Source organism: Protopterus annectens, chromosome 15.part0 (assembly GCF_019279795.1).
Source record: "Protopterus annectens isolate FY-2018-M chromosome 15.part0, PAN1.0, whole genome shotgun sequence".
Classification (NCBI taxonomy): domain Eukaryota; kingdom Metazoa; phylum Chordata; order Ceratodontiformes; family Protopteridae; genus Protopterus; species Protopterus annectens.
The window spans coordinates 579,597,544-579,669,632 of NC_056749.1; positions in this window are offsets into that span (position 1 = coordinate 579,597,544).

A 72,089-nucleotide genomic window follows, 5' to 3' on the forward strand; every position below is an offset into this window, starting at 1 on the left:
TCAACCTGGTCTGTGGCATCAACAAGACTTGTTGGTGGGGCAGATTTATGTTCCAGAGACTCCTCCATATATGGAATAGACTTCCTCTCCACATCAAGCAGAGTACCTCTTTACTCGTTTTTAAGCACAACCTGGATAACTGGATGGGGAAAAAGAAAATATACCCCTGGGATTCCAACCGTGTCCTTGCTGGACAGGGGTATTGGGTGCTGATTTGTCTAAACATGGCTAAACTCTTAACTAGGCTTATAAGGGCCTCAGGGCCAATAGCTTAGTAATCTGCTATGATTGTATGATCCTATGTGAACTATGCACTAAGTGTGTTCCATCATGCAAGGCTATCACAGAAGCCATGCTAGCTACAGTACACAAGTGCAAAGTTATTATAAGTAGCACACTGAGTACACCACATGGGTACAAGTGCTGGCACGGTAGATGTGCTGGTTATTGTGCAGCTATAAAGTTCTCACAAACCAAACAATCAATAACAGTACATAGATAAAGAGTTGCCACACTGAATATGTTGGCTATAGTACACAGGGAGAGCTCTCCATGAACTACATGCTAGGTACAGTGCCAGTTAAAGAATCATCATGAGACCTATATGTGCAATTAACAGATATGTTGCAAACAACGTGTGGGACAATGTACACTGGTGCAGAGCTGTTGCAGACCTTCTACTGGGAAAAGTGGACAGCTACAAATCTGCCATGAATATTGTGTTACTGATTTATCAGAAAAGTTATGGAGTTACTATCCTTTGTATTTTCTGTGATTTTAAACAATTAGAGATTTCTATGGCATGTTCTGTCTTTGGAATCATTCTTCCTTCAAGGATATTGAGTTCTTGCTTCACATCAGACACAGCCAGTCTAAGTTTGGCTTTGATCACCAACCTCCGACAAGCGATTATAGTATTCTGAAATTGTACTTTTTTCATTCACTAGCTCTCTTCCAGAACTCCAGTCCATGAACTCTGCCAATTTTGAACTGAGTTTAAATAATTCAGCCATGACTGTCCTCAGGGTAGAAAACCTTTCAGCCCCGGACTTTTTAGTGAGCAAAGGCATTTCCAGTGGTGTGTTGGCTCCATGTGGCAGACTGGCCAATTTCATTTTTCCTTCTTCACCTCTCTACACATATCCATCAAAATCAAAGTCTAACCAGTCAGTGGTATCCATCTTCTAGTAAATATTTCAAGAAACTGTCTTATATGAAGTGTTTTTATTGTGGATTATGTATTCAGTTATACCAAGGAGTAAAGGTTAATGAGAGAAACTACTGTCGGTCTTCTGCCTTTTCCAAAAGCCTTTATATTGTACCATTTTCCTTGTTATCATTAGTCACTGTGATGTAAGCACTTTATGAACATTAGGTAAGCTCAGCAGCATTAACTCTTGCATGTCTATGTCTCAGATTTGTAATGTAACACAACTGTAACTGGAAATCCAGACTTAAAGTGCACCTTAGGAATACTAAAAGAGACCTTACTCCCAAATAATCAATTCATCTAGGGAGTCTGAAGCTATGGATTAATTAGGAAGGTGATATTTACCCTTTTAGTGTTGTCTATGAGGGTACTTAAAGATCACATATAGCATTTTTCCCTATTTCCAAAAAAAACCCCTTACCTCAAAGCACAACACATCATCATGCGTGTAATCCATCCATCCACAACCCCTTTTCCCATTTTTTGTGTATGGGGTCAGAGTGCCACTCTAACAGCAACAATCATCTGGAGCCAAGGTTCACACAGCCAGGCAGCTAGCTATGCTGCGCATATTTTTCATAACACTCAATCACATGTGCACTCACACCTGTGGCCAGTTTAGTGTCCAATCCACCTACTGCATGTCTTTAGAATGTGGGAGGTAACCAGAGCACCCAGAGATAACCCACACAAACACAGTGGGGCCAATGCAGACTCTATACAGAATGCAGCCCAGCCAAGAAATGAATCAGAGATACTCTTGCTGTGAGGTGAACGTGCTATCCACTGTGTCACTATCTTACGCATGATCACCTATTTGTAATAAATTAATTATTCCAAGAAGAACAAAAATATTCAGTTTTAAAATTCATGCAGTATGCAGAAGTGTCACTAAAGCAGCTGTCAATGTCTTGCCTCGATCAGTATGCCCTGCTTGGATGTGCTGACATCATTTGGGGAGAGCACAACTGATTAGTTACTGTGTTAATTGATAAGCATTTGTAAGTAATTCGTTTTACAAAAAATGCTTTAGAATTGTTTACTAACTAATACTTCCCCCACACACATGCATATATCCTATTTCAAAATAAAAAGAAAGCATGGAGAATAAAAGAAAAACAAATTAATAATGTTGGGGCTTATATTCACAGAAATGATTGCTAGTTTCTGTGATCCCCCAAAACAATATTAATACTATTAATATGCAGTGAATGTCCTTGCAAAAGAATGAATATTAGGATATTCACTAAGGACTTTCTGGATACCACTGGCTTTTTCATCTGAATATTTTCCCTCTGCTTGAATTAAAAACGTTCTCTTTATTATAAATTATACTGAAGAAACATGAAAGCATGATCTTTAACTTTCAAGTATGTTTGCTGAACTTTCAACATGACCTGTTTGAAGCCTTGGAGGATACAGAGACCCTGTCTGATGAACAGGACAAGTTCTTCAAAGCTCTGGTAGCAACAGTGTCCTTCAACGCTCTGGTAGCAATGGTGTTCACCATGACTCCATCTCAATGCAAATCACTCACAACACTGCAGAGGGAAGAGGCAGAGCAACTTGGTCTCTCACTGCTCTGCATTAGAAATCCTGGCTGTAGCTCATTCTTTTTCCATGTATGTAAGAAAATCTTTCAGTAAATATCCTCTACAGGGCCTTTGTTCCTTAGCTAAACAATTTGATAATTATCTAGCCTGCACAAATAAGAATTAATTTGTAAAGCAATTTTCCATCTTCCCCAAAGAACCTATTCCAGATATCTGTAGATCAAGCCGAGATCACACTCTCATAAGATCCCCTGTAGATACTGAAGTAAAGCCCTAGGAAGTGGCAAGCAACTGCTATGCCCAGCTCACATAAAATAGTTATGAGAACTTTGGTAGTAATACATTGGCCAGACTATGGACCAGTTTTGAAGGGAATACATAGAGGACCTGATTCCCATCCTGTCTGGCCCTTCAGATGAGTTGTAAGGAGTATAATGCAATGAAGTCATGCATTTCCTTTCATTACTCTCTTTCTTGTAAACCTCTATTCCTTTGTGATAATTTGTCATGATTGAAGGTGTTTACTGACCGGCATGTCTATGATATCATAAAAAGTTATCCATCTAGCATATACCTGACTAGAAGGCAGGCCACTAGTTACCATTCCAGGTTCTTTTTGATTCCAAAGAAAACCAGAGGCAGTGGTCCCTTTCTGGGTCTCAGGAGCCTGAATCTCTACACAGAGTGCTTGACCCATGTTGTAGTTTATCATTCTTCTCCTATCACCAGCAGAAAGAATGTTATTCCGTGTACCTTCAGGAAACCTTTTTGCATATCAAGGTCTGGAGGAGTCCTTAGAGGGCTCTTCGCTTACAGATAAGAATCAATCATTTCCAGTTCTGGGTCCTCCAATATGGTCACTCCTTTGATACTTACAAAATACATGGTGGCAATGGCTGCATACTTATCTTCCATTACTATGCCATTATGATATATTCCTAAATGAGCAGCCACTAACTGTCACTAACACATGCCATCTGGTCCATGCTGGGAATTCTGCATTGGGTCTGTCTCAGCATCTGAACGTCATGGGAAACAGGACCAAATCACAGACAAAACACATTCAAACTATACTCTTCATAGATATTCAAATAATAAAAACATTTCTCCCATTACCAAGGTTTATGGACATCTTGCAACAGCTCTTTCATTTCTAAAAACACACTTTCTTTATCCAGTGAGGCTCTCCATGCATTGTGTTCTATAGCCTCAACCATTTTTATGCATGTTCACATAAAGGTCTTATATTGTCAAAATGCAAAGCAGGAGGCGTTTATGACCCAACAGGCATCGGGTTGTTCAAAGACTATTACAGCTGGCAAGTCATTCATAGCACAGATGTCAGTGTCTCAGATCAAAACAGAATCATCTTCAATGAGATGGAAACACATAACCACTCCCATACAACACACAACACTTGGTTCATACAGGAGTCTCTACTACATGTTAATATCCTAGAGGTGGTAGCAGTTTCTTACCTAAATTATAAATCTCACCTCAGAAAGACAGTGTAGCAGTACTATAATAAATCAATATGTAAATATGGACCAAATCCTATTTGCTCTATGGGGAAGTAATGTAGGTGAGGGATTGACTCCACAAAAATGCTTTTCCCCTGACAACTGGAATCATCTCATGGATGGTGAAATGCTTTGAAGGTGAAACTTTTATCTCCCTATATGTAGTTCTGCAAGCATAAAAGTCTCTCAGAACATGCTCTGAAAGTGAAATCAGTGTTAAACATTTTACCTCCCAAATCAGTGCCAAATATATGCTGTTCTTGTTTTCTCTCTATTCATTTCAAAAGGTGAGATATTAAGGGATGCCTTTCTGAGTCCTTGGCATGACAATCTTTTTTAGTCCCATTCTCCAGATTTGTAATCTTCTTCCCAAGGCAAGAAAAAAACTACTGAAATTTCTAGCCCCATTTTGACCACACCAGGTGTGTTTTTTTGAATTTCTAAAGGCCACTCTGGACTCATATATCTGTTTTGGCAGTGAAAGACCCTTTCTAATCCATCAGGAATGCTCCCCTCACCATTGCCCCTTGACTTTCAGATGAGAGTTATTCACATTCTGAAGGGAAGCCATAAGCTATCTATACTAAAACTAGTCATTATAATTGAAAGTTGTTTATTTTGATGGCTGACAGTTCTACTGATCTTCAGGAAGGCTCCCTCAACTAATCCTAAATAACATGCCCTCCTTTTTTCTCTTAGACTTCAGTTACTCTGCAGTTAAGTTTTAGTTACCTCATACAAAAGTCAGTGAATGGCCACTGAAACTGAATAAGACCTTACTGAGTGGAAATGTTCTTTTTAGACCCTTGATTTAGGACTCTATTACTTGAGACCTAAAATTCCTAGTAAAAGAGCTGTTCTATTACTGATTTGTTTACTTTTGCTGACTGGGTTAGTCCCTCAAGGCCTGTGCAAATGCTTCCTCTAGTTTTGCTAATTCTGATCAAGGAGAAGTTGCATAGTATAGCTGGCCAATCAGGACCAATGACAGAAAAAAACTGCAGCATTAATGCTGGTTGGTGAAATGCGTTTTAGCTATTTCTGATAAATGTTTCAAATAATTAAAAAATACAAGATACGTGGGAGTCATGCCACATTCTTTAACATACTTTTGCTTTCTTACAGAGGAACCTTTTTTGAATTTACCAGTTGCCACTTAGCAATACTTTCATTGTGATATATATATTTTTTTGTATAGATTGGTAACCCTTTTTTCTGAATCCCATGTTCATATCTACTGTTCCACAACATACCATCACAGAATGCCTGCAACAGATATTTTTTTTACAAATTACTTTCTGTTCAAAAACACCAGTACAAAATTATAAAACAGCTTGCCAGTAATCTTGAGCATTCTGTTAAGGAACATGACTAACATCCAAAACTGGTACACAGGTGAGACATAGCACTGTCAATAAGCTAATTTACTACTTTATGCCTCTCCAATATATACCAATCTAAGGCAATGCAATCTATACAAGCTAGAGACCTGCTACAACAAAATTGCCAAATTCGCCACAGGGGCATCCTACCGTAGTCACCACTGTCTCTCACTTGCTGAACTGGGCTGGCTTGAACTCCCTCACCTCATTCAACGGTATCAACTCTCACTCACCCACAAACTAGTAAACCATCCACTAAATGTCCCATCCCTCCAGAATCTACTCCAACCCTATCGCACCACCAGACCACTAAGATCCAGCAACAAAAATCACTTGCAGATCACTAAAGCCAATAAATCTGCTGGTGAAGCACTATTCTCTTGCACCATAGCCAAATTATGGAACTCCCTCCCACCCACAATTACCTCCATACCATCATGCACCCACTTCAAAACTTTACTAAAAGCGCACCTAAAAACATGCTGGCTATGCCCTTGCAACTCCCACTCTAATATCACCCACCCCATCCAACCACTACCTTTCTTTCCACTCCACTAACTACCTTGATTATAGCAAGCTCAGATGCTCATAAGCCTAGTACTTATACAGCAGGAACTTCTTATTTTAACATTTGTTAATGTCTGTTATGTACTTCACAAATAAAGATTCTAGTTGTCAACTGATGTACTATGTTCTCCATCTGTAAATATGTTGTAAGTAATTGCTATGGAAATTGTTAATCGCTATGTAATCCAATGTAACTACTGTCTGTTTATTTTAACTGTGGAGCTTTTCTCCCTGGGCCTCTGCTGAAAATGGACCTACGTCCAGTCGGACACTCCTGGTCAACAAATATAAATAAATAAAATAAATAAATAAATAAATAAATAATTTAGGTTTACACTTTAAGGCATGTAACTAACTCAATAAACCTTACTGGTGGAAATGGGATCATCTTTTTTTTTTTTGGCTATAAGGAACAGATTTTTTAGGAAAATAAATAAAATTGCCAGTATCTCCTTATTCTGTTGAGATTATATGGAACATTGCAAGGGTATAGCCAGGTATTTACAATGTATTTACAATGTACACTGCAGTGTATATGTTTAAAAATAATTTATTGATTTTGTGCAATGAGACATGCTACAATTTAAACTAAAATGTCCATGGCATATTTACTGTGTTTTATGATTATATATTTTGATAAATGAATTATTCTTCCCAAGAATACTTGGTTTTGCAGTAACAGTTAAATTGTCCATAACCATTCAGCATTTGGGGAGCTCCACTTGTGCAGAGGGGTGACATTCTAAAATTCAGTGCACAATTCAAAAAATTGTGGTTATACCCATGGAATAATCCATATGAACTGATCATACTACCTACCCCTCAGTGGCCAGCGGCATAAGTAAGATTCCTCTCTATGGGATCCAAAAGACCACAGTAGGCAAACTGCCATGACTAATGAGTCACTGGTTCCATTGGCAATAGATGAATAAAGCTCAGACTATGGATACAGGTGGCCAGAGTTGCATTAGTGGCTCAGGCACCTGTTGGGAGTGGCACAGGAGGGAGAAGAAAGGACGATGCTTAGCCTACTCACCTTCTTCAGGGTAATGGAACAGAGATTAAATGTTAGTGGAGCAGATAGCTCCTAGTGAACAGTTATTTTTGAACTGAATGAAATGTTACTCTGTATGCTTTTGTTGCATGCTGGCCCTTTGTTTCACTCCTGAAGTTCATACACCTAACTGGATTTCCTCAGCTAAACAAACAACCAAAAAGTAGAGAGAAAAAAAACAAGCAAGCAAGCAAACAAACAGGTTAAGAAAGTTAAGAATAACTTGTTAAATGCATGTTTTATAAATGATAAATGTAACTAACACTATACACAAAGTATTGCCATTCTGAGATCCACTTTTTCTACTATTTCATTAATGCCTAACAGCAGTCAGTAAATTAAGTGTGACATTCCTGACTTCCAGCAGTCTGGATCACAAATGCCTGGAGTTGAAAGTTAAAAGAAGAATTAAATGTGGGCAAATATTTTCAACTGAACAAGAAAAGCAGTGTTTTACATTTTCTGTTCAACTGAAGTAATTTACTCACATTTAATGTGCATAACTGCGACAATGAATACCACAAATTAAGCAACTATTAAATTACAATGAGACAAAAATGCTGTGTTTAGACTGCATTTAAAGTGCTACTGGACTGAATGAGATGAACGCAGCTAATAGTACAGGCATGATTAACACCACAGCACAATTACTACTGCTGGTGTTAATGGGTTAGATGATAATGAGTTAAAATAATTTACCTTCATTTGGTTGACTAACGTAAATGTCAACATCCAGAAGGTAAACCGCTCTACATCAAAAACTTTCCTAGTATGCATGCACCAAGGACCTCAGCATATGTGACTTTCAAACAACATTTTTGCAGGGGCAAGCCCCCTGCAGCCCACCACACCTCTTGCTAAAATATACAGTACTAAGTCCAAGATTGCACAATCTCCAGAGAAAGGGAATAAGATTGTCAATCTTGCATACTTGTCAATTATCTGTATAGTCAACTAAATGGAATAGACTAAACAGATGTTGACCAAACTCAGTGTTGATCAAACTAATAAAACCCATTAAAACATAGCAGAGAAGTACTGATATACCTAATCCAATATTACAACTAGCTGTTCAACAAGAAAATAGTAAATTCAGAAAAATACATAATGGCGGTATTCAGTACTTTTCATAAACTTTCCTGCAATCTCAATATCACTATTACTCAAACTATTGGTACTACACTGTATCAGTTAGCTTTCCAAAGATACTGTGGTGTAGTGATTCGTTAGAATAGTCATTTTTCTTTTTTCTTACATACTGAATTTACTGCTAACAAGGTTGTGCGTTAAAATTTGCTAATATTTTATCCAATCTACTGATTAGGGTGGCCCGGTTAGTCATAGATGTAAATTTCTCTACACTTATGCTTAGGCATGCTTTCAATCCCCCCATGATTGTCCTTAACCCACCCAACAAAACAGTTCTGAAATGCATGAAAGCCATGATTATGATTCAATATCAGTAAAAATACAAACTTGTTTAGTGCTTCTATAGCATGAGATCCAGTCTTAACAAATGTTAAGCACTCCCTTAAGTGCTGTTAAGATCAGGTCTTGAGCTAGGCACTATGAAATGATAGTGCCAGCCAGCAAATGACAGCAGCAGAGGTTAAAACAGCTTCAGTTCTGCTTTTGTCAATGTCTGCAATCTTTCCCTGAATTTGTCTATTTTTCTGTAACTAGTAGTACATGGAGCAAATAAATTTCCAGATACTACAATGAATTATAACTGGGTTAACCTGCTACTATGTGTTCTCAACATGGATGCCAAAATTCACCTCTTGAGCTTTACTGAAAAAAGGTGAATTTCTTCGTATCCATGTCTTGAACACATAATAATGCTGTTATGATCAGAGACCTGATTGTAATCCTGTATTTTAAAGGCAACAGCATACAGAGAACAGGACCTGTAGATTTAACTTCTTGTCCCCAGACAGAGAACACCACTGCTTGTACTCTCCAAGGTCAGTTGCTTTCTTCTCACTGCTAAGAACTGTTTTGTCTTGAACTCCTTGGTTTTTAATCCTCTTAATTTTGAATGCTATCCACCTTTATCAAAGTGGCTCTGAATAAGACATTCATTACCAGCAACCTTGGTGCAGTGATTTTGCAAAGGTCTGCTTTCAACTCCTCACCCAGGGAAAAGGCATTGTCCCACACTGTACTTGCATGATGAAACAGCTTTTCCCAGGAAGTGTGGATTATATATAAATACTATAGCTTTAGGATAAAGCCTACTGAAAAACTCAAGGAATTCTGCAAATTATTTTTGAGATACTGATTAGTTTACTTATATTATATAAAATAAATAACTGGAAGATCATTCTCAGCAACTTTCACATTAAGGATGTGTTAGGGAATGTACCCTTGTTCTCTTTCAATCGCAAGATAACTTTCTATTGTCTCCTACCATTGATGCCACCTTGTCTAAGGGGATGTTCACTTGTGGAAAATGTGTGTGCTGCACTTATATTTACATGGGTCATTCTTATATGTTTCCATACTGCAATGAAGTTATTTCTTTTAAACATCATTTTGACTGTAACACCCCTAGAGTAGTGTATTGTGCAGTATGTTCCACCTGTTCATGTTTTTATCTTGATAAAACACTACGTAAATTGAGTGACAGAATTAAAGAGCATAAATCTGCCATTAGAAATAATAAACTTACTAACACTCTTTGCAAACACAGTATTCACTGTCTTAATTTCAATCAATTTTCTTTTTTTATATTGGAAGAGATAAATTATTTTTGGTGGGATTCTGATGGCTACTGCAGGTACAAGAGTTGAGGTGGCAGCTGCACCTTAATGCTGAGTTCTACCTTGGGCTCAATGACAGTTTAAATCTCAAATGTGCATTGAAATAGTGTCAGTAATATAAACTACACACTGCATGTAAACTCATACTAGATGTCATTACAAACATTTCTTATTATTGTTTCATATATTTTAATTTATTCTAGGCCACATAATGTTTTTAGTCATCTTTTACTGTAAATAACTGAATTCTCACCTGTTGTATGGTCATTCATACTGTAAGTATTTGAATAAGTGAGTTTGTATTGCATGTTTACACTTTGTAAATTATTCATGACTTTTACAGTACAGTTATATGTTTTCAGCATCCTTATTCCTGTCATTCTGAAGAAGTTCTGATACATTAAATGAATCATCATCTTCTTTCGGCTGTTCCCGTTAGGGGTCGCCACAGCGGATCACCTGTTTCCATTTCTTCCTGTCCTCTGCATCTTGCTCTGTCACACCAACCACTTGCATGTCCTCTCTCACCACATCCATAATCCTTATCTTAGGCCTTCCTCTTTTCCTGTTACCTGGTAGCTTCGTCCTTAGCATCTTTTTTCCAATATACTCAGCATCCCTCCTCAGCACATGTCCAAACCAATGTAATCTTGCCTCTCTGGCTATGTCTCCAAACCTTCCAACCTGGGCTGACCCTCTAATATACTTATTCCTAATCCTGTCCACCCTCGTCATACCCAGTGCAAATCTTAACATCACTAACTATGCCGCATCCAGCTCAAACTCCTGCCTTTTTGTCAATGCCACTGTCTCCAACCCAAATAACATAGCTAGTCTCACTACCCTCGTGTAGACCTTCCCTTTCAATCTTACAGGTACTCTTCTGTCACAAATCACTCCTGACACTCTTCTCCACCCACTCCATCCTGCCTGTACTCTCTTCTTCACCTCTCTTCCACACTCACCGTTACTCTGAATTATTGACCCCAAGTATTTAAACTCATCCACCTTTGCCACCTCTACTCCTTGCATCCTCACCATTCCTCTATCTTCCCTCTCATTCACACACATATATTCTCTCTTAGTCCTGCTGACCTTCATTCCTCTTCTCTCTAGAGCATATCTCCATCTCACCAGGATCTCCTCCACCTGTTCCCTACTCTCAGTTCAGATCACAATGTCATCTGCAAATATCATAGTCCACGGGGACTCCTGTCTGATCTTGTCTGTCAACCTGTCCATCACCATTGCAAATAAGAAAGGGCTCAGAGCTGATCCTTGATGTAACCCCACCTCCACCTTAAACACATCCATCACTCCCACAGCAGACCTTTCCACTGTCACACTACCCTTGTGCATATCCTGTACCACTCTTACATACTTCTCTGTCACTCCTGACTTCCTCATACAATACCACAACTCCTCTCTAGGCACCCTGTCATATGCTTTCTCTAAGTCTACAAAAACACAATGCAACTCCTTCTGACATTCTCTATACTTCTCCATCAACACTCTCAGAGCAAATATCGCATCTGTAGTGCTCTTTCCTGGCATGAAACTATACTGCTGATCACTAATCATCACGTCCCTTGTTAACCTAGCTTCCACTACTCTTTCCCATAACTTCATGCTGTGACTGATCAATTTAATCCCTCTGTAGTTACTACAGCTCTGCACATCACCCTTATTCTTAAAAATCGGTACCAAAACACTTTTTCTCCATTCCTCAGGCATCCTCTCACTTTCCAAGATTTCATTAAACAATCTGGTTAAAAACTCCACTGCCATTTCATCTAAACACCTCCATGCTTCCACAGGTATGTCATCTGGGCCAACAGCCTTTCCATTTTCATCCTCTTCATAACTATCCATACTTCCTCCTTGCTAACCCATTGTACTTCATGATTCACTATCCCTACGTCATCCAACCTTCTCTCCCTCTCATTCTCTTCATTCATCAACCACTCAAAGTACTCTTTCCATCTGCTCAACACACTCTCCTCGCTTGTGAGTACATTTCCCTCATTATCCTTTACCACCCTTACCTGCTGCACATCTTTCCTAGCTCGGTCCCTCTGTCTAGCCAATCGGTACAGGTCCTTTTCTCCCTCCTTAGTGTCCAACCTTTCATACAACTCTTCATATGCCTTATCCTTAGCCTTCGCCACCTCTCTCTTTGCCATGCACCTCATCTCCTTATACTCCTGTCTACTTTCTTCATCTCTCTGACAATCCCACTTCTTCTTTGCCAACCTCTTTCTCTGTATACTCTCCAGTACTTCCTCATTACACCACCATGTCTCCTTGTCATCCTTCCTCTGTCCAGATGTCATACGAAACACCTTTCTAGCCATCTCCCTTACTAGCGCGGCTGTAGTTACTCAGCTATTTGGTAACTCTTCACTGCCACACAGTGCCTGTCTTAACTCATCCCTGAACTCCACCTCACAATTACCCTTTTTCAATTTCCACCATTTGATCCTTGGTGCTGCCCTTGCACTCCTCCTCCTCTTCTTGATCACCAACGTCATCCTACAAGCCACCATCCTATGCTGCCTAACTACATTAAATGAATGCAAACTTAAATTATCAGTGTGTTGTGAGGTGATTTTTACTTCATTTTATTTTTCTATAGTTAATTGAAGTTATTATTTTATATCTATATATATATATATAGTTTACTATCAAAATGCCGCCGTGCAATTGAACGGCTATGAAGTATTCGAACAACATATGTTCGAATACTTCATAGTTCAGCAGGTTATGTGAGCGGATGTTATTATTGCGAATGGACTGTGCATTCGCAATTATAATGTTCGCTCATGTAAGAGGATCGCGGTACAGTGCGGTTAGGGAAATACATCCCTTTCCTCACTGTAGTGCGATCTCAGAGTTGGAATATTAAGTTAGGAGTGTGTGGGGGGCACAGCCCCCCCACAGAGGGGTGCAGGGGGGCTTGCCCCCCTGCATAAATGTGAGTTTAGGCTAGTTAGGTAGGGAGTTAAGGGAAGGGTGGTAGTGCTGTTGATTGTCGAAAATGTCGCGAGTGACATTTTCGACAATTAGCTGTTTTCGACATTAGGTACATATGGAAATGTGTCTGTTCGGTGAAACACCGCTAATATGTACACATTTTATTTTAACTTTCAACTTATTGATAGTAAACCTATATATATATATATATATATATATATATATATATATATATATATATATATGTATATATATATATATTTTTTTATTAGTACAAGTATTTTTTCGGGGAATGCAAATGTTACCATTGCCCTATTCATGAAATCCCAGCTGATTCTACCAAATGCTTTCTCTGCAACAAGAATCACCAACATTAGCAGTGTTTTCCGTATGGATAATCTTTGTTCGAGTAACATTATCAAATATTTGTCCCTCTCCACAAAACCAAATTGATCCATATGCATCAGTTTTGTCAACATCATTGCCACTATCTTAGCTAATATAGGCATAAACACTTTATAATCATGGTTTAAAATCAAATTGGGTGTGTATGAAGCCAGATCTGAAGGGTTGTTACCCTTTTTGGGTAATACAGACATCACAGCTTTCTCCCACGATGCTGTTGTTTCCCCTTTAGAATATTGCTAAACAAAGCTGTCCAGATGTTTAGCATTTCTTCTGTCATAACTTACAAATTTCCACAGGGATGCCACTCTTCCTGGAGGCTTCCATGTTCATTAATTCTAAGTCACTATTTTTATTTCATGTCTTCTTATTTTTGGTATTAGTTATCTAACTTTGGCATAACTAACTCTTCCATAAATCCTTCCATTTTTGCTTTATTCTTGGTTTCCCAGCATTCTGCTACATACAAATGTATGTTAAATTTCATGAATATCACCAAGAACACTACAGGGTCTGAAATTATTTTTTGTCATAGGTCCCCTAAGTTTAGTTAACACTCTTTGTACTCTCTGTTGACTAAGTCATTGTGCTAAATGTTTTATGCTCTAGAGTTATTAAAAACATTTGCTTAACAACTTTTCTAAACCTTTCTCATGCACATTGCCCAAATACTTCATTATTTTCCCTTAAGTACTTTGAAGTTACTCCTCATCTTGTACTCTAAAATGTCCCATTCTTCTGCAGTACTTAACCTTTTGCCAACCCCTTTAAATAATTACTACTGTTTCTTTCTCATGTCTTTTTCTTTTTTATTTCCTCCATGTTTTTAAACTCCATTTTCATGTTATCCCACTTACTAGTTATTCCTTCTGAAGTAATTAATAACTTCTCTTGAGCTATATTCACTACTCAATCCTTAAATTCTTATTCTTTTTAAAAGATAAGTAGGACAGTGCCACTGTCTCATTTTTACATCATTGACCTGCATCTATATTGTAGTTTTATTTGTGTTTGTTGTAATATAGTTATTGGACCTTTCAAGGAAATACACGCCAGTCTACCTAATTACTCCATCTTGGGAAATAATATGCAAATTCTGAGTTCCTGCTACTACATTCACATCTTCCATACCATGTGTTCACATAAACTTCTGAACAAATCTACCTTCTTTTGCTGTTTTATTTTTTCTTCTAAGTCCTCCTAGGACATCATCAATAATATTACTTGTTGAAAGCTTATTATTTCTCTTAAGCTCCATAATGGTAGTTTGAGATGGAATATTAGCACATGCCAGCATAATCCTAACTTCTCTGCCAATAACCCCTCATTAGCACAAAGCTATTACTATTGTCCTTAGGTTCCCTCTTCTATCACTGCTGAAGCCCCTCTCATGATCAGTATTATTACCCATCTCTAACCAAAGGAATCTATTTAAAATTGCTATTTGCACCTTACACTTCTTAATATAGGTTCATAGGTTCATAGGTTCATACTAGGCTAACTGCCCTTGTGAGCCATTTTAAGCCTAGCCAATTATCCCCTGTGAGATTCAAACCCTGTACCTTGTGTTTTGTAAGGCAAACACCTTAACCATTAGGCCACTCTCCCAACCCAGGCTCTTTGTTTTTATAACTGTAACATCATTTACATTTCATGTTTACACTGACAAAGCATCCATTCTGATAAAAAAGCATGACAGTTAGTTTTCATATATATATATATATATATATATATATATATATATATATATATATATATATATATATGGGTCACCTTCAGATGCCCGACAACGCTTTCACGACACGAACTGACGGACGAAAACACCGACAACGCAGATGACCGACAAGGTGAGAACCACAGACTCGGTAAGTGTGCGATCGAGTGAGGGATTTAGTGTTAGGAGCGGACAGGTAAGTGCGATAGTGAGGGACTGTGGGTTTAGGGGTGGGTTAAGTGAGTTAGGGTTAGGTGCAGGTAGGGTGTGTGTGCGATAGTGAGGGACTGTGGGTTTGGGGGTGGGTTAAGTGAGTTAGGGTTAGGGTGCAGGTAGGGTGAGTGTGCAGTGTCGGATCTTGGGGTTAGGTGGGTAAGTGAGTTAGGTTAGGTGCAGGTAGGGTGAGTGTGCGTAGGGTCGGATCTTGGGGTTAGGGGTGGGTAAGTGAGTTAGGGTTAGGGTGCAGGTAGGGTAAGTGTGCGGTAGTGTCGGACCTTAGGGTTAGGGTTTGGGTTAGGGATAGTGGATATGTTATGTAGTGTACTGTGTTGTTTACGTGTAGTGTGTTGGTGTAATGGTTTTCGGTGTTTTGCGTTGTCGGTATTTTTTGTTGTCGGTCTTTTGGTGTCGGTGATTAGTGTGTTGGCAAAACGCGATTTCGGGGATATAAAGGTGATCCATATATATATATATATATATATATATATATATATATTTCCATCTTGTAGCTTATGTGCACGCATTAATGGCTGGCATGTTTACCTTGCATGGATCGTGTGTGTGTGTGTGTGTGTGTGTGTGTGTGTGTGTGTATATATATATATATATATATATATATATATACATAGTTGCTTCTTCTCATCTCTGTTGAACCTGTCTCATTTTTCTAGACTTTTTACTTTAATATCATTCAATAAACAAAAAACAAATTTAAAATTCAATGTTAACTCACAGAAAGCACACATTTCTTGACATTTTCCAAAAAGGAAGTCTCTCCCACAAAATAGGAGAAATTGCCCCAAACTAATAGCTGCACACACAGGCATTATCTACTTTAAAGTTAAGGTTAACCAAGCTAATGTACATATTATAGTCTGTGTTCCCAGTAGCACAGATTGCTATCTGTTCTTATACTATTACTATCCTCCTACCAGTGTAAAAAATGCATGTATTCAGTAAGCATTAACATTTATAGTTAAGAAAAAGTGCATTAGCAACTGTTAAATAAATAAACCAAAATGTGCACTGTTATATTCAATGCATGAAAGTATTATGCATTAAAGCTGAGACTTGAACTGAAGCAGTTGCCAATATTCTTCCTAGCTAGAACTTTTTCTTCTTCTTTTCTGGCTGATCTTTATTTGCTTTTTCCTAATGTATTCTTTATTGGTATTTAGGCAGTGTAAGTATTAGCCAGTAACTGCATTTTACCCAAGCTGATTACTTTTTTTAAACATCTTTATTGAATTATCACTTGTGACAGAGGCTCATTTACATTTATATAAACGTAATCAAACTGTACTAACAAATTAAAATGAACAAACATTATGATTCATATATATATATATATATATATATATATATATATATATATTGCTATGTATCATATAACCTAAACAGCACTACACAAATTACTAAATCCCTGCCCCTTTTTTAAAACAAGAAACATCTTTATTATAGGTTCATAGGTTGGTACTAGGCTATTGGCCCTAGGGTCTATACAAGCCTAGCCATAACAATTCCCTGGCTATTTCTTCCCACAATATTTACTTCCCTGAACCCCTGTCTAGCAGGGTGACTGATGTGATCCCCGGGGTGAATTTCCTATCTTCCGTTCAATCGTCAAGATTCCTTTTGAAGAGGGCCAAAGAAGCACTCTGCTTGACATGTATGGGCAGTTTATTTCAGAGTCTGAGGAGTCACTGGTTCAGAAACCTATCCCTCCAGCATGTTTTGTTCATTGTGATGACAAGGTTTAGATATCCAGAGCATGTGACTCTGAGGGATTGGGATTTCTTTAAGTGTAGCATGTCCAACAGCTCTGGGTTTAACATAGCCTTGTATGTTAAGCAGAGATCACCTCTGAGTTAATGATATGCCACAGAGTATAGCTGGAGTTTTTTTTAGAAGGTCAGCATAGGGCATCTGCTTTACACCTGTGATTCTTTTAGTGAGGTATTTTTGTGGCCTTTCCAGTTGTTGCAGATGTCTTGAGAGGTACATACCAAACGGGGCGTTGTAGTCTATAATGGGTCTAATGTGGGATGAGTACAGTGGGACAATGACCTCCTTTTCTCTGGATGAAAAGCCTTTAGTGATAAGGTGTGCCACATAGAAGGATTTCCTGACTGTTGTGGCAATGTGGTCATCGATGGTGAAGTTGGCACTAAATCGATCTGCCAGGATATTGGCAATATCCTTGGGATCAGTATATTTAATACCATTCTGTTGTAGCTCAGAGCAATTCTGAGCATTGCCATTTAGATTCTTGACATAGCTATAGAATGCCTTGTGTTGTCTTTGGAATTTTTGGCAATTTTATTTTCATAGTTAGCTTTGGAGGATTTTATGAGGGATCTCAGCTTCTTACTGAGGCTGGTAAGGGAGTTTTTTGCATCCTGGAATGTTCCTCTTTTCTGCAACAGTTTCTTCCTTTTGTTGTAAAGTTTGTTTATGGCAGGGGACCACCAGATTGTCTTCCTTTTTTTAGGAGGGGAGCGTCTTGGTTCTATTTGGGATGGCACGATTCATGCACGGATGGATGTGCTCGTACAGTGCCTTAGTGCAGGATTCAGCAGTTGAACTTTCAGTTCCCATTTGCATGGGTGTCATGAAGTTTGTCACTTCTGACTTGTTTAGCATGAAGTTGGCTTTGGAGAAGTTTTTTACAGAGGTTTTCTTACTGAGGGGTGGGGGAGGGATGTGGATGTCAAGAGTGATTAACTTATAGTCAGACCTGACCAATGAAGGGGTGACCATAGGTGTGGAGCATCGATTTCCCATGTTGGTAATGACCAGGTCTAGGATATTGGAGCCCCTGGTGGGACTATGGATTAGTTGATCCAGGGCATTGGAATTTATGAATTCCAAGAACTGTTGGGCAAAGGTGAGGTACATGAGTAGTTTTCCCAGTTAATGGCAGGGTAGTTGAAATCACCCAGTATTAGGGTGTTTGGTTGTATCTTAATATTTCCCAGTATGTTTAGAAAGGTGTAGTGAGAATCTTGGGGCATGGCAGGGGATCTGCAGCAAGCTACAATTTGGGTTGCAGTCTTACCTAGTGTTAGTTGCACCTGGAGAATTTCAGATGCATTGCGTTGGGCAACTAGCCTGGTGGTGTGAATATCCTTGGTGAATATGGACACTCCTCCACCTTTAGTGTTTTGGTCCTCGTTTGGTGGCCGAAAAGTGTGGTAAGAGTTGTAGCCTAGTACTGCCTGCTCTCTATAGCCTTGAACCAGGTCTCAGTTACTGCACAGATATTGATGTTCTTCATTTTTAGGAGTGCCTTGAGAGAGTGCATTTTGAGGTTTAGACTTCTAGCATTGAGTAGCATTACCTTCAGATTTTACGGTGGTGTTTTTTTCCTTTGAACGTTGCCTAAAAAAGGCACTATAGGGGTGGCAAGAGCCTTAGCCAGTAACCTGAATCTCAGGGGAGACAGGTGCAGACTATCTCTGACAAAGCATCGTGGTCTGTCGATCATGTCGTCCCAAGCAGACAGATACTGGATCCCCTTTGAATGACACAAGAAGCTTAGCCAATTGTTGAACTCAATCATTTTGTCCTTGTAGTGTGGTATAATTCTGGGCAAAGGCAGGATGCTACTCAGGGCTAGGGTCATACCTGCCTGGGCCACATGATCCGAGAGCTCTTCCATGTCTCTTTTCATGTAGTCCACGGAGGTACGTCTCAAGTCATTCACTCCAACATGGACAATAACATAGTCATATTTGTACTTGTTGTTAAGTGACTTGAGTGCATGCAATATGTGGCAGATCCTGGCACCCGACAGGCAGATGATTGTAATTTTCTCCTTAAACCATAACTTATGACATAAGCACCATAACTTATGACATAAGCAATCATACATTTATATAAATGAAAACAAACCACACTGCCACAATCCTAGTTTGTAAGCATTTTACATCACAAACCATACTGACTCACACTCCCAGTTGCAAACATTATACATCACTTATAATCTACCCAATCATTTTCAGTCAAACATACATATCTCATTTAAGTCCCGCCTTCTTTTAAACTTCATTCCTCCCCTGCATGTATTGTTCCCACAAGTCCATTTTTCCTATGTAGTTTGCTCCTACTTTTTTCCAAAGATCTCAATTCCAGTTGTTTTATCTCTGTTACTATATTCACTACTTCTAATAAAGTTGGTTTAGATTTTTTAAACACATTTATTGAATTATCACTTGTGATATAGGCACATTTACATTGATACAAAAGTAATCAAACTGTATTAACAAATTAATATTAACAAAAACATTATACTTCACATATTTTGCTATATATCATTTAACCTAAGCAACATTGTATAAATTATTCAATTTCTGCCCCTTTTTTAAAGAAACATCTTTATTAAATCATCACTTATGACATAAGTGATCATACATTTATATAAATGAAAATAAAGCACACTGACACAATCCTAGTTGCAAGGATTTTACATGACAAACCATGCTGACAGACTCCCAGTTGCAAACACCATACATCACTTATAATCTACCTAGTTGTTTTCAGTCAAACATTACGTAGCTCATTTAAGTCCTGCCTTCTTTTAAACCTCATTCCTACCCAGTAGGTATTGTTCCCACAGTTCTTGTTTTTTCCTATGTAGTTTGCTTTTATCCTTTTCCAAAGATCTCAGTTCCAGTTGTTTTAGCTCTGTTACTATAGTCACTACTTCTAATATAGTTGGTTTAGATTCTGATCTCCATTTTCTAGTAATTGCTTTTTTAGCAGCCGCCATGATTAGACACAGCATGGCCTTACTGTGTCTAGGCAAGTTTGATTCTGTATCATAGCTCAGAAAAATCATCTTCCCCATCACACCAATCTGCTCACCCAGCATCACTGACAGTGCATCATGCAGGGAATCCTAGTGACTTGTTTTAACAATTTTACATCAATAGCAATCTGTGCTAGTGGGAACACTGCCATTCCAGAGGTCTGTCTGATGGAATAATTGCCTCAAATCAGATATGCCTAGATGGCTGAACAGTCATATATTAACAGATGTTTCACAGAGAGTAAACTAGTTATGTAGCAGTAATAACCATGGGCATTGGAGAAGAGACTTGTCAGTGTGGGCATGCTGTTGCTGCGCTCAGCAGAGACTGCAGATGACTTGTTAATGCTCACCTACAAACTGAATGTTAATTCTATGCAAGAGGTCTGCAGGTTATGCCAGATTTCTTTGGTCCCCACTGATATAACTGTGGACTAGAGAGCAACCAACAAAAAATATATGGTGACTTTCTTACCAGGACCTTTAAAGGAATTATAACAGTCTTGGAGATATGGGAGATAACAGTAGCAGGTCAAATCAGAACACCCAAATTATCCCTTAACCCCAGAGAGATAACTGGCTTATGGACCACCAACTAATTATACTGCAAATTAGTCTAAAGTGACAGTTCCTAAAATTATGATAGAGAGACTAGGGATAGGGTTTTAATCCAAAAAAATATTGACATTAGTGTGTTAAGTCACTGTGTAACTGAAGCTGCAAAGCAGCAGTGAAGTGGAACTTGTGAAGATGATAGCTTCGGTACAGCCTTTGTGACAAAATAGGCAACACATCCTAACACCATTTCCTTTCTGCCCGTGCACCTATCTTCCCAAATTTTGTTGTTTGCTCCAATATCACATCTTAGTAGCCTAAGTTTAGGCTGACAACTGAATAAACCAGAGGACCTCAGAGTATGGAAGGGATATGGTACTTTACTGGCTTGAATCACTTAGGAATTTTCATGCAGAGGCAATTCCATGCATTTTACCTTTTGTGTTTGTATGCAGATGGATGCATAGGGACACAACATATTTGGTCTTCTCCCCCCACGCATTGCTCTTGCTGGGAAATGTACTGTCATCATTATTCAATTTTCACTTATTTCTTTCCCTAAGAAAGAAAAAGAAATGAGAGCTTTCATTCCAGCACATGATCTTCCACTCCCGGGCTAACGCTGATGAGGGAGTCCTACATTGTCATCTTCAGGTATAACGATGTTCCATTGTGCTGGCCTCTGCTGCACATCTTGTTGTAGACAGAGATATAAGGGGGAGACATTATCTACTCTCTGAAATTCATATGTTTAGGAATTAATATTCTACAGCTTAGTGACTTTTTTCATAAAGGCAGAGCAGATATACTGTCTCAAGTCATATCACTGATACAGCTAGTTTTCAAAAAAGTGTTTAACACCATAGTAATGTTCCATTACCTGGAGAAGAGGATTTTCTTTGCAGAAGAGAAGTAATGTCGAAAATCTTGCTATAAGACTTCTAGGAGAGGGGAGGGCAAGGGATAACCATAAAGAAGGATTCCTTTTTAACAGCTTTGCCATCAAGTGATCATGTAAGAAGAAGGAAAGAAACAAGTACATCTGATATCAGTCGAGACAAGCTGATGCACAGTCCCTATATTCTGGGTGAGGTGTAGGTCCAAGTGAACCCACCGTGAGCTAGACTGCCCTGTGTTCTTCAGCAGCTGCCTCATGGATCTCTCATATATGTTTGCTGAAACCTGTTACACTTTTACAGTACAACTTTATCAGGAAGACTCTTCTAAACAACCTCCAACACAACAGTTGGACATGCTGTCTTATACTGTCTGTCTGTCTCCTGTCCTTCCTCTGTCTTCACATTGTACACTCTACTTGTTATGCCTATTCCTAGTGAGAGATGCTGCTCTGTAGAACTTTACTGTTTAACTGAATTAAAAGCTTCTATCATGTTCATCCCCGTCTCCATTACCCAAGGATAAACAAAGCAAGCTCTGCGTGACCTGCATTGCATCCCTACTTCACTTTCACTGTCCAGCTCTGAACTGCTGCTCTTCATAGACGGGGTGTCCAAAACTGCAATAATGGGCTGAACCTACCTGAACAGGTACTCTCAAAATGTGTATAAAAGGAAAATAAGGTATTTTGTTCCTACGAATCCCAGAATCCTCAGTATTGCTGTCTTTTATCATTAGGCCATTTAGGATGACCACTCCATATTACCTTCAGCTTCAGTTAATACTACTAATATTTCAACTCTGACTGTTTAATGTTCCTCTTGCTTTTTTCTCCCCACAGCTGCATTACTTTTTTCTCAATAAATTTAAGGTTTCATATTTCTGACCATTCCTGCTGCCTTTTCAAGTCCCTTCTCTTACTTTTTAACCATTTCTTATAACTCAAACACACTACAGATCTTTATCCTCTCTACAAGGACAATCATTTTCATTCCACTCCCTCTCCAGCATAATTTTAAAAAGGCATTATAAAAGACAAGGGTCAGTATTGAACCTAGTGTTGTCCTGCTTTTAACCAACCCTTGCTTAAAGTGATCTCATTTACTATTACCCTTTGTATTCAGTTATCTAATGAGGTTACTATCCTGAGTCCTACTCCAAAAAGTTTAACTTATTTGCTGTCATTTTATGTGATATTATGTGACATGTCTTTCACATACCTATATAAACCATGCATATAATTCCTCCAAAGGTAAAATGGAAAACTTTATACTTGAAAATAGTAGGTTGGGACCATTTCTACCTCAGGCTCCCCTGAGACCTGCGACAGGATGAATTTTTAATAACAACTGTCTGTTGTTCAGAACTGGTCATTGGCTCAGTGATGGAGCATGCATTAGTTGATTCTGTTGTTCATTATTTTATATCTTACAATCTATAAAGTATGGGGAACTACAAAAGCTGACCCCATGCTTTACCTATCTCAGCTTAGCAAGGTAATCATAGTACAGGAAGGACATGGTCTTATTTTGCTGATAGCCAGCACAATTGTTGGGTGGGAATGCATATTTTGGTTCTTATAGTAAAAGCTTCTAGATCGAGATGAAGCCACAGTTTCAAAATCATATAAGACTATAGGTTAAAATACCTAGGTGTATGTCAATATCCTGATCATAACTATAGTGATGCTGTGATACCACTCCAGGTTAGGACGTTAGGTATGGCATCCTACTATATCCCTCTGACATATTTTATGTTTGTCGTGGCTTGAATCCTGTTAAGACAGGTCAGATATAGGAAAGGCATCTCTGCCAGTGATAACTTTGGTCCCATTCAAGCTGTGGCAACAAGGACTCCCAATAGTGTATGTCTCAGTTCACTGATAAGATGTGGACAGCTGAAAGCACAATGTAAAACTAACAAAATCAGGGACGTGAGCATTTTAAAATGCATACCCCTGATGTTCCTTCAAATTTGTCTTGTCTAAACAGCAACAGAGATATCCCTAGCAAGTTAAACCTGTCTTTTACACAAAAAAACACTCTTAAAAAGAGTTCTATTATATCAGCAGTAGCTGTAGTCTTTTTGTCAAATGTCATTTTAATCAGCAAAGAAATTAAAATACTCTTCCATAGACCTCAGTTACTGCTCTGTATATGCATACTAAACACCCGAGTATGGGGCAGAATAACTGGATTTAGAGTAGCTCATTAACCTTCCCATAAATATATATATTTTTCTTGCAGTATAACTGTGTGGATTCCTATTTTTTTACATATGTTGTCCATGTTAAACTCTGGTAGGGAAACACAACATTGTGCATGCTAACAACATACTCATTCATGTTTCAAACTGGGGTATAAAAAGGCTATTAATTCTGCCTGTGCAGAATCAGAACCAGTAATCCAGCCCAGCAATGGTTCCACTGCCAGCATTTGTGCATTGATAGATCCCACAGATACTATCACTGTGAGGGATGGGGGCGGGGCACATTTTTTCATCCAGCAGTAGGAAGCTTGTTTATGAAAAAGGAATTTTATTACTAAGCCATAGAAGGATACTTGGAAGCACAATGGGAAGATATCATTTCATTAAAATGTTTATTTTATTTAATTTTTGTTTTCTGGGAAAGTCCAACTGGGTTGTCACAAAAACAAACTTTTTCAGTGGATGCTCGGGTAGAAATGCTTCATTACACAAGAATGTATTTTAAAATATCCATTCAACAATGTAGTTAAAGCTATAAAAGTCTTCTATAGGATAAACCTTTCTATTCAGATGAAAGATGAAACATTTATTTACATTCATTACATGAAATCATTTGCAAATCATATGTTCACAAGTTGTAATAAACATAGTGTTAAGAAATTATTAGATTTCTCAGGACATTGTAGAAACAGTTGATATAGGTTTCAGCATAAAAAGAGATTATCAGACATGGAAGGTGAATAAACTTGAGAGAAAATAATAAGCATATGTGGAAGGGTGTAGTTTTCAGTAGGAGAGCTAGGTGAGGTATGTGCTGGAGGAGGACAGTTGTGGTTAATGGAGGGGATGGGGGGACGGACTTATACTGGCCTGGTGGTGATAAAGGCAGCTAATTGCCTGACTTGTGGTGTCAGGACAGTGTTACTGTTACTGTGCAGAATGTCAAGGAATCTCTTTTTTACTTTATTTTTAAAGTTTGATTGAGACATCATTTGCCTGTTTTCATTCTAACTACTAAAAAGTAGTTAATATAAGGAAGAACTTTCCAGAGAAAGTACTGTGGGGAACAAAATGAGAGCTGTGAAGTGGCTACTACCTAAATAACAGAGTGGCAGACAAGAATCAGGAGGACTGAACGCCCAGGCATTCTAAATCTGTCAGGAAAGTCTGTGATTCTACATTAAGCTGGTTAAAGCAAATAAATAAGCTTATGCAGAACTTAGCCATAACCTATCATGCTATTAAGCACAAACCCAAATATTTGAAGTTTACTTTAAGCCAAATCATAAGGGAATGCAATAAAATCTGTATAAACATGGAAAGTATTTAAAAAGCCTTTGCTCATGCCATAAAGCAGTTGAAATGTTATATGCATTTACTACCTCTGTGCTGTTTCTCGCTATTTTATTTGCCAAATATCTACATTTATGTAATTCAGAGCCTGACGTGAAGACAGTGAAGATATTTTATATTTTGAATGACAGTTTTAGTTTGCTTTCAATAATGTAAGGAATGTTCTTTTTTAATGTACATTATCCATTCCTCTTATGGCCCTTTCTTCACTTTGTGATTCAAATATTCACTGCTTGCACAAGAAGAAAGAAAAGTTGTAGCACTTAACATTCATTATAAATTAGAAATGCATGACCTGTGGAATATTTATTATTTATTTTTTATGGTTAGCTGTTTATATTGATTTTGCTCCCCAGTACAAATCACCACAGGCCATTTACCCAACGCCCTTCCTGGCACTAAGCTGACTTAAACCCCACATGCACCTTGCAAGCATGCCTAGGAGTGAATCACAGCACGGACCTGATCTTCTGAATATTTCTTTTAGGCACTTTTGGTGGCAGTTAGTTGGAAGTATCATATCAAATGATCAGGGATTTATTCCTCCTGTAAACTGAAAACACAGCTGAGCATTTCCTTCTTTTGTAAAGTAAGTTTGATATCCACACCTCTTCTTCCCTCCCTTTGCATTATAAAATATCAGTCTTCTTTCTTCCTCTAAGGTAGGTGTAGTGCTAATTTTCTTCATGGGTGACCTCCCAAGAAGCCAGAAGTTTGCTAGTGGATGCTGAGCCCCACCCCACACTAACTGGCTGTCTGGCACTACAGTTTGTTTTGGAACTAAAATTGCATATCATAGACAAAAACTCCACCAGCACATTTGTGAACAATCATGTAACAAGATAATTGGTGCTAACCCTTTAGAGAATATTTGTACTTCTTCATTTGGAGGTCCCCATACCAGAGATTAGTGCTAGTAACACTACCCTGATACCTTGCACCCTAATACTCTATCCACCATCACCTCTAAAAAAATTAAATTAAGTTTTTATATATTGTTGACATTGCTATGCCATATTTTATGTCATTTATTAAAGTTTATATTTTATACAGGTGTTAAGCATTTTCAAAAAATGTTTGGGAAGTGAAGTGTTAAATGCAGTTAAGACTCTAATTGATGTTTAGATTTGATAGGTTGACACTGCTATTTAAACAAATGGTTGGTGTTAGTTGTATTATGCCTGAAGAAGCATTCTTTGTAACATGAAAGTGCTATCATTGTTCATTAAATTATTGTGTTTTTTGCCTGCCGTGGTGTCACCCTGTGAGTTGATACAACTTTTATAAAGTCCAGAGTAAAAACTAACCAGAGAACCATTAGTGGTTATCTGGTAGTAGTCACACTACTGGATGCCAAACAATTTTTTTTTGTAATCACAAAATGTTATGATTTAGAAGAACAAACAGATGATGTTTGTGTCTTTCGGCTTTTCCCGGTTAGGGGTCGCCACAGTGGAACTCCGGTCCGCTAATGATTGGCAGTTGATATTTACGTACCGGCTTGCCAGGCCTGATGCACAACCTTCAACAAAGGTACGCCCATTCACCCATGTCTCCATGCAGAAGACACTCTAGCTGAGAATCGAACCGGACAGCGTCTTACTGTGAGGCGACAACGCTACCGCAGCACCACAAACAAACAGATGATATTGTTGCAAAACAATACAAAAGCTGAGGCACTTTTTAATGCCAAACATGGAATAATTGTAAACTCATTAATGAAAGACTACCTTTTTAAATGATTGTGACAAAATGCAATTGTACTTCATGTGAATCTTAAGTTGTAATTTTTTGAATGTTATTTATATCACTCAGTGTTTGGGCCTGTTGCTTTCTGTAAGAAAGCTGAAAAAATGCATTCTTGAATATTTGCAAGCAGTCAAAATAAGGAATGAAAAAAGTCACTTTTTAAACACAGCAAGATGGTTTCTGAAGGCAAGAGGTACCTATGTTATGTATTTGATTAAGTTATGGTAGGTATTTGAGCTGGTAACACAGAGAATTTCTTATGTGCAAAAAATGTTGGTTGATGTTTAATGCCTGTTGATATCCAAGTGCTAATAATGACTTAATTTCTAAAAATATTTTAAAGTCCAAACAGTTAAAAATATTGATTTAAAACAATGGCCCTTGTATATTATTTTTTCCTCTTAATTGGTGGTTTTACATCATGCGATTGTTAATTACTGCTGTTTAAATGATACCATTCTATCAAAAACCTGGTCTATAGTTAGAAAGAGAAAAGCACTTACTTTGGTAATAAAATTTGGATTCATATTTTTACTGTTGTTTCTTGTTTTTGTTTCTTGTAGCAGAGTTTGCTTGATCCAGCCACCATTCTTACCCAGACATGCTATTCATCAAGTTTATCTGATAAATAAGATATTCTGCTGATGCTGTTATTCACATTAGCACCATTTATCATTTTATCATCCAGTTTCTGGCTGTCCAGACCATCAAACTCACTGAACATCCATGTAGTCATGCATTCAGAATGTAAGTAAAGGTTTAACAAGCTTGCAGCTTATATCACTCATGCAGAATCAAAGAGGTACTGTGTGAAAGAAGAATGCCAAAGAAGCTGAAAAGTAAGGTGTGAAAAACAGTGGTGTGACCAGTACTACTACTGTATGGTAAAGCAATCTGGCAGTTTAGGAAGAACAGATGAGGAAGCTTGAGGTGATGGAAATAATGTTCCTGAGATGTTGAGAAGGGTACACACTAAGGAACAGATGAGGAAATGGGGATATCAGAACAAAAGCAAAGTAGCTCCAATTGCAGAGAAGGTCAAATAGAACAGATTATGTGGTTTCGGACACAAGTACAAGAAAGTAGAAGATGATTTATAGATTCATAGATTAATACTAGGGTAACTGTCGTTGTGGACCATATTAAGCCTAGCAAATTACCCCCATATGAGAATTAAATCCTGTACCTTGTGTCTGTAAGGTAAACACCTTAACCATTATGCCGACCCAATAGAGAAGAACATTTGGGAGAGCGGGGTAGAGAAGAAAAAGTCGAGGAAACCAAGGACATTCAGAAAAGAGACAAGGACATTCAGAAAAGAGACTGACAGACTGCATGAGAAATAATTTGTGACAGTTAGGCATGACTGATTAAAACAGTGGCATCGTATTGAGAGACAAGGTGACATTTGATGTGACACCTGCATGCCATGTAGAAAATGGGAAAAAGGGGTGTAATGATAATGATTAATTCACACCAGTCAATTTCCAAATCAAATATGGACGCCTTTTGAATGTTAGTGGATTGGACTGCAACCCTTGGAACTACAAGTAAAAATAAGGGATTACATAGTAACTCTGAGACTAGAGTACCTTGGAATAGTCCTCCTATTTCAACGCACAATGATCATGGAGTTAGTGTATATAAGCAACATGTATTTATGGAGACACAATCTTCCCTATATTCTGGGTGTGGGGGAATTTTACACTTACAAAAGTATAACAGTGGTTTCAGAATTCACTATTATTCTGCTAGAAATGCAGTTTACTTTTTGAAGTTTTGGAATTTGTATTACGGGTCTTATACTTCTAATAGGATGCCACTAAATACATGGCTGGATAGCAGGATTTTTTTTTTATTTTATTAATGTAATTATTTATTTATTTATTTTTATTTATGCATATGTTGACCTGAATTGGGCAATCCCGGTGGACCATTTTCAGGCTTAGATAGAAATTTACAACTAGTAATAAAGGATTCAAGGTAATATAAGAAGCTGGTTACATATACAATTAAAGATACAAACACAGTTGTAGGATTAATCAATGAAAGTTTAATAATAGGTTACTAAACTTTTTACTGTAGATGTGCATAGTCTATTAAAGGAATTTATACTGCATAATGAATGTTACTACGTTATGAACTCTTGTAAATGAATATTACTTAGTATTACATAATGAATCTTCTACAAAACTAAGAAATCTGGTAATGGTAATGGGATATTACTTTTACCTTATATTTTGTGCTCTGTCCCTCATAAAGTTTAAAGTTTTCTGGCAAATCACTGAGGATGACCGTCAATACATAATGACAAACATTTGCATTTCAAGGCTTTGTCTCCATCAGAAAATGCATGATAATGCAAAACACATTACTCTAGCAACTTATAAATTTATAAGAAGAATATTTAAAATCTGTTCCTGATTTTGGGCCTGTATCTTCTTTGGCTTTTTCCAGAATTCATGTGCGAAGACATTAAAAAACGGGCTACCACCTGTCCCACTTTGCGAGGGACAGTCCCTCTTTGGGTAGTTGTGTCCTGCAAAACAATTGTAAAAATGGCAAATGTCCTGAGATTTTAGGACAAAAGTATTTTCTATATTTTATATAATAGTTGCATAAAACAGTTATTTTGTATCTGAAACACCTACATGTTATAAGAAACAGAATAAGCAACTAAAATGCTACAATAATAAGCTTTTATTTAGGCAAAAAAGTGAAGTTCTGTCCTTTGTACTGGCCATGGGAATGTTTAGGCCTGCAAAATCTGATGTTTATACCAAAAATATCCCACTTTGGGCATTTGAAAAGGTGGCAACCCTAAAAACATGCCTGTTTCATGGATGAAAATAGTGCAGTATAGACTAGTTCACTTACTAGTGTAGTGCACAATGGACTATTTAACTTAATAGTATAAAAAATAAAATACATTAAACCACAGCAGGATTAGCATTAAGAGATCTCCAGTAGAATGAATGGAGTCACTGGATCTATATTTCCATTAAATGTGCTAGATCCTGCATCTTAACAGAGTCATATGCAGCTGTGGTTTTATTGGAAAGAATGTTCTCTAAACTGGATTAACTCTATCAGGGACCCCCCCCCACACCACACCACCACCACATACACAAAAAAAGAGCTAAGAGAATCACAGGACAAACACATATAATAAATCTTGATGACTCAGTTATTGATGGACACCCTTTATAATTTAATTTAACTTTTGCACTGACAATATTAATTTATTTTTTAATACAACTTGAGATGTGCTTGTGTTTTAGAAGGGCACAAATAAAATATTTAATGTCAAATGAGGTATAAAATTAAATAAAAATATAATATCTGTAAAACAGCTCCTAAGATAATACTGGAATAATGTACAAGTACAATTAAGCACCATCCAAATGACGTACATTTTCAGTGAGTTTGCAAAACTGACCTTCAAAATGTATACTCGATGCCAGAGGGAACGGAATTTCACAACATGGCAAAATCATATGCAAAAAGTCACCTACCAGAGCTATGTAAACACATCTTGGAAACCACTCTCAACAACTAAGCAAAGTAGGCAGGCAGTTCAGAAAGATAACAAAAAAATCATAGAGAAAGGCAGCTCCTTGGGCATGGAGGACATGATAAGTGTAATCAGTACGAGTCTATATTACTCATTTGTCTTTATAAGTATAGAAACTGCTAGAAAGCTTTTGCTGTTTTGGTACAATTTTAAGAAAAAATATAAGATAGGTTAATTTGACTTGTTAACTGATATCTAGAAACAGGTGTGATATACAATAGACTGGTGTTTGAACATTTAAGAATGATGTACCTTTGCTTGTCTGAAAGAAAGCATGCTGTTCCCTGTGAAAACATATTTGTTACACTGCCTCTTGTAAATATTCTGAATTTTATAGTTCTGGTTTGAGAGGAGAGGTAGCTTTAAGTCAGTTCCCTTAGCCTCGCCAGCAATCTCAGTATAATTATATATAAGAATATATATATATTTTTTTATATCTAGTATATAATCCGGACGACTAGTTAGTGAGTGTGTGGCTATACATAAAATTGCACTTCTGCCAAAGCTTGCATCTACTACTTGTTAATTGAAACCAAACTGCAGGAGATCACAATGATCACAATAGAGTGCGGAATGGGTATAGTCCCTTTTCCTTACTGTAGTGTGATCCCGGATTTGGTATATTTAAGTAGGGGGTGTGGGGGGGAGGTGCAGATTTTTTTGTGTGGTTTTTTTTTTTAGTCAGCCAATCTGTCGACTAGACTTCAGCAAAAGTGCACTTTTGTTGAAATGCACTTTCGCTGAAGTGGGCATCTACTTTTCTTTTTCGAAGTAATGATATTTCGACAAAGAAAAGTAGATCCATATATATATATATATATATATATATATATATATATATATATGAGCACACACACACACACACACAAATATATACATATACTATTTATTTATATATTACACAGACAGAGTCTACTTCAGTAGACTGAAATCACACTTACATGACTTTTAAAATGCAGAGCCAACAAAGCCAAAAATCTATAGTACTGACATCTCGAAACACAGACATTTCACTTCAGGTAAGTAACTGCTTGGTTACCATGGTGAACTTTGCCCCTTACCACCACAGTAGTGTGATCACGGAGTTGGTATATTTAGTTGGGGGGTGGGGAGCAAACCCCCCCATATGGGTGGGTTCAGTTTGCTTCGGTTTTAATCCATTTTTCAGGTTGGCCAAGAGGTTACTTACTTGAAGTTGAAAGTCGGTGCTCCAGGTGGTTAGTCTTCTGACTTTGGTTTGTTGTCTTAGTTATATGAAAGTTGGGTAAGTGGGATTTCGGGTTTCTGAAGTAGACAGACCTATATATATATATATATATATATATATATATATATATATATATCGAGTTTGTGAAGTAGACCCATATATATATATATATATATATATATACACACACACACACACACACACACTTATTGAGGCACTAATGTGCAAGCTGTTTCACTTTATTGGCTAAATAATGTTTCCTATTAGTTCTTCTTTTTACTTTCATTTGTTAATGTAATGAGGTCCCTACCGACAGTTTTCTGTTGTTTTCCTTAATTGTCAATTAGAGACATGAAATTACAGGACACATATCCATTATTTGTCAACCACTCAGAAATTAGAGGTGTGATATCACTGGCCACTGTTATCATTATATTTCATTTCTGTCCTCTGTCAGGCTCACCCAGAGATGCCATGCAGATGAGCCTATATTTCCTTCAGGAATCAAACTAAAGAGCTAATAATCTCCTGGTATTTCTCTGTTCACATTTTGAGTTTGTTTAGTGAATATTTTGCCTCCACTGGGTAGTTGGCAACTCATTACGCAAGATATTACCTGAATCAAGTAGCACTGAAGGTATACTTATATATACAGAATTATTCTTACTTATGACTCAGGTGAAAGTCGCATTATTTAATACATGCTATACTATTCCTTTTGTATGCGCTGATTGAAAGTGATTAAAAGTTGCATTATTTAATACAGGCTATATACTGCTTTTGTAAGCACTTATTTTTCATTTGTTCATTTTTTTTTTCAATAATGAACCATAAATATTTGAGCTAACTGTATCACAGTGTTTTGCAGATGGTAAGTTCAGCCTGTCTGGGGCCTGTTTCAGGAAGATCCATTAAAATCCGAAATTCATTTTTTATGAGGGGTCTCAAAGTAATTTTTTGATATCTAAAAGAGACTCAGGAACATTTCTATAACTGAACTAGAGGAAGACCCATTGGAACAGTAAGACAACTACAATGCATGCGTAGAATATGTTTGCTTGTCTGTCCTATACATGTTTTAAACAAATGTAATAGAAACAGGTTCAAATCAGCTGTAAAGCCTTTCTGGCCATTCGATTACCAAACAATCGTCAGACTTCACTACCCATAATTGGGCAGCACTGCTGTGAGATTAACTGCATGTCTCTATCCATGTACAGTATCAATTACCACACTATCAGTTGTATAGTGAAATTCATTAAATAGTTCTAGGTACTTCTTGTACTAACAGAGGGTTTACTCTAGTTCATCTAAGGAATGGTAATTTACTGGGACTTATCTAGTTAAGTTTCAAGCACTCTCCTGTAGTCTCTCTGCATTGATATTTTAGTTTTAAACACAAATGACGTGTTTTCACTGTTACACCATGTCTACTGTTGATATGCACCGTCTCATGCTGAAAACTGATGTGACAGAAAAAAAAGTTACATAAATGATGACGTAGTTAATGGAAATCAGCATCTGTTAGCAATTCCTTTGAGTGCCATTATGCCTAAAGGTGCATGCCTTGAACTGTTGTTAAAATAACACTGTTGCATCCACTCCCAAAGCATTTAAAAATATTTCATCAGATACGTGTTAAGCCCTGTCCCCAGCACTGCCTTGCTCTCCATATTTCTAGCTAAATAATTACCTTAGGACAGTTGCCATAATACATCATGCATACAGTGTTATTTCTTAGTATTTTATATCATATTACATTGTGGCTTTTTATGGATCCAGTACTCAGAATACGATTGTGAATTTTGTTATAAAATCTTTTACAACACAATATTTTTCGACTTTTATGCAAGCATTTCAGTTGGATATGACTAGAAGGTTTTATAGTTATAATTCTAAGGTAGACTAATAAACAGTTTATGCCAGAAATCATGAATCAGAATGCTATTATAAAATGCAAGACTTAAAAAAGGCATGTTGAAACCTCTCTGTGTTCACTTACAACTTCATTAACTTGCAGAGTTATAGCCTTGTTCATATCACACCTTAATATTTCAGCCAGTATTTTTATCATCTTTAATAAACAAAAACAACATATACCGTGTGCTGCCATTAAAGCTAATATGTTTCAATAATAAAGAGAATGACAGTCATAATTCTATAACAAGTGCAGTCTCTCTAACTGTCACAACTTATGTCATACATAAGTGACTGTAAGAAGCATATATTACAAATGTGGGTCACAATGCAATAATGGAAAGATGACAGTATGACAGGGTCACATTCAACGTGTTTGTATGGTTGTAACAATGAGTTCCATTATCATACTAAGAATCTATAAACTGTCTATCCTGGAGTGCACTAGAAAATATCCTCAAAGGACAGGTTCTGGTACTTCTGATAGCTATCAACACTGACAATGATAATTTACATGCCTTCACCAAGAAGACATTTCTCTACCAACCAGATCAAGTGACATGACGGGTTACAGCAGAGGTAAAGGTAAGAGAAGTCTGTGGATACGGTCTGCATGTACTTCAGCAGAGTTTCGGATCTCTGTCTCATAGAAGAGTGCTGGTAAAGTTTGAAGAGTTGGAAGTAAGAGGTGGAATAATAAACTAGGTTGTGAACTATCCTGAGATGTGTTGAAGAGGATGACAAGAGGAAGCTGTGCTGTCCAATAAGTTACATACTAGCCAAGTGTGACATGAATTAGTTCTAGGTTTGGTGCTGATATGTTCAGTCTTTGTACAGTAACCTTACCACAGGGCTCACCTGCTTATAAATTATATAACGTCTGGGGTGCCATCATAGATGGGAGGGCTAGTTTATAGAAAGACAGACTATTACACCAAGTGGTAAGATTATAAAGTTCAATGCCAAGAAATGTAAGATACAGGACTTTGGCGAAATAAATCATTGAGTGCTCATAATCCATTTTCTTCAGGGAGGTGGTAGCTTAGACAAAGTGGTTAAGGGCAATAACTTGGGAGTCAAACTCCGGTCTAACTTGCAATCAGTCTGGCAAGTGTGGCATTTAACCTGACTCAGTCGACCAAGAGTGAGAAGGAAGTGTCTAGTATAAACATAAAGTGTGAGTACATTTTAAGGACCATTCATTCCATGGATATGAAGATTATTCTCCTACAAATCAGGAGAAGGACAATGTCACTCTCAAAACTGCTACATCCAGGTCTGAAGGCCATTCTTCAAGTTAGCATCAAGCTCACATCAAGCTACTGGTACTAGTATGACTGGTAGTAGCTAAGATGGAAAGAGAGACAACAGAGGTATGTTACATGGAGAGACTGGGCACAATCAATGTGTAGAATTCAGAGAAGACAGAGGATGGAGTGATATGACGAAGATCCTCAGAGTCCTAAGAAATTATAGCTGGGAGTTGAGGTAAGAAAATAAAAATGGTGCACTCAACAGTCAAAGTTCAGGCACAAACAAGGAAGAACTTCATGGAAAACATGCTTGAATTATAGAACTTTCCAGCAGGATGGATAGTGGAGTGATACTGACAATGAGTTATGACAGGAATTTTAAGGGAGAAGATGCAATGTCAGGTTCACTATATAAAATGCAGGGCCTTATCCACTGGCATAGCTTATATGCTTGTATCCCCTATATACTCGCCTTACGTGACCTACAGAAAGTATCATAAGTGTGCCTGTATTCCACATGAAACTTCAGAGTGATTTGGAAACTTTTTTTAATTTGTCTTTTCAGTGTCACAGCATATTATTATCTGTGATCTGTACTTTCTGCAACTTTAGGATGATTTTGTGTGGTGATATAAAGAGTTATTATTCTGGCCAGTGTTGTGCTAGTTACTTATAAAAGTAATAATTTACTATTACTAGTTACTTTTCAGAGAAAGTAATATATTACTATTACTTTTCTAAAAAAGTAATATATTATTATTACTAGTTACTAACTAAAGTAACTTGTTACTTTTACATAAGTATGTTTTATCAATTATAATACTGAGATTTACACAAGTAAGCACATGCATATAAGTGTATTATTAAAGTTGTGCACACAATGTTACAATGATAACGAATAGCATTTAACAGTTGAAAAACTCCAGCAAACTAGTCTTTATAGCTAGCCAGCACAGTGGTGGAGCAGTTAACATTCTCACCTCACAGTAAGAGGTTCTCCAGTTCAATTTCTGGCTGGGGTGCTTTCTGTGTAGAGCATGCCTGTCCTCCCTGCATTTGCAATGGGTTACCTCCAGGTTCTCCTATTTCTTCCCTCATTCCCAAGACATGCTGCAGGTGGATTGGACATTCTAAATTGGCCTTAGGTGTGTGTGTGCCTTCTGAGGAAGGTAGGGCACCAGGCTGGCAACTCAATACCATAAAACTCTACTGCCACTTATTCTGTGGACTGATGATCTGCTGTGGTGACCCTGATGGGAGCAGCCAAAAGGAGAAGAGACTAGTCTTTATAGCTACAGAGTCACAAATAATTAAACCAAACCATACACAGCCAGCAGCACAAGACCTATAAAAACCTCTCACATTTTGTCTATCTTCAGTAACTAAAAATCAAAACCTGAAAAGAATTTTAAATAGAACATAGCAAAAGATTACCAAGACAAAAGCTGATTGATCATAGATCCACCTGAAGAGTCCTGCTTGGTGCAGTGGGTTGGGGCGTTGGGTGTTTAACCAATGAGTCGTGAGTTTGATTCCAACTGACGGTGGTATGGAGAACCAACGCCATTTATTAGGGTCTATATTACTTATTTGAAGTGTCAGAATGTTGAGTACCCTTCCATTGGCACCTAAGGGTCAAACGTCATCTTCAGTGAATGGCCACATCATCGATTTCTTTCCAAGGGAAAGAAATCAGTTGGCCGTTGTTTGAAATCTGCCCTTTCCCCGGCTGTAGTGCAATCTCAGAATTACTATATTTAGTTGGGGGGTGTGGTGGGCACAGCCACACACATTGGGGTATGTGGGGGACAAAGTTCCCCACTTCATAGTGTTTGTTAAATTGTCTCATTCATATTTGGGTTACTGATTTCTTTCCCTTGGAAAGAAATTGATGATGTGGCTATTCGATGAAGAGGACATTTGATACTTAGGTGTTGATGGAAGGGTACTCAACATTCTGACAGTTCGAGTAAGTAATATAGAGCCCGTTTATTATACAGCAAGGTAAGCATATGCTCTCTAGCAGGCTAGAATTGTCCCAGTGTTAGAGGGTGTTTTAGTGGGTGAGAGTCCCACAGTACCAGGGCAGGGCCGGAGTCTGGTCACCATTAGCTTTCACCTCCTTGCAGTGCTAAAAAATTGAAGTAAGTTATGGTACAGACTAATTCTGATGCTCTGTTATGAATCATACCTCTCAACCTGGAGACATCAAAAATCTGAACTAAGGCCCATGAAAATTAGGTACAACTGTCCAAAAATCTGGACACTAATCAACATAAAATTTGCATGTATAATAATCTAACCACTCCAGTGGAATTGTGGGATACCAACATTCAAATAATTGTGAAAATGTTCCCCAATTTAACATTAACTCTGAAAATATACATTCACACAGAAACACCAGTTAAAGTTGCTTTACAGCACTAACAAAAAAATGTTAAGGGAAGTCGTAGGCAATAGTCATGTAAAACACTTTGCATTCTACTTTCTGCCCTACCACACTTCTAGCATATACACACTGATGTCACATTAGCGGAACCCTTACAGAAATTCACTAAAATAGCATACATCAGTAACTGTAACATATATAAAAGAACTGTGCACTTTATTAATATTAATATGAAACTAAAGTCTGTCATAACAACCATTGGTATAGCAAGCCACTGTTGTTGTCAATATGTGGGTATCAGGTCAATCTGATCAATGGATAAAATAAATTTGGTGCGGAAACCTACTGCTCTTGTAGTTATGTAAATACCAATGTGCACTAGTAGGTTTTGTAAACAAATCTGGTAGCTGCTAATGCTGGGCACTGACTCATACCTCTTAACAGTCTCCGAAAGGCAGGACACTGGTGAATTTACAATCCTTCAAATTGTCTGTGAGTATATATAATATGATGTATATATTTGTGTGTGCATGTGTATGTGTGTGACTTCTTATAGCTTGACACTGTACCCATGATTTGTTTGTCTGCCTTGCACCCACCGCTTGCTCTGAGGAGTTTCTGCTCCCTCACAACACTGAACTGGTTACATTAAATATCAGAGAATGACTGAATAAAACAGTAATGTTATGTTTCTGGAATGTATAAAATAACTAAATTGTAAAGCAGTAGTGTTGTGCTCATTATATATGTAGAAGATGTAGCAGTATTGTTCTTTAAGAGTACAGCAATGTGTGCTTAAAATACCATGTTAAAATATTGTAGAAAGTTTCACAGTGGACCGTGATGCACTGTTAAATATCTTGTTTTATTAAGCAGCACAAATAATACCACATATATGTAGTGAAACAGCTGTGATCAACACTGAAACATGTGATGGCAAACATTTGGTTGATAAGATATGTATACCAGCATCAAGAGTGTGGTATCTTGAGAAATTAAATTTATTCTGTGGTATGGTTATCTCAGACTTATATAAGTAATTAACATGGGTATGGAGGAGGCCCTTGCTGTTTGCAGCATTCCTCTTTGATAACTGCATCTCTTAGTGTTTAATGCAACTTCAAAACAATACAAAGTAGCAGTTTCTTAAATTTAAAACATAATAAATTGGTACTTTCTAAATTCTGCTGTACCATACCTCTCAACCTCTTAGCGCATGAAATTTGGTTAAAGACTAGCATAATGGGAGGACAAAGGCCCCAAAATAGGGACATAATTTAAAATATTGCTCTTATAAATTTAGAAAGCTGATAGAATAACAGGAATTGAAGTTTCAAACTCATATATATGTTATTTAGTGACTTCAGTCCTCCGTGATTTACCATAAAATCACACATTTTATGAGAAAGAGATCAAAACTATGAAGCTGTATCTGAACAGTTGAGAGGTATGTTTTACACACACACACACGCACACACACACACACGCATGCACACACACCTTCTCGCTTCTCTTTTACACAGACACACACACACACACACACACCTACTTTTTCTCTGCCCTCATACAGGCACATAGTAACATGCACACTTTATCTGTCATACCACACACTATCCCTCTCATACAGAAAAATGAACCAGCAGTTTAACTAACACACATACTTGTACACTCATACAGTCACTTACACTTATCTAGGCATGGCTAGTTTAAATTCTGCAGTAAGTACGGACTGAGGTTGCATCCATAGAACGCATTAGTAGTAGCAGAAATGAAATGCTGGATTTTGTGGTGGCCTCTTTTACTTTTTATTAATGTTGTGACTTACGATACCTAGTACTTACAAACTTTAATTATGGCACATACACTTGTAGAGGACAGTTAAAATATTTTCCTGATCTACATGTGGACTTACTAACTTGCAGCTGTTCTATTACGATCAGGAGTGAATGCGTGACTCTGTTAGTTTGTACAACATGTACAAGCCGCACTCATGTTATTTTAATGTAACACCACACTTGTGCAGAATTCTATGGTTGCGTCAGTCAAGTACAGCTATAATTATCATTATTAGTTGACTGCATCATATTACTCTTTCTTGGAAATGTTTTAATTCTTGATATCCTTCAGAAAATGCACACTAGCACAAAATGTGTCATTCTAAAAACAGTAAGTTTATAAACGCCCTATTGAAAATTTGTTCCTGATTTCAGACCATTGCCCTCTCCACACATTATGTTTGGCTAATGGCTATGTTTAAAATTTTTTGTGTTGAGATGCTGAGTGATATACGAGTTCTGCAGGCTACTGGCACTTAAACTGCATTTCTTTACATCAGGGAAATATTTGCAACACAAACTCAGTAACATGATGTCCACCTTACAAACAGCAGGATAATATGTGATCGTACCTACCAATTATTCCTGATTTTGCCTTTGTTTTTTGCCCTGCCTCTGGCAAATGCTTGATTTTCTGTTAAATCATTCAGGATTTCAACAGCTCAGTATATCTTATTGTTCAAAATGCATACTGACACAAAATCTGTAAGTGAATTAGAATAATAGATGCCTGAATCTGAATCCTTATACCCCTCCTCAAGCATTATCTACATGTGGTCATGAAATCAATGACATCGGTGATTGTTCCTGTAGTCAGTAAGGAATAGCAAATGGTCCTCCTTAAAGGAGAAGCCGCTATCACGGGGTATTTTTTTTTTAATTAAAGCCTCTTAAAAGTTGGCTGGCTCTGTCCCATCTGGGATAAGGGCTATCTGCATGCCGAAATTGGGATTTAATGAGGCCAATTGGGAATTTGTGGCACCCTATTATTTTGAGCCCAAAATAAGGAAATGACAAGGATTTTGGCACAGTTGAGAGGTATGTTATAAATACTATGTGCTATGAGTTGTGCCAACGTTATGCTGTATTTTTTTATTCAAATCGCCCCTTCAAAGTCTCTATTACCTCCTAATATATAATTACTATCCATACAATCCAGGACCCCGGAAGTTTTCTATCACTCTTTAGGGGGTATTATTTCCCATGTTGAGAACCACTGGTTTAAACAAATGTAACTCAGAAGTAACTAACATTTAAGTTACCAGTTACTAAAAAAACTAATATATTGCTATTACTTTATTACTATTTTGAAAAAGTAACTAGTTATATTACTAGTTACTAGAAACTGTAATATATTACAGTAATGTATTACATATTGTAATATATTACTCCCACCACTGATTCTGGCATATTTCAAAATTAGGTTATATTTTTGAAGAAGTCATTCTTTAAAATACTGATGTTATGGTTTGGGGGTGGTTCAAACAGTCTCAATCCATGTTTAATTTGAAGGCTTATTTCACATCTGTTGTTTTATGAAAACAACTTAAAATAGGTTTACTAGTTTTACTTTGCACTGAAAAATGGTTCTCTAGCTATTTTAAATCATAAAGGCAGTCAGTGGTGGTGTTTACCAATATACTTCTGCATCCCATGACTTATGAGCAACAGGCCTTTGGGACTTGGGTGACTGCTATTGCATGAAGATGAAGGCACTCTTTCACAGATGTCGAAGAAACAATATCTTTCTAAATCTGCTACTCTTCATTTGCATTTTGCTTTGTAAACTAAATGCACAGTGTTAAAATGGGAGTGGGTTTGGCATAATGATTAAAGTGCTCACCTCATAGACCCAAGGTGTAGGGTTTGATTCTGACCTCAGGTTATTGGCTAGATGTAAAATGGCCCTTCAGGGCAGTTAGCCTAGTATACACCTATGAACTTATGGAAATAGACACCTCCTGTATTGAACAGACTTTCCTTTGAACAGTGATGCTGCAGCTAAACTAAACCTGTCCACAGCCATGGTGTACCCATTTCTAGTCTGCAAAAACTGCATTCCGTTACTAAATGGAAATGAACCAGTAGTTCACTAATCAGTACTGTAAGCTGAGTATTATTATAGTATAAAATGAACAAGCTTTTAGCATGAATTATTTCAGTTTGCCTTTGAAATAAAGTTGCTTCACATTAAAAATAAGTTGCCATATTATTGTCTGTTAAATTGGAAAAGTAGTAATTAGGAGCATTAGAGACAAGCAAATGACAATAACACTTCTGCTAAGGTACAAGCTCTTTAAATGTAGTAGTGTGAAGAAAGAAAAAACTGGTGCCATCAGGCTTCACTTGAGCTTTCAGACACATAACTGTGCGATCAGACCCCTTATGGCAGCAGGAAAGCAAGAGGCCTTTCAGCAGAAAGGTGGAGTGGACCTACAGCAATATTTTAACTGCAAATAATTCATTTTGTTTGGCACAACTAGGGTAACATTATTTTGGTTATTGAAATAGGATTTCATTAAAATCACTTTAAAATATATCATGTGCAGTTTTATTCTGTATGTAATATGAGCACATACCTTGTTTATTAATAACCAGCAACCTTTAGGGGTAATCCATATATAACCTCAGCAAGTACCTAGAAATATATATATGTATGTGTAAATGTAAAACGTTTTCTAACTCGGGTTGTATTCTAAAGGAATTGCATCATATCTGTGTCTTCAACATGTACGCTACACAACTGTGTCCCACGGTTGACCTTAAAATGTTTCATACTTGTATACTACGTGTAGCCTTAAATGTTTCCTGTGTACTTGCATCATATGTAAAACCTCAAACTGCGTTCAGAGGTCAGCAGAATCCTACACAAATGAACAGGGATTAAAGAGTACTTTTCGGAAAGGACATGAGTGGAGACAGACAGAACACTTCCCAATCTATTCAACCTAAAGATAACAAGAAAACAAAGCAGTTCTCTGCTTTGGTAAACCACCTGCTGTAAATTAAAGCTAACACAATAGTTAGCACTGTTGGTGATGCTATCTAACAGTGACTGTTACACTGGTTCAGTTCTCATACTTCTCTACATAGCCTCCACATGCTCTCTGTGTCTGCCAAGGTTTTTGCTGTTTGCTCCAGTTTCCTCCAACATCCCAAAGACATGCTGTAGGTGAACTGGTGTTCTTCAAAAGTGTGTGTCCAGGAAAATGGGATGGCATGGTGTCTTAAATAACAAAGAGAGGGCTTGGATTGTTAAATTAGGGGGGTTGTTTTCCCCTGGCTTGAATGACCATCTTTAAATGTTTTTAAAGTGGGTTATATATATTGCGTATACCTCTTGTTAGAATACTGTGCCTTTAAATACTGGTTTATCTGCTTAATTGATTTATTTAGAATACTATTGAAGTATTAATAATTAATTGTCAGTAGTGTATCACTGAAGAAGGCCTTGGGGCTGAAACCGATCTGATTTTTTTTGGTTTTGCCATAGTGCATTAAAGTGTATTATATACAAACTCACTCTTTGGTGCTGGCCTCATTTTGATTTTCTCATTTGGGTTTTTTGGACTTTTGCACCTGTCTTATGTGCGAGTACGTTGTGTTCGGATTTCTGCTCCAGTTTCCTCCAACATCCCAAAGACATGCTGTAGGTGAACTGGTGTTCTTCAAAACAGTGTGTGTGTGTGTGTGTGTGTGTGTGCGTGTGTGTGTGTGTGTGCGTGTGCGTGTGCGTGTGCGTGTGTGTGTGTGTGTGTGTGTGTTTGCATTTGTAAAAGTCTGTAGCCTCATTCAAGATTAGTTCATAGCCATGTGCCCAGTGAGTGCTGGGACAGGAGCCAGCTAATGTGGGCCTCTGAACTGGACTGTAATTAAGGAAATGAGTGGATAACATGCTGTGAAATGCTACTTTAAGAGAGGAAACTTGGTCCCTTGTGGCTAGAAGCTGATCATACTGTCAGTGTTTGCCACTTGAGCTTCCATCACTACTTCACATTATTTGATTAACCAACATTTTAAACATCTTTTCTACTTCTGCATTGCTTTCAAATGTACATTAATATGGCCTGGTATTTTGAATATTTAATCTGAGATGCACTATATCTCGTCTACAACACTCCTGTCTCCACGCTTTCCTCCCTTAGGCATACAGCATATTCTGATGAGCAATTATGGAGACTAAACAAAAAAATAATAACCATTAAATTCATCTCAAGGTGCAGCAAACAGTTATTGTAATTCCACTTTAATAACCATGGGTTATCTATGTAACTCAACTCCACCTAACAATTTAGATATCTTGAAATTCTACTGTACACATATCCTATGTAAAACCACAAAAAATACAATGTGTTTAATAACAGGCAGTATCCTGTATACCTGTGTATTACATATAGTCTTAAACCTTTTTGCATGTGCTGTCAATAAACATCCTAACATCATGTGCATTTACAGTGGGATAGAAATTCAAAATGTATTTAAAATTTCTGCATCTAATTAAAGTGCAATATTTTGTCATACCTGGAAAATGCAATTTATGTATGGAATACTTATATCTCACACTAAAGCTTAATTACAATAAATGAAGCAGAAATAAGTACATGGTGAAAAAGCAGGGTCTACTTTATGGCCTGTTGCTGGTCACTGTTATTGTAATAGTGGCTGTATACTACTTAGATGGCACAGCTCTTCATGCCCACTACTATTTCAAGGACCAGCCAGACAAGAGACACCTTCTTTGAAGGGATGCAGCATTCTTCAAAAAGTACAGTTTTGTACCTACCATAAATGTAGATGTTCGAGGATTCCATTGCTGCAGTCCTTACTATTGGGTATAGTCCGCGTCCAGTCGGCCCGAATACCAGAGTATAAGGCTGACGTCGGTCAGGGCGCATTAGACTGACGTCAGTACGTCAGGGTACTAATGCGCATGACCGACGTCATATCCTCAGTCTTTTCTTGCCCCAGATGTCAGAAGACCCTAAAAAGACAAGTCCCAAAATACCTGCACCAAAAACATGTACAATATATACAAGAATATATACAAAATATAAGCCTGTAAACTCACCTACACAACCACCCCTAAACACAGAGGGGAAGGAGGGAGGGTAATTGGACTGCAGCACGGAATCCTCGAACATCTACATTTATGGTAGGTACAAACTGTACTATGTTCTTCGTTTCCATTGCTGCAGTCCTTACTATTGGGTAGAATCCCAAAGCAGAGGTAAGTGAGGCTGGCAAATCATAAAGAAGTAGGAGCTGACAACATGCCTTGCAAAACAGCTGTGGCAAAACCAGCCCTAGACTTAGAGTAGATAGGAAGGTGATAATGCTTAGAGAAAGTATGCACTGAACTCCAAGTAGCTGCTTCCAAAATATCCTCAGTTGCCACCCCCCTTAGAAATGCTGTTGAAGTGGCAGTAGCCCTAGTGGAATGAGGCCTAATCCCAGCTGGAATCTCCTTGCCATGATGGGAATAACAAAATGCAATGCAAAAGCCAATCCACCTAGAAATAGTTTGTTTTGACACAGGCTTGCCCTGTGAACTCAAAGCAAAAGAAACAAACAACTGCTGAGACTGCCTAAAATCCTTAGTCCTGCTTAAATAATAACGCAATTGCCTGTGTACATCTAAAGTGTGCAAAATCTTTTCCCTTTATTTTGAGGGTCTGCATAAACGTAGGCAAATGAATAGTTTGGTTTAAAGCCACACTAGAAACCACCTTAGGCATAAAGGAAGGATTAGTACGTAATGATACCCTATCCTTATGGAAAATCAAAAGGGCTCTACTGCCATAAGGGCCTGCAACTCAGACACCCTTCTTGCAGAAGTAATAGCCAACAGAAAAGCAGTCTTCCATGACAAGTATTTCAATTCAGCAGTAGCTGCAGGCTCAAAAAGGTTGTAGAGTAAGTTTTTCCAACACAAAATTGAGATCCCAAGCAGGAGTAGGAGCTCTCACGGGGGTCTTATATTCTTTGCCCCTCTAAGAAACTGCTTGAACAAAGGATGCGAAAACAAAGGTGGGTCACAATCATAGTGAGCTGAAATTGCTGCAGCATGAATCTTAATGGAAGAGAAAGACAAACCTTTGTCCAATAACTCAGTAAGATATTGAAGAGCCACACTCAAATTAGGCTCAGAAATCTCCAAATTCTTTGCTGTACTCCAAAATAAAAATCTCTTCCATTTTTCTGCATACACTCTCCTTGTACTAGGTCTTCTAGCTTCCATAATCACATTTAAAACTTGTTGAGGAAGTTGAGACCTGCTGTGATTCAACACAGAATATGCCAGGCTGTTAGATGAAGAGAGTGAAGCTTGACATTGAGCAGATGACCGTCCTTCTGAGATAACAGATGAGGAATCAGAGGTAAAGGCCATGGAGGCTTCTTTACCAGCCCCCTGAGTAGTGGGTACCAGTGCTGCCGAGGCCAATCTGGAGCTATCAAAATCATCCTTGGCCTGTCTTGTCTGACCTTTAATAGTACCTTTGGAAGAAGAGGCAGAGGTGGAAAGGCATACACATGAAGGTTTTTCCAACTGAAAGACAGAGCATCCACTTTCCAAGCTGTGTGATGAAACCCCTTTGTGCAATACTTTGGCAGCTGGTGGTTTAGTGGAGAAGCTAACAGATCTATGTCTGGAGTTCCCCATGACACTGTCAATTTCTGAAATACATGAAGATCCAGTTTCCACTCGTGGGATCCATGATTTGTCTGCTTAACACATCTGCTAAGGAGTTCTGTGCTCCTGGCAGAAACCTTGCCTGAAGAGTTAGTTGCAAGCTTAGCTAGTCTCCCATAAAATCATTGCTTGCCTGCATAGGGATAAGAATGTGTTCCCCTTGCTTGTTGATGTACCACATGACAGTTGTGTTGTCTGTTAGAATCAACACCTGCCCTGGAAGAAGTAACTCCTTGAAAGCCATTAATGCAAATTGGACTGCTAACATCTCCTTCATGTTGATATGTAGATGCTGTAGTCTGGCAGGCCACTTGTCTTGTATCCACTTTCCATTTAGATGAGCTCCCCAAGCAATATCCGAGGCATCTGTCGTTAAAATCTGACTTGCCTCTGGCCGGGTCACAGAGAGTCCCTTGTTTATGTGACATTCCTGAGCCCACCACAAGAATTCTTTTTGAAGGCAAGGTATTATTTGAATGACAGTGTCCAAATCCTGGCAGTGCTGTGTCCATACATTTTTGAGATACCATTGTAACTTCCTCATATGCAGTTTGGCATTGGGAAGCACCAGAATACAAGATGCCATGAACCCTAATGCTTGAAGGACTGTCCTTGCAGTCAGCACGGACTGATGAGATAGTTGATGGAAGTAAAGTGACAGACTCTTTTGTTTGTCCGGGGTTAAAAAGGCCATCTGGGCTGCTGTATTCAGTCTCACACCCAGAAAGCACATGTCTTGAGAGGGTACTAGACTGGACTTATTTCGCTCACAGAATACCCTAGGCATCTTAGCACTGCTATAACATATTCCAGATGCTGTAGAAGGTCTTCCTGTTCTTGAGCCAGAATCAGGCAGCCCAAAAAGGGTTTACCTAAAAACTGGGAACTTTTTAGTTTCGGCTTTTTCAATCCATGTTTAATTTGAAGGCTTATTTCACATCTGTTGTTTTATGAAAACAACTTAAAATAGGTTTACTAGTTTTACTTTGTACTGAAAAATGGTGCTCTAGCTATTTTAAATCATAAAGGCAGTCAGTGGTGGTGTTTACCAATATACTTCTGCATCCCATGACTTATGAGCAACAGGCCTTTGGGACTTGGGTGACTGCTATTGCATGAAGATGAAGGCACTCTTTCACAGATGTCAAAGAAACAATACCTTTCTAAATCTGCTACTCTTCGTTTGCATTTTGCTTTGTAAACTAAATGCACAGTGTTAAAATGGGAGTGGATTTGGCATAATGATTAAAGTGCTCACCTCATAGACCCAAGGTGTAGGGTTTGATTCTGACCTCAGGTTATTGGCTAGATGTAAAATGGCCCTTCAGGGCAGTTAGCCTAGTATTCACCTATGAACTTATGGAAATAGACACCTCCTGTATGGAACAGACTTTCCTTTGAACAGTGATGCTGCAGCTAAACTAAACCTGTCCACAGCCATGTTGTACCCATTTCTAGTCTGCAAAAACTGCATTCCGTTACTAAATGGAAATGAACCAGTAGTTCACTAATCAGTACTGTAAGCTGAGTATTATTATAGTATAAAATGAACAAGCTTTTAGCATGAATTATTTCAGTTTGCCTTTGAAATAAAGTTGCTTCACATTAAAAATAAGTTGCCATATTATTGTCTGTTAAATTGGAAAAGTAGTAATTAGGAGCATTAGAGACAAGCAAATGACAATAAGACTTCTGCTAAGGTGCAGCTCTTTAAATGTAGTAGTGTGAAGAAAGAAAAACTGGTGCCATCATCTTCACTTGAGCTTTCAGACACATAACTGTGCGATCAGACCCCTTATGGCAGCAGGAAAGCAAGAGGCCTTTCAGCAGAAAGGTGGAGTGGACCTACAGCAATATTTTAACTGCAAATAATTCATTTTGTTTGGCACAACTAGGGTAACATTATTTTGGTTATTGAAATAGGATTTCATTAAAATCACTTTAAAATATATCATGTGCAGTTTTATTCTGTATGTAATATGAGCACATACCTTGTTTATTAATAACCAGCAACCTTTAGGGGTAATCCATATATAACCTCAGCAAGTACCTAGAAATATATATATTTATGTGTAAATGTAAAACGTTTTCTAACTCGGGTTGTATTCTAAAGGAATTGCATCATATCTGTGCCTTCAACATGTACGCTACATAACTGTGTCCCACGGTTGACCTTAAAATGTTTCATACTTGTATACTACGTGTAGCCTTAAATGTTTCCTGTGTACTTGCATCATATGTAAAACCTCAAACTGCGTTCAGAGGTCAGCAGAATCCTACACAAATGAACAGGGATTAAAGAGTACTTTTCTGAAAGGACATGAGTGGAGACAGACAGAACACTTCCCAATCTATTCAACCTAAAGATAACAAGACAACAAAGCAGTTCTCTGCTTTGGTAAACCACCTGCTGTAAATTAAGGCTAACACAATAGTTAGCACTGTCGGCGATGCTATCTAACAGTGACTGTTACACTGGTTCAGTTCTCATACTTCTCTACATAGCCTCCACATGCTCTCTGTGTCTGCCAAGGTTTTTGCTGTTTGCTCCAGTTTCCTCCAACATCCCAAAGACATGCTGTAGGTGAACTGGTGTTCTTCAAAAGTGTGTGTCCAGGAAAGTGGGATGGCATGGTGTCTTAAATAACAAAGAGAGGGCTTGGATTGTTAAATTAGGGGGGTTGTTTTCCCCTGGCTTGAATGACCATCTTTAAATGTTTTTAAAGTGGGTTATATATATTGCGTATACCTCTTGTTAGAATACTATGCCTTTAAATACTGGTTTATCTGCTTAATTGATTTATTTAGAATACTATTGAAGTATTAATAATTAATTGTCAGTAGTGTATCACTGAAGAAGGCCTTGGGGCTGAAACCGATCTGATTTTTTGGTTTTGCCATAGTGCATTAAAGTGTATTATATACAAACTCACTCTTTGGTGCTGGCCTCATTTTGATTTTCTCATTTGGGTTTTTTGGACTTTTGCACCTGTCTTATGTGCGAGTACGTTGTGTTCGGATTTCTGCTCCAGTTTCCTCCAACATCCCAAAGACATGCTGTAGGTGAACTGGTGTGTGTGTGTGGTGTGTGTGTGTGTGTTTGTGTGTTTGCATTTGTAAAAGTCTGTAGCCTCATTCAAGATTAGTTCATAGCCATGTGCCCAGTGAGTGCTGGGACAGGAGCCAGCTAATGTGGGCCTCTGAACTGGACTGTAATTAAGGAAATGAGTGGATAACATGCTGTGAAATGTTACTTTAAGAGAGGAAACTTGGTCCCTTGTGGCTAGAAGCTGATCATACTGTCAGTGTTTGCCACTTGAGCTTCCATCACTACTTCACATTATTTGATTAACCAACATTTTAAACATCTTTGCTACTTCTGCATTGCTTTCAAATGTACATTAATATGGCCTGGTATTTTGAATATTTAATCTGAGATGCACTATATCTCTTCTACGACACTCCTGTCTCCACGCTTTCCTCCCTTAGGCATACAGCATATTCTGATGAGCAATTATGGAGACTAAACAAAAAAAATAATAACCATTAAATTCATCTCAAGGTGCAGCAAACAGTTATTGTAATTCCACTTTAATAACCATGGGTTATCTATGTAACTCAACTCCACCTAACAATTTAGATATCTTGAAATTCTACTGTACACATATCTTATGTAAAACCACAAAAAATACAATGTGTTTAATAACAGGCAGTATCCTGTATACCTGTGTATTACATATAGTCTTAAACCTTTTTGCATGTGCTGTCAATAAACATCCTAACATCATGTGCATTTACAGTGGGATAGAAATTCAAAATGTATTTAAAATTTCTGCATCTAATTAAAGTGCAATATTTTGTCATACCTGGAAAATGCAATTTATGTATGGAATACTTATATGTCACACTAAAGCTTAATTACAAAAAATGAAGCAGAAATAAGTACATGGTGAAAAAGCAGGGTCTACTTTATGGCCTGTTGCTGGTCACTGTTATTGTAATAGTGGCTGCATACTACTTAGATGGCACAGCTCTTCATGCCCACTACTATTTCAAGGACCAGCCAGACAAGAGACACCTTCTTTGAAGGGATGCAGCATTCTTCAAAACTGTCTGCTTTACAAATTATAACATGCTGCCCTGATTAAGTTATCATCATTAAATGTGCAAAGTTTCTAAAAACTGTTTCTTTCTTTCTGAGTTTACTGTTCAGCATTCTTGTTTATTCATTAACACATTTATTATAATTTTGTACTATATCTACAAAGATAATTATCACTTCATTGAACTGATGTTCTAATCATCCATTCTGGAAGGTAATGGACTTTAATATCTTTAGATGCTCTTGTTCCTTCAACTGTGAATTTATTTATTTGTTAAGAAAGAAAATATTCATTAACCTATGACAGATTCTGATTTCCTATCTAGAATTTGTTCATCTGCCTTGTAACCACTAATTGTCACAATAGGAATTGTCAACCCAAACACCCAGAACTGGATTAAAGTTTTAACTAGAATGAATAAATGTTCAGTCACTATTTTCAATTAACTTTCTAACTTCACAGGACATGACATCCTTGATTCATCTTCTTACTGTTACTAATCTAGCCTTTATTAACCAAGTAGGACTATCTAGCCTTTATTAACCAGGTAGGACTAACAATTCCCTTGTGGGTGACTAGGGAGCTTCGGCACGGTTAAATGGCATATTGATAGCTAGTAAGTATACAAGTGACATCCAGGGGAATCGACTCAGGAACATAATATGCAACTTATAAATTACATCATACTGTCAACCACAGATGGTCTTCATATGTGAGGTTACAAAAAATTAAAGACAATGAACTGTTTAAGTTGGTCAAGCAGTTGTTTTTCATCGAGCAAGGCATACTAAGGCGATTAATACAAATTCTAATTTTGGTTTAGTAGAATGGTCCTTATAGAACTGCCTGTTTTCATAGATAGTATATTGAGTGGTTATTTGGTAGTTGTATGATTTGTTCTGTAAGCAGATGCTGTAGGAATTTAACACATGCCTGCAAACTGTAATTCATTTATAGTAACTAATTCTAATTACTAGGCTGCATATTTAATGAAAAAAAAAGTGAACATTGTAATTGAAAATAAAAAGAAAATCACATTCCTCCCTATGTATTTTATTAACTGTACTACTTAGTAAAGCCAGGCTAAGTACATGCGTGATATTCCATATGGAAATAATGTTGCTTCTCTGTTGACAGGTATCACTTTCTGGATGGCACAGTTTTTTAAACACCTTTATTGCGTTATTACTAGTGACTTAGGCAAACTTACATGATGTCTATAAGAGCAATCAAACAACATTAACAAGTTCGCATTTACAAACATTCTAAATCACATATATTATTATCCTATAATTCAGGCAACATTATATAACTTATTAAATTCCTGCGTTTTCTTAAACCTTGTTCCTACGCCAAACTATTTTTCTGCATGTATTGTTCCCACAATTTCAATTTTTTTATGTACTTTAATCCCACTCTTTTTTAAAGATCCCAGTCCCACATCCTGATCCTTTATCTCTGTGACAATAATCACTATTTCAAGTATAGTTAGTTTAGATTTTAATTTCCATTTTCTAGCAATTACTTTTTTAGCAGCTTCCAGAATTAAACTTAACATGGTTCTACTATGGACAGACAATACAGATCGTGTATCCTGGCACAAAAAATAATTTCCTTATTTACCCTCATTTGCTCATCCAGTGTTCCCAGCAGAGTACTCTGCAAGGATTTTGTAAAGTCTGCATCTCATTACATTCCCAAAACATATGTTCCCAGTTATCTCTTTCTTCCCCAACATACCTCCAATATTTGCCATTATACAATGACCCCCCCATTAATATTCAAAAACATGTACGCTGATTGGTCAGCGTGCATGTTGTAAATCAGAGTTATAGTAATGGAAAAAGGTCCGGTCACCCAGACTTTTTCCATTACTATAACTCTTTTTTCACAGGAACGGAGAAAGCAAGATCTCCATTGCTTCACACTGTCTCGCTATGTTAAACGAGTTTAACATAGCGAGACAGCTTTAAAAAAAGCAACAGAAATTTTCCGTTGCTTTTTAAAGCTGTCTCGCTATGTTAAACTCCTTTAACATAGCGAGACAGTTTGTAAAAAGCAACAGAGATCTTGCTTTCTCTGTTGCTTTTTTCAAAACTGTCTCGCTATGTTAAATGTGTTTAACATACCAAGACAGCTTTAAAAAAAGAAATGGAGATTCTCCGTTGCTTTTTTTAAAGTTGTCTCGCTATGTTAAACCCATTTAACATAGTGAAACAGTTTGTAAAAAGCAACAGAGATCTTGCTTTCTCCGTTGCTTTTGCCCACAGCTCTGATGTACTGCGTAGGCATATGCATGTGCAGTACATCAGAACTGCCGCAGAATACCAGACAGCTGCGGAAGAGCAGCAAGGATGCATTATACAATGCCATTATTTAAGAAAAGTATTTTTTTTTTCTTAAATAATGTCATTGTATAATAGCAATAACCCACTTCTGAGTGTGGGTAATGCTGGATTTACCCACGGTTGGCTTTGTATGGCCACTCGGGCTTCGATCCTCGTGACCAAACCACACCAACCGTGGGTAAATCCAGCATCACGCACACCCAGGCGTGGGTTATTGCTATATTAACCTGAGGAAAAATTATTTTGAGTCTGCTTAATTATAAATATATGTAAGCACTACCAGGCAAAATCCTAAATCTACTAGACTTTGTTGCATATTTGGGGGCCATGCATATGTCCTCCCATTATTTATTTTTATTTATTTATTTATTTATTTTTGTGAATTTCATATGTAATTTCTTTTCTGACCTCTTCAGATTGATTCCTATAGTTATTGAGCAATATTTTATATGCCCTACTAATTATCCCTTTTTAACAGCAGCTTATTTTCTAGATTCAATTAAGAACCCAACCAGAGCAGGTCTTTCACTTAAAAGTCCCCTATCCCTTTGTTTTACCTATACTCTGATATCAGTCCCTGATAGGGAAGGCAATCATTAGCCTGTAAAGCAAATATCTTCTTAGCCTCGTCCCATTCTTTTACCTTGACTTCTCTAATTATTTTTTCTCAATACATTGGCTCCTTTTTTCAGCTTCCTCCAATAAGTTCTAGCCTCCTACCCCTTATATTTTCTCTGTATTCCTAATTGCAGTAATCCCTATCAGCAGAATTTCCTTTCTCCATTCCTGTGTTGGCTTGGTTATTAGTATACTTTCTGATACTTTATGAATATAATATTCTGTATGACTGCTGTTATTCTCCTTATGGATTTACATCCAAAATCCTATTCTTTCCTTATTTCTTGAATTGCCCCCCTGCTTTACCATCATTCCTTTCCACTGTTAATTGCTGATTTCTGTTTGTGTTATGTATGAGTCTTAACAGTATAGCTCTAAAATATCTCTTCAAATCAGGTAATCCGAAACCTCCTTGTTCTGTTAGAAGGATCAGCTTTATCTTATTTGACTCTTGTCCTCTTCTACTTCCAAATAAAATCCTTCAACTCTTTATTAATTACTGTCTACCACTTTTCCTCTGGTTGATAAAAATATGCCTGACCTGTGAAAAAGCTAAATGGACTAAAAACATTTTTACTGTTTGCTATCCATATGGAAGAGCTTCCAGTTTCTCAGTTTTTATATTATCTTTTGTTTAGTATATTCCCACATATCCTTATGTGCCATAACCAAATCCTTTTAATCCATGCCCTAAACACATTTTATAATGTCCCTATAAATATGGGTATTGCTGAACCAGTTCATGTGTGAGTACATAGTTTTTAGCTATAGCCTTTGTTTTATCTTCATTAATTGCAAACCCCACAAAAAAACAGAACAGTCTCACAATATTTCACAACACTGAGATGCCCAAATAAAGACAACTTTTCTTAATCACCATAGAGTCTCTTATTTTCTTTGCTAGTGGTTCTAAATATAATGTAAAAAACAAAGGGCAAAAAGGACACCCCTGCCTGGTTCTTCTGTTCACACACAGCTTATCAAACAGGAACCCTCTAATTCTGATTTTTGTCTCAGATCCAATCATATATCCTTCTAATTAACATTATTATTGCACCAGAAAATGCAAATTGTTCCATTGCCCTACTCACAACATCCCAGCTTACTCTGTTGAATGCTTTCTTTGTTTTAAGAACCACCAATAACAGCAATATTTTCTTACATTTTCCTTCCATCTGGATCATCATTGTTCTATTAATGTTGCCAAATGTTTGCCTCACTCAACAAAACCATATTGGTCCTCATCTATCAATGTTGGCATTATCTTTGGCATTCTTTCAGTCATTATAGATATAAACACTTTATAATCATGGTTTAGAACTGAAATGGGCCTATATGAAGCTGGATCAGATGAATCTTTACTGTCCTTGGGTATTACAGCCACATCTTTTTTCAGGAGGCGGTTGCCTCCTCTCCTTTTTAAAGTACTGTTAAAACCTTCCAGATCTTTATCACTTTCTTTCCTCCTAACTTCAAAACTTCTACCAGTAATACCATCTATTCCTGGATACTTTCCTGTAGATTGGTTATACATCACCATGTTTATCTCATCTCCTGCCAGCTAAACTGTTAGGTGTTGAGGCTCATCTTCTGCTAAACTAGGCATATTTAAGTCTTCCATAAATATTTCCATTTGTGCTTTTTCTTGATTTCTCCAGTTCTCTGCTTTATACAAATTTTCATAAAATTTCCAAAATTTTACTAATGCCTCTACATGATCTCTGGTTATATATTTATTTATTTTTTTTTTGTTATAGGCTCCCTAAGTTTAGCAACAACTCTTTCTACTTTCTGTTGCCTAAGTCATTGTGACAAAAGGTTTTTGGTAATAACTTCAGAGCACAAAAACAGTTGCTTAACAGCAATTGTTCTAAATTCATGCATATTATCCAGGTATCCCTTATTTTCTCTTTAGTACTCTGCAGTTGTGCCTCCTCTTGTTCTGTAAGATTCCCTTTATTTTGTAATACTTTAACCATTGTCATCCCCTATAAATAATTCTTACTACTTCTTGACCTGATCTCCTTTTTCTTTTAGTTCTATCTTATTTTTAACTTCCACTTTCATTTTATCTCACTCACCAGCTATAACTTCTGGAGTACTTTCTATCTTCCCAATTAACTCCCAGAAAATTTCAACTACCCATTCCTTAAATTCCTCTCTTTTTAACAGGTAGGTGGAGAAGCTTCAGTGTGTCATTTTTACTTCATTACCCTGCATTTTTATCTTAGTTATTATTGGTGCATTATCTGAAATAGTTATTAGAGTTAAATCCAAATGTTCCTATGAAATATAATTTCTATCAAGTCTATGTAAATACGTAACATCTTTCATATTAAATATTTTCATAATTTGTTTCAGAAATCTATCATGTTTTGCTATAGTGTCCCTTCTAGACCCCCCTAGATACACCGTCATTGATGCAAATTAAATTCTAGTCCACACCAATAAATAATGTTGAAAGCAGACTATATTTCCCTCAATTTTTTAAGCTCCAAAATAGTAGTTTTAGGTGGAATATAAATACACACCAGTGTAATCATTGTCCACTGCCAGTAGCCTCTTCCTACTACAAATCTGTAATGATTATCTTTTTCCCCCTCTTCTACCACTACTGGAGCTGCTCTAGCCATTAATATAAGCACTCCTCTTTTCCTTTATTCTTGGTATTCTGCAGAATATCCATCCTGAAATCCTTTCTTTATCAAATTCACATGCTTATTTCTTTCTAAATGTGTCATGACATTGATTGCAATGCCCGCACTTCCTTGTATACCCCTCTGTCATGTCATACCCCATCACAGTATTACTTCTTTCAAATCTATATTTCAAATTATAGCCAGTCTTATACATATACTTGGGATATGTACCTATCTTACTGAGTGACATATCATCACTTCTAAGAATAATCAATGTCAAGACATATTAGAAGAGAGAACAGTTATTTTAGGTAACGCTAACCACACTAAGATTTGGTTTAAGAAAGGGAATTGTCATTCCCAGCATGTTATTTATCTGGCCAAGTGTGACAACTGTTCAAGTTTTCATGTGGGAAAGATGGACAGACACCTTAGAAATAGGATTTACGACAAGTACTGTATTAGAAGAAAGGACAATAATAATGCACTATACAGACATCTGGAGATGAACAGTGAGTTTCACACTTTTAAATTTGGGATATTATAACAAGTAAAACCTAACTTAAGGGGAGTGAATATTAAAGCAATACTGGAGGGAAAAGAAGTCAAATGGCAATTACTGTTAAATGCAGCTAAGTCCATTGGGTTGAATGATTATATTCCCATTAAACCTATATTAGAAGCAAGAACTTGAATGAATATAAGCAGTCAGTCTCTTTGAGCTATAGAGGGAAAACACAATTAGTTAAATATGTACATCATTTTTTTCCAGTTAACATCATTCACTGTATTCACTTTTTAACCATTTTTAATTATTTTCACAATGTTTTTACATCTACATATATATGCACTTTATTAATGAAATTTGAAGGATTATTTAGGGTTCAATTAGAGGTTGAATTGTTCAAGTATTTATATGTTGTTACAAACATGAAATTTTATGACAGTTTGTATGCATTTTAGATGTATGAATATTTATTAGTTCATGAATATGAATTACAAGTTTCTTAATTGATAGTCCATTCCTACTGTTTTTTTAATAGTATTTAAACTGGTATGATTATTACAATGGTGTTCTGATGAAGTCTACATGAAGTAGATGAAAGCGCTTTACCAGTGTGGTTCATTTTTTATGTTTTTAATATTAAAGAGTTATAATTTCAGCCCGAGGCTTTCTTGAGTCGTGATACTACATACAGCAAAATACAGGCATTATTTGTTATTATAGAGTTGGATTTTCGCTGTTTTAATTAGAATCCAAATTTCAGCCAAATGAAGTCTGTTAACTCAATGAAAATAACAAACATAGTCTTGTATCTATATATTACTGTTATGGACAGGACAGGAAATTATAATCTGCATACTATTACGTTAACAACTCTTCCGCTGCATGGGGCATCATGTCAGCTGTCTCCACTCAGTGCTACACTCCTACTTTCTTTGACAGTCATGCCTGACTGTTGCAGGTCTTCTCTCACACAATCCATCGATCTTTTTGTTGGATGCTGTCCTTTCCTCTCGTCTTATTTATTTATTGACTGATTGATTGATTGACTGATTGATTGATTGATTGGGGTAATGCACTGATCAACATTGACCAATTTTAGGCTCAGCCTGGGTGAAATACAAAGCATTTTACAAACAAAAAAGACAGAAATGTAAGCAATAACAGAATAGTTCAGACTAATTACATAGAAAAAAATGTATATACATTCCAGTGAACAAGCACAGTGCAATGTACAATCAGAGTGCAATGCACAAGATATACATAATTTTTTAACTGGGTCAATCTTCAGTGAATCTTGAGAGAGGAGAAGAGACTCAGAAAGGACGTAAGTTAGGTGACATGTCCCGTGTTGAAGCAATGAGCATTTCACTTAGATGAAGAAGTGCTTTTTGAATTGTATTCTGAATTTGGCATAAGTGTTGATATCCTTAATGTTGGTGGGGAGAGACTGCCAAAAAGTAGGTGTGAGGTTCTAGGGGGCAATGAGAGTTCATGTGGATTGTAAGTAGTGTCTCAGGCTGTACAAGGAGTTTTTTTTTGTGAAGTCTAGCTTAAAGGAAAGTAAATTTGTGGAGACTAGTTTGTAGAGATGGGATCCTAAAAGAGGTTAGATCTTTGTTTTATAGGTAGTTATCTGGCTTTTTCTAGAGTGCTAAAGTGATGTTCATAGAAAGGTAAGTTTGTAATGAATCCTCAGATGCCATTAGAGACACTCAGAAGTGTTACAACATTTTTCTAGGTGGCAGAAGCAAAAATTGGGAGCCCATATTAAAGATGAGAAAGGAAACTCCTTTACCAATGGCTGATCTTGTTGGTTGTGATAGAAAAGAGAAGGAGCCAGATTCAATAAAGCGTATATTAAGTGTACACAATATGTATTCAAGAACATTCTTATCACATTTCTTATGTTTTCTAGTCACTCAGAAATATCACACTAAATGTACATATAGTCTACACTTTGTGGTAACCTTTATGAATCCCTGTCAATATTTAAAGCTGGCAGAATATCAGTAGGCAAACTAAAATTAGGAGGAAGAAGGTGTGAGTTATGTCTGTGTTGTCTGTTCACTCAGAATGGTGTACAATTGGCGGCCACTTAGTGTAGGTGTTATTGAATCCCAGGGAAGATCTTTCTGGCCTAGAATATGAGGACATTTATTTTGATTCTCACTTTGTCTACAAAATGGAAGTTTATTGACTGATCAAGCCATAGTCCTAGGTATTTGAAGGTGGAAGTTGTCTCTTTGGCATGGTTGTGTAGGTCAAAGATTGTTAGAGTTAGGTGCTTGGTGAATTTTCTGTGGAGTTCCAAAAAGCATAGTTTTTGTCTTGGTGGGGTTCAGAAGAACTTTACGGTTTATGAGACGTTGGTGGAGCTCATGTAAGTCTTTTGAAGTTGGCACAGAACATTGGTGTGGTAGTGACCTGATCAGTAAATGACCATGTCATCAGCATAGATGATAAGTGGAAGATGGAGGAGGTCACAAAGAACTGTGTTAATGAATATGGAGAAGAGGGTGGCAAGAATGAATACTTATGGTACACCTTTGGTAATAGGAGCAGATTATGATTGGGAATATACTATTTTAACTCCGAAGTGTCTGTCAAGGAGGAAGTTTTTAAATCAAGGAGCTGCATCTGGACTGATACCAATTTCAATTAGTTTGCTTTGGAGACATTAGTGGTCAATGAGGTCAAATACTTTTGTCAGTTCTATAAATAGGCCACCTGTAAGGAGGTCAATATCAGAGTTTAGCAAGATGTCATCAGTTAATGACCAAAGTGTTGTCATTAATAATAAAAGCCTGTTGTGATGCAAACAGACCAATGAATCAAAGTGCTGTCCTAGTAGTTCATCCAGGCCAGAATCCATATTGTTTGGATGTCAGCAGGTGCTATTGCTGGATATTCAGGGAGAGTTGGGCATAGACTGCCTTTTCAAGATGCTTGCTCAGAACTGGAAGGACAGATATTGGAAGGATGTGAGAGGTATCTTTTGGGTTGGTTTGCTTTGGGAGGGGTTTAATTAGAGCAGTTTTCCAAATCTGTAGTATGATATCTTGTGCGAGACATAAATTATATGTGGATGAGAGGAAGACATAGATGCTGTCTGAAGGAATATATGAACCAGAGGTTTATGTTGTAATTTCCAGGAGGTGTGTCAGTAGAAATATTTTCAAGTAGAATACAGACTTCTTTGGGAGGTATATATTTGAAGTAGAAGAGGGGAGGGGCTAATGGTAGTAGGGCAGCAATGCATGATCTGTGAGAAGTGTAGAGTTTATTGATGGGAGATTGCTAAATTCTTTAAGGAAATCCTCTGCAGAAACTTTTACTGTACCACACTGAATAGTGTTTGTAGACAGGGTATCATGAAGAGGTTTTCTTGATGTAAGTAAGTTAATATCTTTCCAAAATTGTATGGGGGAATGTAAGAGGGTAATTAGTTTATTTGCTTGGAGATTGCTTTTGTACCCTCTGATGGACTTCTTGGCTAGGTTATGCAAGACTGTAAAGTAGTTATGGTTGTCAGTTGTGGGGGTCGGTTTCCATTTTTTGCCAGGCTTCCTTCATTAGAATTAAAAGATGTTTGAGTTCAGAAGATAGCCATTCAGTTTTGTTGGGTTTATAAAGCCTGTGGATAAGTGGAAAGAATTTAGCTTGCTGCTGGAGTAGAATGTTGGTTAGGCTTACATCTGCTGTATTAGGATCATGTAAGGGCTGTGAGAAAGGTACTGAGTTTGCCTATAGTTGTGCTGCTCTGGTTTTGTAAGGCTTTTAATTTTGGTGGTAGTTTTATAGGATGGCTGACAACTGTAAAGCTGATTGGGCAGTGGTCTCTTAGTGATGGTGGCAGAATGTTTATGCTGGTGATGGAATTTGGTATGTTTGTTTGTAATAATTAGGTCAAGTTTGGAGTGTTTGAAGGACCTGAGTTTAGTTCTTGTTGATTCTTCTGTGAGTTGAAGGAGACCTAGGTCTGCTAGGAAAGTACCCATGTCAGATGAAAGACGGCCAAGATAATTAAAACTGAAATCACCTAGAATTATTATGCAATTATTTTTGGGACAGTTAGATGATGAGTGATCTGAATTTATCTAGGAAAGCAGGGGGCAGTAGATAGGCTGCATCAGTTGGTAGTGGTTTGCCTTTGTGAGCAGGAAATTTTAGGAGAATCCAGTTAGGACTAACTACCAGACTTGGCTTATGAACACATACAAGCATAAGTTATTGATTCACAACATTCCTATGAAAATTAATAAAATACTTATATGATCTTCTGCCAGCACTTTGACTTTGAAATGTGAGGCAGAACAGCTTCAGAGAATATCAGTTTAACAATTTAGATGCATTTAGCCTTGCAGATTTGTAGCGATCCGTTAGTGCAATCAAACCATGTCATCAATAAATGTGCTAATGCACTGCAATAAACCTGTCATGCTGACTGACATGGCACTGCTGACACTTAAACTTACTCAGCAGTAAATTAACTAAAAGACTTTTAAAAGCTCTCTGCCAGTCATCTGATCCTAATTCTTCTGTATGGTTTTGGCATTTTTCTAAAAAACAGCAGAAGAATGTGCAAACTGGTAGAAAATGACAACTCTAACAACTTGATATGGAAAGAAAAGATTTCTGCCTCTGTGTTAATATGAATTTCAGTGTTTGTTGTGAGAAATTAATTTATGTCTCTTAGGAAATTTGAGAAATAGTTTGTGGATGTGACGTTTATTAATTTTACATTTGTTAATTCTGTGGATAAGTTAGTCAATTGACTCATTTCTGTTTTAACCCAAGCCATAATGATAATAAATATTACAGAGAAATAACAAAAAGCAAAACTATGCAAACAGAAGTCATAATTACCATTCACACGGATTTATACTCTGTCCGCTTCTTGTACCCAAGGTAGAGGGTTTGATTCCTGCTACCTCCATATGCCTACAGTGTGAGTTTGAGCAACTCAGTAAAAACCAGACAGTGTTTGTGGGCTTCCCTGAAAAGAGACACCTTTGTGCAGTGGTTTTACCTAGCTAACATATGCATAAAATGACAGTACAGAACATTTGGCAATATATTTTAGAAGATAAAAATAAAAGATTAAAGTTTTGCTGAACAGAAGTGCTAAACATATTGTGCCTTCTTGATTATAAGACAGTAACAGCTTGTTTTCTATGCACTTTGTCTAACCAGGAGAGGACAATAATCATTACTGAGAAGTGAAATGGTTAGGACATCTACTATGAATGTGGCCTTACCTCTTCTGAGTAGCCATTTTGTCCCGGCTATAGAATCACAGTGGTGTTCTCAATTACTAGCTAAAAAGATAATCCAAAATAGGTATTTTGGCTAAAGGTTATAACAGTAATAGGTAGGGCATGTTTTAAATGTGGGAGGAGGACAGTTTTTATGGTATCAGTAGTTATAAGATTAGAGATTTTGCTGGACATTTTTAATTGTTGTAGTTCTTTGTCCACCATTTTTGGAGTGACAACTAAAATCCAGAAAGTAAGGAAAATTATTTGCCATGAGATTTTGGTAAATAACCAAAACAATTTACACAATTACTGAATTTAGGCAGACTTACTGAGGCCTGTGTCTGGTCAAATGCATCTATTAACAACATTATCTTACTAATTTGAGTATTGAGGGCAATGCTAATCTGTCTGTGATCAAAGCCACCTGACTACTTTCTCTTCCCTTATCTGTTATCTTGACCTGAAGTAACCAGTGTCTTTTGTGAGTTGCCATTGTCAACTTTATTGAATCATACCACATACCCCCATTACATCACAATGATGAAAAACAATGGGCACACAGTTCTCTAGGACATCATTTGCATAGCTTATCAGCACAGAGTTACTTCTAACAGTAAGAGTTCCCAGGAAATGTATGTTTTCCTAGGACATGACATTCCAGCAGGTGGGTATATCCTCCACCTCTTGTACACATCCTAAATTATGGCAACCATTTAAACATCATGTCTTTAGATTCTCTCTTAAACAATCTATCATAGCCGATCAAGCAAGCTGAAGTTGAAGCATTATCATAGGCACACTGTTAGGTACTAAATTGTGAACTACCTAATTTAATACTTGCAACATATTACACAACATCACTATGTCACAAATAAGCTCATAATCACAACATAACTAACACTAAAGATAACATCTTCAAAGCAAAGCAACAGAAAACACTGTAATCATATTTACCACAAGCAGAGGAGAAATAATTGGACAGTCATAACACAAAATAATTCATACTAATATAAGAGGATACTCACTTGTTTTTATTTTATGTTATGTGTCTGAGTACATGCAGCTATGATCACTTGAAATGTGCCACTTCATTAATCATTTATACTCTGACTAATACATGAAGTAGGTGGCTTAAATAACTTGTCCACTTAGTGATGCTGTTTTCAGTTGGTGTACACATATTATTGCTTGCAATGCAAACTGTGAAGTATTATACAATTAAAATGGAATGCAGTTTGTGAACTTAGTATCATAGGTCACAGTATGTGCTCTGCCTGTATATAGCACAATACAAAAAAAGTATTGTAAGGAGGTGAGTGAAATGTCAAAGCCTTTGTATGTTGCACAACAAAGTACTGATGCGTCAGATGCACAAAATGTAACGGTTATTTTTTATGGAATGAAACACTGAATCTGATCACCGGCATTACTTGTGGAAAATGGTTCCCTTTCATAATGTCTGTAGCTTATATGACAAGATTTTTACCTCTAATAATCTGTAGTTGTTATACCAATCCTTCCCTGTAGGTACTCTCGCCTTCAGTTCATTTTGAAAATGATCTGTACAAAGTTTACAAATATACTTCCAATAAACTATTTTCACATTAACTTTGACTGTCATGCAACTGTTTATACTAGTTTCTTATTCCTACAATAATTTTTTTGTAAGAGGCACTTTCACAGCAGTGACTTAATTGACAGATATTTTAATAGAAGACTAATTTTCTGAAGTATGATTTTATAAATGAAACTACTATTAGCAGCATGAGAATGGAGTTTTTCAATAGTACCTGGTTCCATGATGGGCACTTCAGTGATGGCATTTTATATGGAATATTTTCTAGGTTTAAAACTGGAATTAGAAGCAAATTTATATCAAAATATCAGGATACTTTCAAATCTCAAATTTAAGTTTGTAATGTGCATTTGTATGGATACATGTAGGATGACATTGTGTTTTATGAATGAAAAAGTTATGAATAAACATGTCACCATCATATATCCAGATAATTCTGTATATTGATTGGCCAGGCATTCATAATGAAAGGTTCCTGAAACATGGAGTCCATGACAAAACTTCGGCTATTACCAAACACAAAGTGCTACTTATTATTGTTAAAAAAGTGGCAGTTCTGTAAAATGGAAAATAATTTATTAATAAACAAACTACCAAAGATAAATGTTTTAGGTTCTGAACTCTTCAACAGTCTAACAACCAGTAATTAGAAGTCAGCTTTTATAATATCCATAGATCAATTAGTTCATTGCACTTTAAATTTTAAATAAATTGAAAAAAATAATAATCTAAAGCAACCAAACAGCAACAACAAAATCACATAAATAATAAACAAGTTTCCAGCTAAAAATCTTTTTACATCAAAATTCTCTCTGGTGGACCCTATGACATTTATTTTATTTATTTATTTATTTGACATTTGTTTACCAGGAAAATCAGACTGGTTAAGAGTCTATTTTCAGTGGAGGCCCGGGGAGAAAAGCTCCAGAGTACACATTAAACAGAATTAAAAAAAATCGAACAGTGGTTACAAATATTAAGACAATAACAAAGTAGTACAATATGTGAATACAATAAAAGCAAATAAGCATAATATAAAGTGACCATACATTCTATACAAGATAGAAGAGAGTTCCTAATATGCATGTTACATAATGATGCATGAAAAATATATAACAGAATAAGTAATAGGGTATAAAAGCCATATACTCTTTCTGGCAGGAGAACTAGATAGTAAATTTCAGTCATAAATTCTGGTATAGATAAAGGTTAGTATAAGAATGTAAAGAAAGGACATTAGAATGTTAAGGAATTAGAGGGTGAGGCTAGAAAGTAGGTAAAGCTGGAAGGGCAGTAGCATCTATCAAGAGAAAGTCTGTTAAGAGTGTGGAAGAAGGGAAAAGAAAAGAGTACTGAGGTAGCAAGGAACACGGGCAGATCCAGTTATTGGTTAGATGTTCCTTCAGCCTAGACTTGAAGGAATAGTAGTGGGGTGTAAGTCTGACTGTTTCTGGAAGGCTATTCCATGATTTGGCAACACAGTGAGAGTACAGACTAAACCTGTTAGATATTTGGGGTTTGTAAATAGATAGTAGATACATGTGAGAGGAGAGCAGGTCACAAGATGGAATATAGTGCTGAAGCAGTGATAATGTAGTTTGTGAAAATGAGGAGTTGTACAGTATTTTGTGAGTTAATGTTAGTTGATTAAAGGTGAGAAGGTGGGGTAGTTCAAACCAATTTAGGGACTTGAGAGCAGAGCAATGGTGAGAGTAGTGACCCTGCCTGTGGCAAATTTAGCTATTTTATTGTAACATTGACTAAGTTTTGAGGGAAGAGTGAATATTGGTTAGAATAGGTGAAGAGTATAGAAGGGAGGGTAAGACATGGGTAGTGGCAAGGGTTACTCTTGGGGAGTTAGAGATGAATTTCTTATCCCTATACATTATGACCTATTTTTGATTAGTTTTTTTTTATGATGTTACTGATATGTAGGTCAAACTTAAGACTGTTATGAATAGTTACACTTAACACTTTTGTATGTGAAACCACATCAATTGAAGTATTATTCAGAGAAGTATTAGCAAAGTTAGAGGTATCTGGAGAAAATTGTTTTGGTAAAAGAATCTCACACTGACACAAATGTTCTCCAGGAGGGGCTGACAGATAAACAACTGGTGTCAGAGTCATGGACTAAAACTAAATGCCAAGAAATGCATAATAGTATCCTTTAAGATATCATCAATTCCTGGTAACTATCATATTGAGAACACACCCCTTAGCACAACTTATAAACAAAGGTATGGCATCTAAGTCCAAGGAAGTCATTGTTCCACTGTATTCGCCATTCATCAGACCTATCATTGAGTACAATTCCCCTTTGGTATGTACCTAACCAGGCATATCCAACAACTGAAATGTCCACAGAGGTTCCTCACTAAAAGAACACAGGGTGTAAGTAAAATGTCATGTGCGACCACCTCAAGGCCCTATCCCTGTATTCTGTCTCCTACAAGCTTTTGAGGAGAGATCTATGCCTGGCATACAGGGCATTGTCAGACCCCACTCTGATGGACCTCCTGCATATCCACAAAAGAAACAGAACCAGAATTACCCAATCTAAAGACTTAAACCTTGCCTGTGATATAAATAGGTCCTGCTGGAGAGATAGGTATGTATCCCACAGACTACCGCATCTATGGAACAGGGGGTCTAGATCAGAACATTGAAGTTTTAAAACTTCGAATGTTCTAATATCGACTCCTATTCAGCAAACTCAAAAAATAGCGAACCTGCAGAGCACCAAATTTTTTCATAGGGAAAGAATTTGGTTGGCCGTTTCTGTGGCTTCGCTATTTTCAGCACTGTGGTGGAAAGGCATGGGTCGGGTTTAGGTAAGTGTGCAATTGTGTGGACGTTAGAGTTAGAGGTGGGTTAAGTGAGTTAGGGTTAGGGCATGGGTCAGGTGAGTGTGCGGTAGTGACAGACTTTAGGGTTAGGGGCGGGTTAAGTGAGTTAGGGTTAGGGCGTGGGTTAGGTGAGTGTGCGATAGTGACTGATCTTAGGGTTAGGGTTTGGGTTAAGGTAAGTGGATAGATAGTAGTGTATGTACAGTTTAGTGTAGGATTAGATGTAGGATTTTAAGTGTATGTGTGTGGATTGCTGTTTTTTTGGTGTGCTTGTGTTGTGTATATGTGTTTCGGAATAGCACATTTTTTCCATGGGAAAAAATTTGCTGTTCTGAATGTTCGATATTTTGTAGTTTAGATATTTTGGGGTCGATGTAATAGCGTTCGCTATTTTCATTTTTTGATAGTGTGATAAAAAACGCAGAACAGGCTCCCCATCCATGTGAAGGAGAGTTTCTCCCTAACCCAATTCAAGTGCAACTTAGACAATTGGATGGAAAACCAGAAATTCATCCCTGGTTTGGCACCTATGTCACTAATTGGCACAGGTAACCTGTAAATGGTTCATCTCCCAAACCCCTGTTTACACTTATCAAGGGTATTAGAACTTGTCAAAGATTTGGGATGCATGGCTAAGGTTAAAAAGGCCCTTGTGGTTGTTAGCCTAGTAAACAATTATGAACTAATGACCCTATAAGAAGTGTAGTTTTTCTGGGGTTAAGTAGTAAATGGTTGTTGGTGACCCAAGACTCAGTGGAATTGAATGCCTCTTGCATTAAATTCTGTAGATGAGAGACAGTCTAGGCAGAAAAGATTGATGTAGAATCATCAGCATATTTAATTAGTGTGGCCTGTTTGCTGACTTTTCATCTCTCCCTTCAGACCCCTTGATGGATCTATTAATGATTACTGGGACAGGTTAGGCAATTGAGTCAGCAGACATTTTTAGAAATTCATTAGGGAGATTGTCTGCAGAGGGAGAACATGGCCTGAGCTTGCACAGGAGGGATTTAATGAAGGAAGTAGGAACTGGCTGAAGGGAAGATGTGAAGTGACAGGTAATAGGAGGTTGATATAGGACAGAGGGAGATGGATGGAATTTGTTAGTGATGGAATGTATGCTATCAATGAAGTAAGAGTTAAATTGAGTTGCTAAGTCAGGGAAGGTACTATCACAGGAGGGTTGGGGGAGAACTGACTTCCTGGGTTTAGGATTTTTTTGATAGTGTGCCAGATGGTTTTTGGACTGGATTTGTGCTGATTTTGTGGCTTTGCATAGAAATGTTTTTTGTCTAAATTAACCTGTTTCTTTACAAGGTTACACAGTACTTTGAAATACTGTAAATTATTGTGAGTCTTATGTTTTAGGTATGTCCTCCCTGTGGTTGTGTGGGTTACCTGGCAAAATCAAAAGACATGCATCAGGTAGATTGGACACACTAAATTGCCCTTAGGAGTGAGTGTGTGCATGAGTGAGAAGTACGGATGAACTACTGCAGCAGGGCTAGCCACCCGGTGGTGTAAACCTTGGCTTGAGATGACTGTCACTGTTGAAGTGACACCCCAACCCCATGTGCAAAACTGGGAAAAGAAGTTGAGGATGGATGGATGTTTTAGGTAAGTTGTCCATGCCTTGTCTCTTTTTTGCATGAGTGATCTATTATAGACAAAAAGCCAAGGAATACAGCTGGTTTTGACTCTTTTCCTTCTGATGGAGCTAAACTGTCTAAAGTGTTTTGAATGCAGAATTACATTGTTCAACTGCATCGTCTAGTGGTAAGAATTTAAGGAAGGACCAATTGATGGAGTTTAGTAAACTTGTAAAGGCCTGCTAGTCAAAGATAGATAGGTTTCATAGTGTCTTGTAGGTATGTTGTCTACATGAATGTGAAATAAATCTAGTTGTACAGATGGGGTAGTGATCACTAATATAGGCTGGAAGTGTTTTGGATCGAGAGAAATTGTTAGGATGGGAGACTAAAATCCAATCAATTATTGAGCCATTTTGGTTTGCGGATCTGGTAAAGGTTGGGTGAGTAATTTGTTGGGAAAATCCAAATAGAGTTATGCTATCTGTGGGAAATTGTAAGTTAAGTTTCTGCCAGTCAGTGCTGATATCACCTAATATTATTGTTTCCAGAGAGATATTTTTTGATACCCAAGATAGGATAATTTCTAGAGTTGACAAGCTATTGCCAGAGGGTATGTATAAAGCTATAATACAGATACTTTTATTATTGTTCAGTTTAAGGTAGGTGATCAATAGTTTGGCTTTGTCAAAGCAGGGTATGGATCAGTTGTGAGGGGTTAAGAAAATAGAAGCAGGATATATTACTGCAACACCACCTCCTTTTCTTTTAATTCGGTTAGCTCTGAACATATTAAAGCCTGGAGGAAGTACTCTGGTATCGTTTATGTGTGGTTTAAGCCAAGTTTCAGTGCTTACTAGTATGTCAGGAGATTGTGCAGTCATCCAAGCATGCAACTCATAAATTTTGTTGCCATACCTCTCAGTCTCTTAGAGCAAGAAATCTGGACAAGGCCTTAAACGGGACAGAGAACCAAAAATAGGGGCAGTTTTTAAATATTGCTCTTATAAACTTAGAAAGTTGATAGAAAAACACATTTTGCATTAGCATGAATTTTTTGACGGGTATGAAGTCTGAAGCTCAAATGTCTATCATTATTTTCTTAACTCAATCATTAAAGATTTGCCACTAATTTGACACAAAATCACACTTTTATGAAAAATGGTCAATAAATATGAGGCAAAAATGTGGACATTCTGCAAAAATCTGTACAGTTGAGAGGTATGTTTGTTGCATATGCTATGGATATTTACTAAGATAAATTTAAGCAGATTTTGTGTACCTGGATTATGGGTTGAAGATGTGGATTGTGAGATGTTGGGTTCAGGGTTAGGGTGGACATCACCACAGAGTAGGAGGAATTTAAAGAGTGTGTAGTAAAGATAGGATTTCATTTTGGTTAAATTGTCAGTAAGTGTAATGTTAAACAGGAATAGCTGTGTCTGAAACAGTTCGGGTTTAAATAATAGTATATTGTCTGTGTGAAAGTGATGAGTGATGATGGGTAGGAAATTGTGATTTGTGTTACGGGTGTAAGAGGTAGTGTCTGTAAGAGAGCTTAGAATAGGTTGGCTAGGGACCAGATATGATGATAGTGAAGAGAGGGAAAAGAGCATTAGTGACAGGAGAGCAAGGAGAATCATTTTAAATTAGGGATTATTACAGAGTTAATAAGACAAACTACTTAAGTGGATAATTTGAGGAAAATAATAATGTTTGTAGAAATGAAGAAAGGGGAGTAGTATGTAGATAGGGTACTAGTGTGATATTAATAGGAATATGTTATGTAGGACATAAAAAGATAACATACTAAACATACCCCATATGATTTGAGTTCAGTTAGTAGATCTTCCTGTTAGATGGACTACACAGGAAGGATGTGAGTAAGTGGGCCAAAGTAGGATTTAAAGTAAGAGTGCCATTGAGCCAATCAGCTGTGCACACACACACACACACACACACACACACACACACACACACACACACACACACACACACACACACACACACACACAAAATCTCCATCCCCTCAGTTAACACCTTTGAGAGACAAAATAAATGAATGGGAAAAAATGCGTCTTTCCAGAATAAGGATGGTATGTTTGTGTGTGTATAAGTGAAGAAACGGACATAAGACAAGACATGGTTAGATACAGGACGGTCACGTCACTGAAAGAGCCATGAAATTAGCTCTAGAACAGAAAAAGATGGTCATATATGTGAGTCAATCTTGGCAGGAATAGGTGGATCCTCTGTGTGTGTGTGTGTGTGTGTGTGTGTGTGCCTGTAAGCATGTCTGTTGAGCTGGATCTGAACAGCAGTATTTTTGAAAGAGAATTCAGTGCTAATAAAACATTCCTTAACAGATCACCCCGCAGATATACATTAGACTACATACTTACAATCATTTGTGCAGAACAGGAGTCTTTTTAATTGTATTGTTAAAGAACCCACATCATCTGCAGGGTTTCCACATTCTTCCTTTTACATATTCTACTTACATTTCTTGCTTGCCAAAAAGAACACAAAAGAAAGAAACCTCAAAGCAATTACATGAATAAATGGTTACTTAAAAGGGAACTGGCCACACAGATAGATTTTAAAGAACTCCACATATTCCTTAATGGAAAATGCCATGGGAAATATGGATGCAGCCCTATGATCTGTTTATGAATTACTTTACATCCTTCCACTCATTATAACAATAAAATGACTTTTGAGTGTAATTTTCCAGTTTAGAAGGATGTCAGACAAACAGAAAATTGTAACTGAAATGTAAATCATGCTCATGTTCTGCCTGGGATGAAAAGATGCTTTCTATTAGCAGTTGCACATAGTTAACAATTAGGTACTACATATGCTGCAATGTCTCTGACTGTAGCCTACATCTGACTATAATTAAAATCTACAGAACAGTTTTGGGTAAATGCCATGTTTGCTACTCGGTAGTACTAGCTTTTGTCAAGTATAGGTGGGCAAAGCTCAGCTTGTCAAATCTGACTATGTGAAAACACTTCATCATGAATTTGCAGTATCAAGTGAATAACATGCTTCCAGGTGGTATGATGAGCTCATAACTGATTATATTGGGGGGGGGTGAAGGGATATTTCCTGTACTTCGAGTCTCAGTCCACTGAAACTGGTAGTCATTTCTTGCAATGTTGGATGTTTGACCATGAACCTACTTAATTGATATTAAATCTGCAGAGCAGCAGAAGTAAAATTTCAGAAAATACTATCTGTAAGCAGGTGACTGCATTTTTCAAATGCATAATTATTGTATTTGTCTTTGATTTAGTGCCGAAAATATCCTACATTCAACACTGTTAATCACCAGGGCAGTGTCACCCAACTCTGTTTTCTCAGTAGAAATCAGTAAACTCAGTAACATTTCAGCACCACTGATCTGCCAGAATAAGTGGGCCCAATAACACAGTTGTCATATTAGCTATTTAAGGCATGGTGTGCAGAACATCACCCAGTGATACTCAACATTGATTGTGGACTATTTAGCAGTCCATTGCCTGTGGCTGGCAATTGCAGGCTTCTCATAGCATTTGTTCAATGTCCCCTTTTTTCTTGGAGGGGTAAACAAACACTGTCCATAGATATGTGTGTGTGTTGTGTGTGTGTGTGTGTATGTGCGCGCTTGCGCGTGTGCATGCGTGTGCGCACGTGTGTGTGTGTGTGTGTGTGTGTGTGTGTGTGTGTGTGTGTGTGTGTGTGTGTGTATGTGCTCTGTGGTCCATAGAGATATATTAGTGACATTAACCTGCTACAGAACCCATAGTTTTTATCAGGGTGGATGTGTGATAACTAGTGTTGTTCTTGTCCTCACATACATTTTCCTTTTCCTTACACATCCGGATGCCAAAAAAAGGTAAGCAGAGGAAATGCCAGCTCTCCCATGCAGAGAATGAGTTCCTGCTGCTGGCCCATCATCTCTGTGATTGGTAAATGATTAGCCATTAGAAATCTTATCAACCCTTTCTTGACCATGCTTGGTGGGATACCGTAAACTATATAAATGCTGTTGGTAGCCTGGCCAGAAATTTTGAGCAAGTGATGAAGGTCCTAAAAATTCACTTCTTGTAGAGCAGTGTCTGTTATACAAACAGCATCTCAGATTGTCTGAAGTGGCACAGCCAACTAGAATTCCTAAAACTGCGGAGCACAAAGATATAATCAACATGGTGAGTCTTGTCTTGCAGCAACACTCCTTTCGGGAGAAATAAAAAGCTTATTTAGCTAAAAAAATGTATTTTTATTTATTCTCTAATGGATGAGTGTCTTTGTTTTGACAACTTAATAATCTTACATAGGATTGTATAAATATATGTGTTGTGCTGCCAAAATGTTAATTGATTTCAAGAGGTCATTAAAAGACAAAAAACATACTTCTATTTGAAAATAAAGCTTTTTTGATGACAGCAGCTGGGCATAGTGTGGTAATCTGGGTACACTGGGGTAATGTCATTTCAGCCCTGGAAGCCAGAATCCCAGGTAGATAACTACCTGGGACCAGGCCTCCACGACTGCTGCACAAACCACAAGGCTGCAAATCAGATAACCTTGACTGGTTTTATTGTTTTTTAGTGCTGGAACCAACTATACTTTCCTTACTTATTGAGGAAGCCATTTCAGTAAAGCTGCTTGGTTGTATTCTTAAAAAGCAGTGAAAATCAGATATGCATGTGAGAGAAGTTGATACTAAATAGGTTCATAGATTCATAGCTTAGAACTAGGCTAGCTGCCCTTGTGAGCCATTACAAGCCTAGCCAATTACACCATGTGAGAATCGAAG